Here is a 72,089-nt window from a genome sequence, read left to right as displayed (position 1 = left end):
AGTCTCAGATGAGGTGTCCTTGTAAGTGGGCTGTCTGCTCTTAGGGGAGACAGACATTGAAAACCACTGCAGTGACTTATATTTAGATCAAAATTGAAACATGGTTAAAACCTCTATAGGGAGAACATGCAAATTCCACATAGAGAGCTACCACTCTGTGATTTGAACGCAGGACTATGGAGCCGTGAGGCATCAGGGCTAACCCCTGCACCATCATGCTGTTTCGTCCACTGAATCAAAATGGTTTATTTTCTTTCAAATCCTGGCTGAAGTGGACATGTCTGATGACTGCTATATAAATCATCCATCCATCCATTATCCAACCCGCTATATCCTAACTACAGGGTTACGGGGGTCTGCTGGAGCCAATCCCAGCCAACACAGGGTGCCAGGCAGGAAACACATCCCGGGCAGGGTGCCAGCCCACCACAGGGCACACACACCCACACCAAGCACACACTAGGGACAATTTAGAATCACTAATGCACCTAACCTGCATGTCTTTGGACTGTGGAAGGATACTGGAGTACCCGGAGGAAACCCATGCAGAGAGGACCGCTATATAAATTAAACTTTCTCTAATTCTGTAAAAGTTCTGCTGGTTTCATTTGATTATTTTCAGAATGGTCATATAAAAGTCGGTGGGGGAGAGGCGGCAGGGTCAAATACAAGTTCATAGCTCATACTGGGAAATGTGTTTGCCAGCATCTCAATCCTGCAGTCTGGATGCCAAAGTCTAAGCTGGGGAAGAGAAGACGGCCTTGGCCTTGGCGGATAGACATGTGTCAAAATGAAGGACACACAAGAGTGACTCGACTGACCACTATGGCCTAAGCCTTTTCCACAGAAGCACACAGTAGGAAAGGCTGCTGCTCCTCCTTTCAGTGTCCTCCCGGCCCGATGTTTGATGTCAGACTCTGCTGCTCCACCACGGCCTTTGTTTCTCAGCTCCAAGTCAGCAGAGCCTGCTTTCACTCCCAGGCACATCAGGAAAACAAAGGCAGCAGTTCCAGCCGCCCCAACCGCCCATACAACCCAAATCTTGATCTCTGTAAAGTTGCACAAGAGGATAAATCAGCCAGCCACAGAAAAGCCAAGAGACCAGAGCTCTGACATCACGTCTCTACACTGTGTCAGCATATCCGAATACTGCCCCCCCACCCCAACTCCAGAGTCCTGAGACGCTCATGCCGACTGGACAGGCGAGACATCAGACTGTGTCTGTGCAGGGACTAAGGCATACAAAGAGTTAAAAGTGGCTGACTCCCTTTTTTCACAGGAATCTGCTCACATGCTCGTTTTTTTAACTGGAAAACACAAAAGGAAAAAAATAATAATAATAAAGTGCCTTCGCAAGCTGGTGAAACACCACAAACAAACTTCCTGCTGACTACCGCCCCTAAGGCTCCAGATCAAGTTGTGTTTCCAATTACCAGCCCGCCCCCACCCCCCACCTTTCTCATTCCCGTTCCCAGCTGAGCTCATTTTCGGTGAAACTTCAGATTCAGCACTTTATTGCTCTCTCCTCTCTGCTCTCTTTCTCAATCACTGCTCCGCACTGCTGCTGCTCTCTTCCACTCCTATCCTTGTTTGGTGTCACTCTGTCTGACTCTTCCCCCTGCCCATCCCCCACTGCTCATTAAGACCGCCTAATCCGTGGTAGCGTCTTTACAAGAGGAAATGGCCTCCCACTGCTGGATGGGCATGTCACCTCGCCGAGTCCTCACCAGCTTTACAGGATGTTGCTCAAAATATGCCTCACATGTCTGGTCACCTCCTGTTTTTACACTGGAGAACCCCATCTACCTTCTTCTAGCAATCCCTATCATCTTCAGAAGGCACATTTAAGGAAGACTAGCCTTATATTATTAATCCCAGCATCCCATGGTCACTTGTATTGCACACTGGCCTTCTGGCCTACAGGAAATTCAAACGGTTTAAGTTAATTGTCTAGCCTTCAAGACACGAATTTCCCAACCTGTCCTTTGAATCATAATGGACAGCAACAGTCCAAACTGATCTTCTAATCTTGATGGACACCAACAATCAAAACGGATCATTTAGCCCTGATGGATACCAATAGTCCTATCTGACCCTCTGATCGTGATGGGCACCAATAGTTGTAACTGACCTTCTGATTTTGATAAACACCAATAGTCCAGACTGACTTCCTGGCCTTCGGTGGTGCTGATAGTTCAGATTGATCTTCTGATCTTCACAGACACAATTTATCATAAATGATTTTCTGGCCTTCACTGACAATGACAGCCCAATTTGTTATGATCATCAAAAATACCAATTGTCCAAAGTGGTCATCTCATCTTCAAGAACACAGAGTTGAAACTGTCCATTTCATCTTTTAGTTTTTATAAGGACAATGGTAGTCCAAAATAATCTGATCTTCATTTCTGTCTTGATAGACACCATCAATCCCCTCTGATCTTCTAGTCTTGATGGACACTGATAGTTCTAACTGACCTTCTGATTTTGATAAACACCAATAGTCCAAATGGACTTTCTGGCCTTCAGTGGTGCAATTGTTCAGACTGACCTTTTGATGTTCACAGACATAATTTGTCATAAATGATCTACTGGCTTTCTCAGACAATGACAGCCTAATTTGCTACGACCAGCAAAAATACCAATTACCCAAAGTCGTCATCTAGTCCACAAGAACACAGAGCTGAAACTGTCCATTTACTATTCTAGTTTTTAAGGACAATGGTAGTTTAAAATAATCTGATCTTCACTTTAATCTTGATGGACATCATTAGTCCTAACCACTTCTTCCCATATTCAGTATACACGACTGCTCAAACATTTTAGAACACCTCTGTTTTTTTCAGTTTTTATGGAGTTTAAAGTCTTAATATTTCATGAACGTAAGGCATAGAACACATAAACAATGACAAAAAATAAGTCAAGGAATCATTAAGTGTACACAATTTTATTCAAATTTTTGATTAATCAAAGTAGCACTTTTTTGCTGATCTAACAGCCAAACTGTGGTAACCCTTTTGATTTAGAATCCCAGTCACTCTGTGCAAGTTACCAACTCTGCCTCCAGCAAAAGAACCCCAGAATATCACACTTCCTCTTCCATGTTTGTGACAGTTAGGGCCACACAATGAGGAACCAGCCTTTCACCGGCTTGACAGCAAACACCCTGCAAGATGAAACCAAGATTCCAAATTTTGATTCATTGGTCCATAAGTCTTCCTTCCAGTCTGCAGTAGTCCACAACTGGTATGAGGTGAGACACAAAAATAACCAGATTGGTAAAAAAAAAAATATTTACTGATGAATTACAGCATTCTAAACATTGTCACCTTATAAATACTCCCCATCCCGATCTTACACGTATCTTCCATTGATTGAAACAGTGCTGGAAGTCTTCTTACTTGAGGCTCATCAGCAGGCTTACCGTTTCTGTCTTCACTTTATCCATTGAAGAAAAATGTGTTCCCTTCAGATCACTTTTGATTTTTGGGAACAAGTAAAAATCACAGGCAGCTAAATCGGGCAAATAGGGAGGATGATCGAGGACAGGAATGTTTTTGTCAATCAAAAAATGGTTTTATGGAAAAAAGCATTGTGGGCGGGAGCGTTGTCTTGTCTTGTCTCACTGTTCGCTTTTTCCACCCGACATTGTTGCAGCAACTTGTGTAGCGATTGTTGTGCAAATACTGACTGGGGCTTTTCACAGGATATACCTGGCTGGTCGGTGGTTTAAGAGGGCATGTAAAAGGGGATATACTGTGGTTCTATGATTCACGTCCAGCCGAAATCCAAACGGTTTTCTAGAAAAGCCCAAAGCTCAGTCTGGTTATTTTTGTGTCTCACCTTGTATTTGAAGGCCCTTGAAGGAATGGCCTTCTTACTGCCACTCGCCCTGTCAAACCTGCAGCACAAAGTCTCCTCTTCACAGTACAAACTGAGACTTGCTTTTGTCGACCTGCTGTGCTTGATCTGTTGTGCTGTGAGGCGTCTGTGATCACACAAGCTGGTGACCCTCATAAACTTGTCTTCTGACTGGGTTGTGACTTTGGGTCGGCCAGATCTCTTCCTATCAGCTTTTCTGGTTCCCAATTGCCTTTGGATTGTGTAAGATACCACTGTACTCACTGACACTTGCATTTTTTTTTGCAATTTCTCTAAATGAAAGGCCTACACTTCTAAGGGTAATAATGCTCCGTCTCATTTCATTTGTTAATTGCCATTATAACTAGAATATTGTCCAAGTAGTACTTCAGAGAGTGCAGTAACACAGTCTGTCCCAACTCTGCTTTAAGACAGAAAGAGGGATTTTAAGTAATCGACAGAAGCTGGGACACCTGTACAAATTGTGTGCTTCAACTTGCAAGGCTTCAATTACGTTAATTGCTGCAAAGCATCTGTAGGTTGTAATCTATTAGTTGTTCTCTGAAGAAGGCCCATTTATAATTTTCTGAAGTTTCCTTATTTCAGTTTTTGCTAACCTAAACTCTAAATTTAGACCTCTCTCAGTTTTCTGTTTACCTTTTCACCATTTTAGGTTATTCTGTACATTTCAACTGCATAAATTTGAAGGAAAACTGGAAGAACTGAGGTGTTCTAAACACTTTGACTGGTAGTGGAAGTGTCTTGCAAATCAAGCGTGGTCATCAGAGTGAGCACCTCTTTGTTGAATCGAGAACAAACATCCAAGTGCGGGTCCTCCTTGGTGAATCAAGAACAGCAGCTGGAGGGGGCAGGGGATTGGGTTTAGCACCCCCTTGGTGAATTGAGAATGACTGTTAGGGCAGGAGGGGGGCTACCCTAATACCAATAAAGACAATAGCAACTCGTAAACCACTAGTACTCTGGGATCTTCTGGCATTCACATGCAGTGATGGTCCAAACTGATAATGATCTTCACAGACACCAACTGTCTAAAGTGGTCTTCAAGAACATTAAAGGTGTTTTCATACTCATCTTTTTGTGTCAGGTGGTACGGTTGCATTTCACACAGCATACTGTCACAAGAACCAAAAGTAAAAATAAACACCCCTTTGACTTCTTTCATTGGGTAGAAGCAATCTCTTCCTGGGAACAATCATCATGGAGGGTCACCACCGTACAGCCAATAATTATGTGGTGAGTGGTTTGTTTGTCAAACACAGCTCTGGGAACAGAATACCTATTATCTGTTAGCTAGTGGAGTCCATGTAAATTATGTGCTCTTTTGTATGCTACAAGAAGGACATGTTACATCTGGACGACTCTACAAAGGACAGCAAGCTCTACTGAGGGCATACAGTGATGTGCGTCAATTTCATTTAGACAGTAGATGCATCAGGCAAGTTTCTTTTCACAGTATTTCGCAGATTTACTCTCCAGTATTCACCATATGGAACTGGGGGGTCCTCTACAGCGCATCTTCAACCTGAGCCTGGAACAGGGGAGAGTCCCAAGGCTTTGGAAAACATCTTGTATCACCCCTGTCCCAAAGGTATCACGTCCTAGTGAGCTGAATGACTTCCGGCCTGTTGCTCTGAGGTCACATCTGATGAAGACCATGGAGCGGCTGCTGCTTCACCACCTGAGGCCACAGGTCTGCCACGCCCTCGACCATCTGCAGTTCGCATACCAGGAGAAGGTGGGAGCGGAGGATGCCATCATCTATATGCTACATCGATCCCTCTCCCACTTGGACAAAGGCAGTGGTGCTGTTAGAATTATGTTTTTGGACTTCTCTAGCGCCTTCAACACCATCCAACCTCTGCTCCTTAGGGACAAGCTGACAGAGATGGGAGTAGATTCATACCTGGTGGCATGGATCGTGGACTATCTTACAGGCAAACCTCAGTATGTGCGTCTTGGGAACTGCAGGTCTGATATGGTGGTCAGCAATACAGGACCGCCACAGGGGACTGTACTTTCTCCGGTCCTGTTCAGCCTATATACATTGGACTTCCAATACAACTCGGAGTCCTGCCACATGCAAAAGTTCACTGATGACACTGCTATCGTGGGCTGCATCAGGAGTGGGCAGGAGGAAGAGTATAGGAACCTAATCAAAGACTTTGTTAAATGGTGCGACTCAAACCACTTACACCTGAACACCAGCAAAACCAAGGAGTGGGTGGTGGATTTGAGGAGGCCCAGGCCCCTAATGAAACCCATGATCATCAGAGGTGACTGTGCAGAGGGTACAGACCTATAAATATCTGGGAGTGCAGCTGGATGATAAATTGGACTGGACTGCAAATACTGATGCTCTGTGTAAGAAAGGTCAAAGCCGACTACACTTCCTTAGAAGACTGGCATCCTTCAACACCTGCAATGAGGTGCTGCAGATGTTCTACCAGACGGTTGTGGCGAGTGCCCTCTTCTACACGGTGGTGTGCTGGGGAGGCAGCATAAAGAAGAGGGACGCCTCACACCTGGACAAACTTGTTAGAAAGGCAGGCTCTATTGTAGGAATGAAGCTGGACAGTTTAACATCCGTGGCAGAGTGACGGGCATTAAGCAAACTCCTGTCAATCATGGAGAATCCACTGCATCCACTGAACAGGATCATCTCCAGACAGAGGAGCAGCTTCAGTGACAGACTGAGGAGATCATTCCTCCCCCACATTATGAGACTCATCAATTCCACCCAGGGGGTTAAATGCTAACATTATTCAAAGTTAGTGTCTGTTATTACATGCATTTTTATTACTCTTTAATTTAATAATTTTTTTTTTCTGCTGCTGGATTATGTGAATTTCCCCTTGGGATTAATAAAGTATCTATCTATCTATCCATATGAACATATCCTCTGTTTAGTTTATCTCAAATCACATCTACTAGTCTTTAAGCCTATAAATATTTGTTGTATATTGTACTGAGAGGATGCCTGACCTGTGCACTTCACTCTTGCAGTATAAGATTATGGCGTTTGATCATTGGTTTCACAGGGCTTGCTTCTCATCGCTTCAGTAGATGGTCTGATTAGCCCAATCACAATTAGGGAGATGTTAAGCAAAATGACACCTTTTATTGGCTAACTAGAAAGATTACAATATGCAAGTTTTCAAGGAAACTCAGACCCCTTCATCTTGCCTGAAGAAGGGGCCTGAGTTGCCTCGAAAGCATGAATACAAGGTGTCATTTTGGTTAACTTCTCACTAGATACATAATGGCTAACACAGTACAACACTCTAGAACTCCAGTCTCAACTGAAATTAAACCTTTTTTTGGTTATATAACATGTCCAAATGACTAAATCAGGCGCTAGGCTTGCTCTGATTCGCAGGTATTTCTGCCAGCTGTTTAATGAAAATTCTCAGAGGGGGTATCTATCTGGGTGTCTTTATGCTGCCTAATTACCATCAGCAAAAGCACAGCATGACTGCCACAACTTGCACACCTGTGTACACCTAATGCACACTATTTACTGTACTTACATCAGCCACGTGGTGGATCACATTCATACCTCCTGTGAACCACTCCAAGGCTTGCTAGATACCGCACGGAGACCACCAAGAGTTTCTAAAGACTCTCAGTCTGGTTGTTTTGGTCTGCTCCACAGTTCACATCTACCTAAACCAACAGAGCTATGGGGAAAAATCACTCTGGAGTTTGATAAAATTGGTCAAAAAATTAGTGAGAAAACACTGTCCTTTTCATCCTGTTGTTCTCAAGAACACTGCGAGCGAAAAACAATCTGATCTTTACAGAACGCCAATAGTCCTATCATCTCATCATGTAACTCGGTTGGAATCACCATTAATTTTACTGAATCAGCCCGCAATCTTGGAGTTCTCTTTGTCTCTAGCATGTCATTTAAAGCACACATTACAAAGTTGTCCAAATCATGTTTCTTCCATCTTAAAAATGTTGAGAAATTAGGGCACTTTCTAAAGAAACACGATTCTGAGAAATTAATTCATGCATTTATTTCTAGTAGGATTGACTACTGCAATGTTGTGTTCACTGGATATTGAAACTGTTCTTTATACAGCCTCCAGTTAAACCAAAATGCTGCTGCAAGAATTATTACAAGACCAAGAAAATACGAACACATAACTCCAGTCCTTAAATCCTTACACTGGCTCTCGGTTAAGTTTAGGGCAGATTTTAAAATCCTCCTTTTAACATATAAAGCATTAAATGGCCGAGGTCCGGCTTACTTGTCTGAACTTATCATGACTTACAAACCAGAGCGCACATTAAGATATCAAGATGCCGGTCTGCTTATGAATCCAAGGATTAATAAAATAACAGTGGGAGGTTGAGCTTTTAGTTACAGGACCCCTAAACTGTAGACTGGTCTGCCTGCTACTATAAGAGATGCTCCTTCTGTCTCAGTTTTTAAATCCCAGCTGAAGACTCACTACTTCAGTTTAGCACACCCTGACTAGAGCTGCTGATTAACTGTACAGACTGCATCTCTGTTGTTAGTCATTAGCACTAAAACATAAGTAACATGATAGTTAGAATTTGTTACTAACCCTCACCTACTCTGTTTCTCTTCTCAGTACTCAAATGTGGCACTTGGTGCCCACGGCCAGCCTGCCAAGTTGTTTTTCCTGCTTAAGGTAAAGTCATCCCTGATGGAGGATCACAGGAGTCATCAGGTAGAGGGGTCCTTTCATTGAATTGGCTGACTCAGCTGTGGAATGGCCAATAGTGGGATGCAGCTTGATGGCTGAAGTCTCCAGGACTCTGAACAAATCCAAATCGTATTATGTGACATCATCTACTGTTGAATTCTGCTCTGTACCTGTAATATTTCTATTGCACTCTTACATTGAGGATTACTTGTGTTCTGTGTACTGTATTTACTCCATTTTGTGACACCCACTGCACGCCCAACCTACCTGAAAAGGGGTCTCTCTTTGAACTGCCGCTCCCAAGGTTTCTTCCATTTTTTCCCTACAAGGGTTTTTTTTGGAAGTTTTTTCTTGTCTTCTTAGAGGGTCAAAGCCGGGGGGCTGTCAAGAGGCAGGGCCTGTTATAGACCATTGTGGCACTTCTTGTGTGATTTTGGGCTATACAAAAATAAATTGTATTGTATTGTATTGTATCTTCACTGAAAGCATTTGTCAGTGGCATAACTAGAATCCTTTAGGCTTCAGCACAGGGTGGGCAAAGTCAGTCCTGAAGGACTGCAGTGGCTGCAGGTTTTTGTTCCAACCCAGTTGCTTAATTAAAAAAAAATCCTTGTCAATTATTTAATTTCAGGGCTCATTAGTGCTTTAACTCTACCATGTCAGGTCATTCTCATATCCTAGATATTTTTTCCTTTCTAAGGATATCATCCAAATGAGGTGAAGTATGAAACAGATGAGTAATTCTCAGCCATTCACTTTTTTCTCTTCATTTTCTTTCCAAGTATTTAATTAAACCAAATAGTGCATAATAAACACAAGGGGGTGTAAATGGAAAAAAGGTTAATGGAGAAATGCTGAATTTCTTTTGTCATTAGCATCAGATTGCTAATAAAGGGGGATTAAAAACCAAGACTACAGCTGTTTAAGACTCAAATAAGCAATAAGGGTTCAAAATGTAAACGAGTGAGACAACTAAAATGAAGCAGAAGTGTTACTTGAGCAATGAGGGCTTCTTCTGAAGCAACTGGGTTGGAACAAAAACCTGCAGCCACTGCGGCCCTCCAGGAATGACTTTGCCCACCCCTGCTTTAGCAGGTACAAAAAAAATGAATTAGCTTCCCCCATGTGAAATTCATTTAAAATCCCAGTTAAGAACTACACTCATTAATTACAGTAGATATGTCAAGCATTAAGCTTTATGGAATGGTGAGAATTATAACACCATTGACCTTTTCATTCCAGTGTGAACTAGGCAATCGTGTTTATAATAAAAGCTTGAAAAACAAAAACACAGTCACTGTTAGCCCCCCAGCCCGATGGGCACCACTGCATTTGCCCTGCCTGTACTGTCAATCGTTATGCCCCTGGCATTTGTCCTAATGGATCTCCTGGTCTTCATAGTCAGAAATTCTAAAATGATACGATCTTCACATACACACTCTTTACATATTGCTCTCCTTCTTCTTCCTTTTCATCTTTTCTCACTTGTATGTGGGGTTGATGTGCTTGATAAACCTTCTCCATACAGCTCAGTCAGTCCTGCACCACCAACTCCTTGGTCAAACCCATTTCCTTTAGATATTTTTTTTACTTAACTTCTCACTAAATCTATAATCTATAATAAAAAATAAATGTATAATCTAAATCTATAATGGCTAACACAGTACAACACTCTAGTACTCCAGTCACAAGTGAAATTAAGCCTTTTTGTTGGTTTTATAACTTCTCCCTCACTCTCTCTTCCCTTGTACTTCCATTCCTATCACTTATTTGTTCATATATTCATTGTCTCTCCTTATCACAGGTCCATATCACTTCGACCTACACAGTTTTGTGGCCTTCAAGAATTATATATATTTGAATAGCACGAAGAGATCTTATCTTCACTGACATCAATGGCCCACACTGATCTTCTTTGACACAGATTGTTTAAAAACAAACTGCCTTTCTGGCTTTCATTAATAACAATGGAAGTCCAAAATAATCTGATCTTCACAGACGCTTTTCTCTTCACTCCGCACACCTCAGACTATAAATATTACACCAGATCAAGTTACTTGCAGAGACTGTCTGATGATTCTGCACTAGTGGAGTCTGTTAACAAGGGGCTGAGACAGAAAATCAGAGTCAAGTGAAGGACGTTGTTTCTTGGTGCAGAAAGAATCATCAGCAACTTAACATCAGCAAAACCAAGGAACTGGTTAAACTGTTGACTTTCTCTGCACCAAAGTGAAGGTGGGGCACTGCTACAAGTACTTGGGGGTCCACATCAATGACAGGCTGGACTGGTCTCGTAACTCTATATGAGAAAGGGCAGAGCAGGCTTCTTTTTTACTTTCTCGCATGCGAAGTATAGGGAAAGTATTGTAATCATCCAAAACTTTGATGTCGAGATTTTGATGAATCTGGACATTTTAGACCACTCTGAGTCCGAAAATACCAATTTCTGCAATTATGTCTGTGTGTGTGTAAACATGATAACTTGAGTACGCTTTCATTTGGGTCAACCAAATTTTGCATACAAGTATTAGGTGTAAAACGTTAATTTCTATCAACCTTTGAGATATTTCCACTAACCGGAACTTTACCTGAACACATATTTGATTTTTTTTTTATTCATGCAGCTGAGTCTGATTTATTCAACTTTACTTTTATAATAATTCAATATAGTATTAAAATGATTTGATTTGTTGTTGATGGTTCTTTAATGTACTGTACATCTCTCTATTATGAAAAAAAAAAATTGGGACGAGAGTTTATTCCTGCAAAGAGATGTGATCTTTTGAAGAGAGACACTTTCACGTCCTGTCCCGTGATACACGTGCTGATCAGGTTAGAGATAATGGAGTAGGAAAATTCAAAAGTCTCAAAAAAATGAGAGTAAAGATCAAACAAACGGAAGATATTACATGGTGAAATAATGGAACAGCGAAAAGAGATCGAATAGTGTTTGAGGATGTCTGGGGGAGAAGAGAGACAAGGCAGTAAACTTTAAAACGTTTGAAACGACACATGAAATGCAGATCACGCCACAGAGGAGCAGCAGCAAGCCAGCTGCTGATTGAGCAAAGAGGAGGTAAAAAAAACAACTGTTATTTGATTCCCATTGTATCTCCGTTAAAAAGGGGTTTCAGAGGAGCGACCGCATCTCCTTGGGGTGCGTTCAGCCCCCCTCTTCACAACTGCGCGTAATGCTTGACTTAAGGGGTAGGCGAACGAAGTCCCTTAGCAATATAAAAATATAATCATTGTCTTGCAGTTTACTCTTCAAATATCCATCCCCATACCTGATTAAACAAGAAGGTCTAGGGAAGACCACTCTCAACTTTTTTCTTAGGAGACTGTGTTTCTTTATTGGGGGTAATGATGTACAGATTTTCTATGACTTTGTGATGGTCATTGAGATTTTCTAGGCTGTGGTGAGCTGGAATGGTAACATCACTTCAAGAGAAGCCCACCAAATCAACAAGCTAATTAAAAGGCCAGCTCCGTTAAGGGACGCACTCTGGGCCCTCGGGAGGTCGTAGCAAAGGAGAGAATGAAGACAAAACTGAGTGCCATTATGAACAGTGCAGCACATTTTCTCTCTGACACATTAAACACTGAGGACTTTCAGGCAATCATTTAGCAGAAGTGTGTCAAGAAACATTACCGGGGCTCCTTTATTATGCCACTATAATGTCTCACTGTGACTGTGACTGTTCTTTTTATATTTAGTTAAAATAGAAGTTTTTCATTCTTTTATTTTTCAATACTTTAGTCATTCTGGTGTGTATTGGGGGTTGTTGTTGTTTGTTATAATATTTATTTACTTATCTGTTGCGCTTCTGTGAAATGGCACTTTTCCCCCTGGTGACAAATAAAGTGTTATCTACAGTACCATATATACTCACATATAAGTTTTGTCTTGAAACCCGAAAAATCGATCATAAAATCAGACCCCAACTTATACGCCCATTCAAAAAAGCGACTTATTTTTTTTTTTTTTTACATCTTGCCTCCTCCAATCTCGCGCCAGTTTCTCAGATGCATCGAATTTTGTTGCAGCAGTGCAGTTACCAGATTCTTTTGCCACTTCAATGACTTTTAATTTAAAACCATCCATCCATCCATTATCCAACCCACCATATCCTAACTACAGGGTCACGGGGGTCTGCTGGGGCCAATCCCAGCCAACACAGAGCACAAGGCAGGAAACAAACCCCAGGCAGGGCGCCAGTGCACCACAGTAATTTAAAACCAATTTCATATTGTCTTATCGAACGCTCCATTGTAGATAAGGGATGCTCTTATGATAAAGGTGTATGAGGGTGTGAGATACAAAGAAACACAAAACAGTGCAAATGTCGCTTTGGAATAGTTTGGGTATAACCGTGTGGTCACATAGGCACAATAGAGAGACAGACAGACAGACAGAGAGAGATGATACAGCACATTGCTGTGCCCACATAGAAAAAAAAGGCACTGTGCTCCGTGGTTACTCTCTCAGGTGGGCATTAGCATATCATATGGCGCTTTTCCACTGCATAGTACGGCACGACACGGTTCAGTTCAGCTCACTTTTGGGGGGTTTTCCACTGGGAACAGTACCTGGTACCTGGTCCTTTTTTTAGTACCACCTCAGCCGAGGTTCCAAGCGCGCCGAACCGTTACCAAATGTGACGTGTAAACTCTGCTGGTCACTGATTGGCCGGAGAAAATCGTCATTACTGCATCACTGGCTATTGTTTTCTTTAAAGGTACACACATGCGGAAGTTTGTGTCCCGTCTCTCCATCGCTGGACGCAGTTTGTTGCATAAGTGGATGAATGTTTCTTCAGACATTCGAAAGTTCTCCAGCCACTGAGTGTTTGTAAAACCGGGAACAATCACATCCCACCACTCTGAAGCATGGTTAAATGTCCAAACAGATGGTCTGTTGCGGCGACTTTTTTGCAAAATGTGGAAGACCTGTAATATACAGAATCAGCATTTTAATGTTACACTGGCAGTTAAGTTCATTTTATGCTTTGCAACAGTGATAAACGTTAGCTAGTGACGTGCTTTTTTTAGATGCTTACCCTTGCGCGTCGTCGAGCTAAAGTGTTGTCGTTGTCTGCGTGTTGTTGTAAAAGTTCCACGGTGTCACGGCAGTAGAGGCGGCGCAACTATAACGACACGTGAATAATCCCGCCCACTCTAAAGCGGTACTAAACTGCAGTCAAACGCAAAACCGAAATAACCAAGGTGAGCTGTACTGAACCGTGCTGTGCCGTACTATGCAGTGGAAAAGTGCCTTTAATCTCTTGGACCAATAGCGTTTGCTGCATTTGACTTATACAACTGACATTATAAAACATCAGAAATTATACGATAAAATCAAGTCCCGACTTATCTGCGAGTATATACATTACCTATCTATCTATCTAACAATGGCGCAAAGTGATCTTCAGGACACCAATAGTCCAAACTTAGCAGATAAGCACAGATCCCAACTGTCAAGAGTGGTCCTCTGGTCCTCATGGACACTGGTAGATCAAGTTAATCTTCTACTCTTAAGAATACAGTAACACAAGCTGACCCAGTCACCAGCAGTTCAGGTTGATCTTTTAATAGTCCTATCTGACCTTGTGTTTCTCCAGCACCAACACTTCAGACTGAACTTCTGATCTATGCAGACTTTGCTACTTCTGAATAAACATCTTCACTGCGCTGGTACTTCATGTTGATCTTTACTTAAATTTCTTGGAGTGACTTTCACCAATGAACTGGGCACTAATCATCTTGACGATCATCAAGACAACTCTCAAATTCCTTCACTTCCTCAGATGTGTAAATAAGGCCTGGATGACTCCATCAATGCTCACCATAGGCACACAGTAGAAGTATGACCTGACTGGCTGAATCACATCCTGGTATGGCAGCTGCTCAGTTTCACAGGGTAGTGAAGTCGGCTCAGAATATCACTAGTGCTCTCTGTCCAGTACATAAATACCACATGCTGCTATAAAAATGCAATCAGTTCCTTGAAAGCCTTCAGCCTTCCACTTTTCTCACACCTCTGTTTAGAACCTTTAACACTCATATCACAAAATTCAGGACATTATCCTACTCAACAGACCTTTGTATGGATAATTCTGATTCTTTCTCATATTTATTGCAGGACACTGTATTCTTTTGTTGTTGGTACAATACCACTGTTACCAATCTGTGGGCGCCATGCAGGTTAGAATTTCAATGTTCTGCCTACATGATTATAAATTGGAACTTTTTTGGTCCTTATAGATGTCACGAATCAAAGCTGCTCTTCATGTTCCACACCAACTCTAGTCCAATTTTTTCACAGATAGACATTTTACATCCCAGTGGCCTGTTTGTCTGATCCATCCTGCCTTCCAGATTCTCATCTTGCTCTCTATCAAACATACCATTCACACGGTCAGTGGCGACATGCTCCTAAAATTAATGTCTAGCATTACGGACGCCAGAGGACAGCAGGCTTCTCCCAGCAGACACTCTCCTGTTCCTGCATCAGCACCCCAGCCACCACTTCCCCACCATCCCTTTTCCGTATGCTCACAGACAGCTTGCCTTGTGGTTTCAAGAAACAAGAGTCAGCTAGAAAATAAATCCCCCGACACAGAATTAAAAAAAAGAAGAAGAAAGATCAGAGCCATGAGATCAAGGGGGTGAGCACAAGAACAAAAGTGAGCAGTCAGCCACGATAGTAAAGCTAAACAAACCCGAGGCTCGGCTTCATGGTGGAACTGCTGCCCTCTCATTCTTACCGCAGACGCCATTTACCGTGCAGTCAAGAGGAGAGCGGGGCCGCTTCCTGCATTCCTGCAGCGCGTGGAGAGGGCCGACCAGATGCTGACACGGACCACTTGGGCCACCCGTTTGGTCAGATTATGTGGTGGGCAGGGGGGGATGGTGAGGGTAGCTGACTCAGACCACCAGGTGCCAGAGGACCCAGCCTGACTCAAGAAGTTTAGGAAGCGATCTTCATCTCAGGCAGCTGGGATCTGATGGGGGTGACAAGGGTGTAGTTAGCATCCTTCCTCCCAGCTTCTGTTTTCTGAACATCCAGCACAAATGACCTTTGGAGTGGTCATAGAGGATGTCACTAAGCCACTGGCCAGGCACATAGCTAAGGTCATGTCTCTGGTTTTAAAGCCTTTCCTGCCAGATGCAGGTGAGCCCATAATGAAGTCCCACGGCTGTGGTCATTGATTGCGTGTTTCTTCCTCATTCTCAGTTTGCTCATTCACAAATTTCCAGACTCAACCCTTATGATCTGCGGAGTCGGATATAAATAACACTGCAATCATCTCTTTTTCTAGTGACTTTTTGCAAGAAGGAAGTGAGTCACATTCTGCCAACCTTTTCACGCCTTCATAACTGACCACTATGGCACAACAGTGAGCTGATCTCTAGGAGCAAGAGGTTATAAACAAGACAAAAAGAGCCTTTCCCCATCAACAGGAGCATAGCGCTACAGGCGAGGACATCTCTGAACCACCATACACCCTTCTCAATCCCTTAGGTGCATCTCTTAGGCGAGTCCCTGGCTTCACCAACAAGAGCAGGCCACAATTTGAATATACTCCCCCCCTCCACCCCACCCCTGCCTCTGCCCCCACCTCCTCATTCCCTCAAACATGCTGACGTGGTCAGTGGAAACAAAACCGAACTCGCATCTGGTTCTCATCTTCAGAGCAGAAGGAAGACTGGGGTTTAATATTTCTGGGATGGTTTCATTTATCAAAGACAGCAAATAGTTCTTTGAAGGAAAAGAAAAAGAAAAAACCTCTCGCTACAAAGCAAAAAAAAAAAAGATCCATTCTGGGAAAAGTAAAGCCGTATGCCCTGCAGAATCGAGCTCCATGTACGGGCTCTCAGCAGCGCCGCTCCTGGTCTAATCACAGTGTCAATGCCAACCTCATCCAGAATCTGGTGTCGATACAGTTGATGCCATCATATGTGAACAATGGTAACAATACAACTGTGGCTACCACTGCAGACTAAATACAGCTAAGTGCGCAGTATCTAGATTCTAACAGAAATACATCTGGGACCATTTTATACAAGTCTCAGTACAAAGAGAGCTAGCCCACTCTGTCCATACTCCTGCACCAATACAGCTGGTCCCATCTTACCTAAACACAAAGCCAGTTAAGCGCACCCTGTCCAGATTCCAATTTAATGCAGCTGAACCCACCTCAGCTGGGCACCGGTATCAAAGAAGCTCATCTTACAATCTTTGCACACCAGTGCCAATAGCAGTGAGCCCAACTTGTCCATAGGCTAGTATCAGTATAGCGGAACCCACCTCTTCTCTTCTTTTCTTCATTACCATTACAACTGAACTCCCAGGTGTAAACAGCAATTTTAATATAACTAAGCACATCCTTCCTTAACCCGAGTATTGCTAAGGCTAGGCCAACCTGTCTGAGCTCAAGTGTTGAAACAGCTGAGCCCAAAATGTCTAGACACCAAAATCACTGCAGCTGAAACCCCTGATCCGACCATGTTTGAACACTGAGGGAAACCCCGTCCACACACACGTATTAATACAGCACACATATTAAAAAGCTCTCTTCACCTGGACTCCCACGTCATTACAACAAAGCCCATCAGAACTTGGACCACTTAATCTGGAAAACAGTATCAGCACCGCAATCCCAACACAGCCAAGTCTATTCTGTGAAACCATTAGCATTACTACAGCCTAACTCTGCTCATCTGTTCTCTGGTATCAGTACAAGAGCCTTCCTACGTGGATACCACCCTTCAAACAGCCAGACTCACCTCGTCTGGACACCAGCACTAACCCAACTGAGCCCACATTATGCATTACCCGTAGTGTGGTGTCCACACAGTTTAGGCTTCTGTACTGCCCTGCTGAAAAGATCTGGCACAGAGGCCCAGCATGAAGATCACCCCTCCCTATTTTGGACCACTCACATGTCCACACACCTCAGACATAACTTTTCCCCTCACCCATGCACCCAGATGAAATGAAATTTGGTTAGACAGAGGGCTGGACAGCCTTATTCCTAATATACACTTCATTGGGTTAATTTACTATAGTTGTTAATTGCCAGTATGTAGGCAGCCTATTCTCTGGTGTTCTTCTGAAGGACATCTGTTCATAATTGTTACACCATAATTAGTGCACATAAGCCCACCGCATCTGGAGATCCTTAAAGAGAGAAGAACTCACAGGCTCGGTCACATCACAGTCCCTCTTAATTTCTAGACTGCCCCTTCTTCTTCTCTTCATAAGAGAGCACACAAATCTGAAGAAGGGGAGCCTGCTGTGTCCCTAGAGCATACTGCAACTCATATCCCACCCTGTACCCTGTCATTATGGCCTTTCAGTCAGGTTTACTTACATTTTACTTTCAAGTTGCCACTCAATTGGATATAAAAGACAGTGACAGACAATACTGGGTCGTACAGCTTCCATATTAATGACAGTTGTGACCTGAGGATCACATGATGGACAAAGCAGTCACTTACACCAGGGCTTGAGAAGGCCCTTCCTAGTCACTAGTGGGCGACTAAAGGAATCAAATGAATGCCAAGAAAGAGGTCTCCTAGAAAAAGAACACATGACACTGCCGTCCAGTATCAGAACACCATGTGCACTTAGTGACTTACTGCTGGAAAGCACAGAGGTACACCAGAACAGGAGAATCTTGGGGCAACAAGGTGACCTGTTCCCCCAAGATCAAAGGAAACAGTAAGCAGGATTCAGTCATTATGCCCCAGGAAATGGTTACATTTGAAAAAGGAGTCCGTCAGCAGGGTACATACAGGCTATTTTAACTGTGCCCAACAAAACCTCAGCTATGCTACCCAAGTTGCAGGGCTCTCTAACCTGATCACAGCTGCAGCAGATTGATCGATATAAAAGAAATCAACCCAATCCCCCATTTCATGACAGGCAGATTCCCAAAGAGTCAAAATGACTTCTTGTGGATGGGTTGCCAGTCTAGAGCAGGGTACAAATGGTCTCATGTTAAGGAATCCCGAAGCTCATCGTATCATTAAATATGGTTTTTCATTAACATATTATTATGATCAAGCTAAAAAAAAAAGTGTATTCAATATACTTCTTAAAAATGTCCTTGCCAGTAAATGAAAATTTAGGGACTACTTTCCTAGAAGGACCACATTTAGCAATAAGGATTTTAAGGAGTTTTCTTTCCTCTGAAAAGTAAGGAAAAACATCACAAGATTTGTTAGAATGCCAAAGTGATGCAATGTGTTTTGCTAAAATGTGGCGAGCATTGTGGCCCTCTACTGCCCATGTCTGGTAATTACACTTTCAGAATAATGACGTGTTTAGCTCAACTCCATATTAGAAAATGACGCCAATTGGGTTTCATCTGTAAACCTCTATAGACTCGCCAATAAAATTAATTAAAGTGCTCATATGTAAAGCATTAGGATGAAGGTTCAATTCCCTAAAGCCGATTTCACGTGCAACCTCAAGAAAGATGCTAAACCTGCATGGGCTCCTTTTGTAACTATGTGCCTCTTACATTATAAAATAAATGTAAGTGCATTTGGAGAACTATGAAATGCACGATACATATCCACCCTAAAACCTGTTTGAAACAGCTGTGGGTTTGGAGGGGATGTTCAACACTGTATGGTTACTTCAGTTTCTGAAACAGCTGACACTAATATCTAGCCAGTGGCCCTTTATTCAATAACAGTGCTGACATATTGAATAAATCAGCTTTCTTTTTATTTTCATGCTTGCTTTTTGAATAAAAAGGTGATTCATTCATTATACTACAATGCATTTCTTTGTTTGTCCAATATGTGGCAGTTAAATGACACTGCTTTAAGGCAAAGTTGTGAGTCACCTTGTTTTGCAAAGCCAGCCGATTGGCAATAAGGCTTAAGACACTTCCGGGCAAATGGAATCATATGTTAGAGAAAGCTGACTACTTTCCTCTCATACTGGAAATTTGTTTGCAATGTGCTTTAGCTTTTATGTTTTTTCCCGATTAAATTTCAATGACCCCTCCTTGAACCGTCACCTTATCGTGGTGGAGGGGTTTGCGTGTCCCAATGATCCTTGGAGCTATGTTGTCCGGGGCTTTATGCCCCTGGTAGGGCCACCCAAGGCAAACTGGTCCTAGGTGAGGGATGAGACAAAGAGCGGTTCAACAAACCTCCAATGAAGAATAAAACTTGGACGACGTTTTCCCTTGCCGGACGCTGGTCACCGGGACCCTCTCTGGAGCCAGGCCTGGAGGTGGGGCTCGATGGCGAGCGCCTGGTGGCCGGGCCTGCACCCATGGGGCTCGGCGGTGCACAGCCCGAAGAGGTAACGTGGGTCCTCCTCCCCATGGGCTCACCACCTATGGGAGGGGCCAAGGAGGTTGGGTGCAGTGTGAGTTGGGTGGTGGCCGAAGGCAGGGACCTTGGCGGTCTGATCCTCGGTTACAGAAGCTGGCTTTTGGGACGTGGAATGTCACCTCTCTGAAGGGAAGGAGCCTGAGCTAGTGCGCGAGGTCAGAGGTTCCGCTAGATATAGTCGGACTCACCTCGGCACACAGCTTGGACTCTGGAACCAATCTCCTTGAGAGGGGCTGGACTCTCTACCACTCTGGAGTTGCCCCCAGTGAGAGGCGCCGAGCAGGTGTGGGCATACTTATTGCCCCCACTGGAGCCTGTGCATTGGGGTTTACCCCAGTGGACGAGAGGGTGGCCTCCCTCCGCCTTCGGGTGGGGAAGGGTCCTAACTGTTGTTTGTGCGTATGCACCGAACAGCAGTTTGGAGTCTCTGGAGGGGGTGCTAGAGGGCATACCTTCTGGGGATTCCCTCGTTTTGCTGGGAGCCTTCAATGCTCACGGGCAATGACAGTGAGACCTGGAAGGGCGTGATTGGGAGGAATGGCCCCGATCTGAACCCGGCGGTGTTTTGTTATTGGACTTCTGTGCTCGCCACGGATTGTCCATAATGAACACCATGTTCAAGCATAAAGGTGTTCATATGTGCACTTGGCACCAGGACACCCTAGGCCTCAGGTCGATGATCGATGATATGTCTTGGACACTCGGGTGAAGAGAGGGGCGGAGCTGTCAACTGATCACCACCTGGTGGTGAGTTGGCTTCATGGTGGGGAAGATGCCGGTCAGACCTGGTAGGCCCAAACGTGTTGTGAGGGTCTGCTGGGAACGGCTGGCAGAGTCCCCTGTCAGAAGTAGCTTCAACTCCCACCTCCGCAGAACTTCAACCACGTCCCGAGGGAGGTGGGGACATTGAGTCCAATGGGCCATGTTCCGTGCCTCTATTGTTGAGGCGGCTGACCGGGCTGTGGCCGCAAGGTGGTCGGTGCCTGTCGTGGCGGCAATCCCGAACCCGTTGGTGGACACCGCGTGAGGGATGCCGTCAAGCTGAAGAAGGAGTCCTATAGGACTTTTTGTCCTGTGGGTCTCTGGAGGCAGCTGATAGGTACCGCAGGCCAAGCGAAGCTGCTTCGGTTGTTGCTGAGGCAAAACTTCGGGCATGGGAGGAGTTTGAGAGGCCATGGAGAACACTTTGGACGGCTTCGAGGAGATTCTGGTCCACCGTCCGGCGTCTCAGGAGGGGAAGCAGTGCAGTGTCAACACCGTATATGGTGGGGATGGTGCGCTGCTGACCTCACTTCGACGCTAGGGTCGGTGGGAGGAGTACTTCGAAGACCTCCTCAATCCCACTAACATGCCTTCCAATGAGGAAGCAGAGCCTGGGGACTGTGAGGTGGGCTCTCCCATCTCTGGGACTGAAGTCACCGAGGTGGTCAAAAACTCCTTGGTGGCAGGGCCCCGGGGTGGATGAGATACGCCGAGTTCCTTAAGGCTCTGGATGTTGTAGGACTGTCTTGGTTGACACGCCTCTGCAACATCGCATGGACATCGGGACAGTGCCTCTGGATTGGCAGACGGGGTGGTGGTCCCCTCTTTAAAAGGGGACCGGAGGGTGTGTTCCAACTATAGAGGGATCACACTCCTCAGCCTCCCTGGAAAAGTCTATTCGGGGTTCTGGAGAGGAGGGTCCGTGGATAGTCAACCTCGGATTCAGGAGGAACAGTGTGGTTTTCGTCCTGGTCGCGAACAGTGGACCAGCTCTTCACCCTTAGCAGAGTCCTGAGGGTGCATGGGAGTTTGCCCGACCGGTCTACATGTGTTTTGTGGACTTGGAAAAGGCATTCGACCGTGTCCCTCGGGAATCCTGTGGGGGTGCTCGGGAGTATGGGGTACCGGACCCCTGATAAGAGCTGTTCGGTCTCTGTACAACCGTGTCAGAGCTTGGTCCGCATTGCCGCAGTAAGTCGAGCCCGCTTCCAGTGAGAGTTGGACTCCGCCAGGGCTGCCCTTTGTCACCGATTCTGTTCATAACTTTTATGGACAGAATTTCTAGGCAGCCAGGGTGTTGAAGGGGTCCGGTTTGGTGGACTCAGGATTGGGTCACTGCTTTTGCAGATGATGTTGTCCTGTTTGCTTCATCAGGCCGTGATCTTCAGCTCTCTCTGGATCGGTTCGCAGCTGAGTGTGAAGCGGCTGGGATGAGAATCAGCACCTCCAAATCCGAGCATGGTCCTCAGCCGGAAAAGGGTGGAGTGCCCTCTCAGGGTTGGGGGAGAGATCCTGCCCCAAGTGGAGGAGTTCAAGTATCTCGGGGTCTTGTTCACGAGTGAGGGAAGAATGGAGCGTGAGATCGACAGGCGGATCGGTGCGGCATCCGCAGTGATGCGGGCTCTGCATCGGTCTGTCGTGGTGAAAAGGAGCTGAGCCGTAAGGCAAAGCTCTCAATTTACCAGTCGATCTACGCTCCTACCCTCACCTATGGTCATGAGCTATGGGTAGTGACCGAAAGAACGATCAGGAATACAAGTGGCTGAAATGAGTTTCCTCCGCAGGGTGTCTGGGCTTTCCCCTAAAGATAGGGTGAGAAGCTCAGTCATCCGGGAGGGGCTCAGAGTAGAGCCGCTGCTCCTCCGCATTGAGAGGAGTCAGATGAGGTGGCTCGGGCATCTGATCAGGATGCCTCCTGGACGCCTCCTGGTGAGGTGTTCCGGCACGTCCAACCGGGAGGAGGCCCCGGGGAAGACCCAGGACACGCTGGAGGGACTATGTCTCCCGGCTGGCCTGGGAACGCCTTGGGATTCTCCCGGAAGAGCTGGAAGAAGTGGCCGGGGAGATGGAAGTCTGGGCCTCTTTGCTTAAGCTGCTGCCACCGCGACCCGACCTCGGATAAGCGGAAGAGGATGGATGGATGGAAATTTCAATGACCAATCTTAAGCATGAGGTATTTACTGCATGTAGCCACTTCCCCCATTCTAAGTGACTTACAGATCAGATTGTTCTGGTTCTTTCTTATCACTTAACTCTTTCATGTCTGATGTCGACTTTTGTCAAAAGGAGGAGTTGACGATGGTAATCAACTGTAAACTGTGACAAAACCAACTGTTATGTTTTAGTTGGACTCTTGTTGCCAGAAGGAAAGTTAGCATCATTGGTTTTGACCAAGATTTCCTGCGCTCCCATGAGTAGCAAGGCACAAACAACGGCAAAAATGGCACTGACATCTGGCAAGAGATCCAGCCATCATGTGCCAGCCCAATTTAACTGCTAAGGAGCATGGCACTTCTCTTTATTAGAAAAGCTTTTATTTTTTGCTCTTTATTTGTTTATGTAGAGCTCCTTTAGACTTCAGTTGAAGGGCTCTCCTCTGTTTCTCTTCCTCTTCCTTCTCTTCCAGCTGCTTTCTCCAACGCTGCATTCCTTCATCCACCTGGGAACTCAGCTGCACAACACGCCTCTGAAATGGTAAGAATAGCCAATTTTAATAGGCAAACTAAACGTGAACACAGAGCGGAGGACATTTCTTTTGATCCAAATCACTTATTTCTTGGAGGCAAATCAGAAAGCACTGATGATGCATTTATTGGTGATGATGAACTACCCTTAAAATACTGGTTGGGACACACAACTGCCGGAGCACCAGTGGCACAACTAGCAGAGAAAGCTGTAGCCATATTATCTTCATGGCACAATTTAGCAATTGTGACCCAGCAGGTGATGTTAGGATGGGATTATAAAGAAAGGTGTATTTGGCAAAGGATAAATAAATGGAAGGAAGCAGAGGCCAGAGAAACAGAGGTGCTGTAAACTGATGCAAGGTTAGTGGGTTGTAGTGATGCAGGATTGTGGGTGAACAGACCAGACACAATACCTGGTAGTAAGGGGACATTTATTGGTATACGTAGGCTTTTTAAGGCATGAGGTCATTTAGTACTTTTTGTTCTTCCTGTTGTGCTTAACCGCTTCTATAATAAAAGACTTCACAATTTTATACTCTTGGCTTCCTTGAATCTCCTTTGGATTTGGGGAATTACTCATTAGCATTCCCTTCAGTTCACATTAGTAACATTCCCTTTCTTTAAAAACTGCTAAATAGGATGGTTATGGCCACCACCTCAAGAATTAATCTCATGCATTTCTTTACCTAGTTAGTGCAGTTTAGGGTCTAGTGGCCTGTAGCACTGGGCAAAAGACAGGAACCAGTACTAGAATAAAGGTGCTGAACACAATCAATCATTTGCAGTGGATCAATACAGCTTAACTTTAGAATGTGGGAGAAAAAGAGGACACTTGGGGAAAATCCACAAAAGAACAACAGGAAGAACATGTAAACTCTACATAGAGTGCACAAGGCTGTGGCACTAACCCCACAATCACCACGCCTCCCCTTAACCAAAGAGCCAACAAGTAAAACACGCATGAATACCCTGGGGTATGGAGATCAGCAAAAAGCAAGAAAAATTTCTGAAAGATCCACTCTTTGCAGTATTTCCTGTGACTGTCACAGAAATGTTGGGAAAGCAAAGATCCGTTCAAAAACCCCTGAGGATGATGATAAGATGAACAAATGCCAGGGCAGTATAGCGGATGTATTAAAATCTGAAACAAGAGCTATGGAAAGGTTTCAAGGGTGTGAGCAGCAGAATTAGGTCTGGATGTGTTATGAAATAAGTGAGCACCTTTAGTCTAAATTTCTGCCTTGAGTTACTTCTCAGTATAACATGTGCTCTTTGTAATCGCCTGCCATCATTCCTAATAAACCTTAAGCATTAGCACATATTAATCATGGCAACCTGTGGGTAAAGCTATGTTAGTGCATGCACAAAGTAAGTAGAAAGGGCACATTCTGCAGAGAGAAAACTGAACACATAAGGCCAGACTTGTTACTACAGCACAGGGACATTCTGTACTTACTATTGCATGGTAATTCAGGAGTTGGAAAAAGAAAACAAATTGTGGGTTCTCTTTTAACATAACCTTTGTATAACCTGAAGCACTTTTTTATTTACAGCAAAAAAGTACCAGGAACCAGGACAGCTTGGAAAAAGACTCAATTGAGAAAGTAAGGACTAAGACTATAGCAATATAGGTAATGGGCCCAACTCATATTAAAAACGCTTCTTGAGCAGAGATTCCCATCTGTTAGGATCATTAAAAAAGCGCATACACATTGCATATAATAGCAGGCAGGCCTGTTGAGTCCTGCAAAAACTATAACTTGCAAGATAACCTTCATACTTGTTTGTGCTTTCTGATTGGTAGAACACGAGGAGACCCAAGGGTGCAGTAAATGTTGCAGAGTCACTCTCAGGAGGAGATGGCGCCACTCTGCTGAAAGTGAATTCAAGCTGTTACTCCGCAAAATGCAATTACATGTATGCTAAGAGCCCACAAGTAAAAAATCTGCTGGTTTTATGGTCCACTGTTTAAAATGCTGAACTACAACACACAAGACTGCTAGTTCAATTATTACCATCAACTCACCGTGTAAAGTCATTTAAGCTGCTAGAACTTATACTGTTGAAGAATGAAAAAGGTACTATGACTTGTGGGTTAAAAAGTGCAAGTAAGCCATTTGAATATTATTTAAAAAAAAAGCAATGAGCACAATTGATGTTAGAAATGCTGCCTCGCAGGTCCAGAGAGCTGGGGTCAACAGTTGTTGTCTCTATGGAAAGAACATAGTTCTCGGTCTGTCTGGCTGTTCCCCAGGTACTGCAGTTTCCTGATAACCCTTAAAAGCAAGCACCAAGGTTGATTATTCTTTTGACTGTCTCAATATTAGTGAGTGTTTAAAATTAAATAAGTCAATTCAGTAAATGATACAATTCATTTTTGCACCAGCTTAAAGAAGGGCAAGCCTAACTTGGCACCATGCAGGGCAGGAAACAGTCCTGGATAGAGCACCAGTCCGTCACACAGGTCACTCACTACACACAAATTAATTTCACCAAATAACATAACACGTACATCTTTGGGATGTAGGGGAGAAAAAAAGGATTGCCAAGAGGTAAAAGATGGAGAAATTAGTGCCGACTCCCCACAGGCAATAACAGGTCCATGGTTCTAACTCAGGCTCCTGGAGATAAAAGACTCGAGTACTAACCACCATGCCACTGTGTCACCCATAAAAAGAACAAAGTGGAAATAGGGCTAAACAGTTCATTCAGATATCTGCGGCAAGTGTTTATTTGATATTACAAAAAGTCTCAATGTGATAATCTGTAAAAGTTAAATCTTCATGGATCAAGAAGATTTCTGAACAAACCGGTAAACAGTGTGGGTACAAAACTTTCATGTTAAAAAAAGGTCAACAGTGCCTCCTGGTGGAAAGTTTTGCTGAAACTAAATTGTGCAAAGTAAGTGGTGAAAAATACATTTTTATTTTTGGTGATAGACAAAGCAAACTAAACAAGTTAGAAAATGTACACATGGAGTAACATTCAGGTGCGACTTAAGTTAATGGATATGAATGTTGGAGCATTTCACATTTTTTATTTACTTCATCCAAGAGTCTCTTATTATATTTTTGTTTATTAAATAGCTTTGTAACAATGAGTCATATTCAAAAGTAAGAGCACCATAAGAATGCAGACTACATTAAATGCCTGCTTTTTAAAAGCACTTTACATTGGGGTTAAAAATGGAGCACAAATAAGATTGTGGTGGCTCCTTAGCTTTCATACACAGCAAACTGCAATTCAAGTGAAGTAAAAATGGAATTGATTGATGTGTGTTAGTGGTGTATGGTCTGCTACTAATTGTTGTTCAATTTTCAACAACATAACATTTTTGAAAGTACACCCAACATAGTAGTATCCAATAATTAAAAACTGGAAAATCTCTATTAATACAAAATGAACAAGACTAGTATAAAAATGAGCCAATACTAACCTATGAATGGAGAAAAGGAAATTAAATAAGCTCCCTATCTAGCTATTAATGTTAAAATACAGTAATCCGTTAAAATTATACAAATAAGTAAGATCTTGAAAAGGAACTGATTTATTGTACAGTCATGGTCAAAATTATCGGCACCCCTGGAATTTTCCCAGAAAATACACCATTTCTCCCAGAAAACTGTTGCAATTACAAATGTTTTGGTATACACATGTTTATTTCCTTTATGTGCTTTGGAACAACACAAAAAACAGAGAAAAAAAGCCAAATCTGACATCATTTCACACAAAACTCAAAAACTGGGCTGGACAAAATTATTAGCACCCTCAACTTAATATTTGGTTGCACGCCCTTTCGAAAAAATAGCTGAAATCAAGCGCTTCCTATAACCATCAACAAGCTTGTTACACCTCTCAACTGCAACTTCCGACCACTCTTCTTTTGTAAACTGCTCAAGGTCTCTCAGATTTGAAGGGCGCCTTCTCCCAACTGCAATTTTGAGATCTCTCCATAAGTGTTCAATTGGATTTAGATCCGGACTCATTGCTGGCCACTTCAGAACCCTCCAGCTCTTCGTCTTCAACCATTTCTGGGTGCTTTTAGAGTATGTTTGGGGTCATTGTCCTGCTGGAACACCCATGATCTCTGACTCAGACCAGGCTTTCTGACACTGGGCCCTACACTGCGCCCCGATATCTTTTGGTAGTCTTCAGATTTCATGATGCCTTGCACACAGTCAAGGCATCCAGTGCCACAGGCAGCAAAACATCCCCAAAACATCTTAGAACCTCCACCATGTTTGACTGTAGGTACTGTGTTCTTTCCTTTGTAGGCCTCATTCCATTTTCTGTAAACAGTAGAATGATGAGCTTCACCAAAAAGCTCTACCTGGGTCTCATCTGTCCACAAGACGTTTGCCCTTTAGGATTTTGGCTTCCTCAAGTACATTTTGGCAAACTCCAGTCTGGCGTTTTTATGTTTCTGTGCCAGCAGTGGGGTCCTCCTGGCTCTCCTGCCATAGCGTTTCATTTCGGTCAGATGTCGACGGATAGTTTGAGCTGACACTGTTGCACCCTGAGTCTGCAGAACAGCTTGAATATGTTTTGAAGTTGATTGGGGCTGTTTATCCACCATTCAGACTATCCTTCGTTGCAGTCTTTTATCAATTTTTCTCTTTCGTCCATGTCCAGGGAGATTAGCTAAAGTGCCATGTGTTGTGAACTTCTTGATTATGTTGCGCACAGTGGACAAAGGAACATGAAGATCTCTGGAGATGGACTTGTAGCCATGAGATTGTTGATATTTTTCCACAATTTTTGTTCTCAAGTCCTCAGTCAATTCTCTGCTCTTCTTTCTGTTCTCCATGCTTAGTGTGGCACACTCAGACACACAACAAAAAGATTGAGTCAAACTTTTTCCATTTTAACTGGCTTCAGGTGTGATTGCTATATTGCTAGGATCTGTTTCTTCCCACAGGTGAGTTCAAACGAGCATCATATGCTTGAAATAAAACGATTTACCCACAATTTTGAAAAGGTGCCAATAATTTTGTCCGGCCCATTTTTGGAGTTCTGTGTGACATGATGTCAGATTTGGCTTTTTTTCTCTGTTTTTTTGTGTTGTTCCAATGCACATAAAGGAAATAAACATGTGTATACCAAAACATTTGTAATTGCAACAATTTTCTGGGAGAAATTGTGAATTTTCTGGGAAAATTCCATGGGTGCTGAGAATTTCGGCCATGATTGTATAACGTGAATACGAATAGCACACAATGGGCAAGAAGATCAGGGGCTTGCCAGGATTGTTCACATATATCTGGGTATGAAAGATCAGGAGCTTAAGCCACAGAAGCCTCCTCCCTCCCAGCACCACTGTCCATTTTTAAACCCGTCCTATGTTTATATCACTTAGGGTAGCTACACCTTTCCTGTGTTAATTAGTTCAAACACCATTTACCTGCAGGCAGATAACACTGGTTCTTTGACTAATACTATCTGCAGATTATTATGATAATCAATTCATTTTCTTCCAGAGAAATTACATTTTCGGCATTCTACCAGTTAACTTCCCAAAAAGAGCAGGAGATGGGCACTGCACTGTGAGCCGTTTGAGTGTGTGCTCTTCCCAGCATCTAACTCACTTGCACTGGGCATCCAAGCAGCTGCCAGATGAGTAAGACTGGAAAATGTGCACAATATATACAAGGTCAGGCAACTGTACTCAAGATAAAATTGGAATAGTAAATTTCCTAGTTGCAGTTGCACAGAACGCTTCTCCATTTTAAGATGTATGAACTTACAAATTCACCAATGTTTTTCAATGGGAAATTTTGAAATTTTACAACTTTGCACAGCATAATCTGTTTGAGATATCTGGAGGAAAATGGAACTGAAGGGTGCCACACGTCAAAAAAATTGGTCCACAGGTGGCTGATTTTTTTCAGCCGGACAGATAGACATGGGCTTTTGTAATAGGTGTTTCGCTCATTATATGCCAGCATACATAAGAAGGAAACAGAACTATGCCAAACAGATTAAGGAAGATAACAGGAGAGAGAATTAAAGTGCCAAAGAAAGAATAAGAATTACAAAGTAGTATACAAAACGAAAAGGGTATGGTGTCTTTTCATTCATTTATCATACAGAATTTTTGGTAGTGCTGTATTTCTGTATATCAATGTCATGGAAATAATGTGTGAATACACGGATAAAATATAATGATGAAGAAAATGCAAGATAAAAAGGAGAACAACAGACAAACAGTGAGAAAGAATTAATTAAACAGTGAATGATCAGATGCAGAAAGGTATACAGTTATTTGACAAGGCTCACTCCTGTACATAACTACAAAGCAGTCAATACTAGAGTGACAGGGGCCCTATCTAAAGATTGATAAAGCAGCAGATGCTGGTGTTTTTACTTCCTTGTGCGAAATGCAATGGAAGAAATTCAAGGTTGTTTTGTAGCTTAAGGCCCCACCCATGAAAACATAGTGGTGGCATGATGGTGACAAATGGACAATTACCGCAAAGTCTGCTCTTTCTTGCTTCCTCCTAATCTGCCCTTTCATGGGTGGTGCTGGTCTGCCATCTGAAATAAAAGAATCACTGAAGTTAACTAGAAAACTGTGAATCAGTTGTGAATACTGTAATGATTTTACCAGCATAAGAGAACATAAATGTCGACTCACCAGCAAATGACCAGTCAGGTAGATCAGTTAATGGTCCATATTCAGTGCCACTTCTGGCAAATCCATGCCTGGATTATAATAAAAAAAAAAAGGTTTCAGTTATTTTAAATTGAATTCAGTTAAGGTGAATCTTGTAAACCAATGTCTGTGGCACACTTGAGAAGATAATGGGAAATATAAATATAGTGAAATATTCACAGTAGGTTAACTTTATGAATTTATATTAGTCTTCCTCCTCAAAAATCTCACCTGGTATTGCCAAAACTGTGAACCCTTCCAAGTATAAAACCATGGAACTAATGAATCCTCAACTTTGGTCATATCACCATTCGATGGTCTAATTCAGATAATTTCTAGGTTATACAACAAACACCTGAATATGCTTTTCCTTTCATAGTGCAAAGTACTGCTATTGTGACAAGATATATCCTTAGGATAAAATTTCTCTCACAATGATTTAACTCCACATTATGACTCGTAGTACTGGGTGAATAATCCAGCATAGTGGGCAGAGAAGCACAATAGTTAGCATGAATGTTTTCAAGGATCCAGCACCCTGGATTGAAAACCCTAGTCTAGTCATTGTCTGTGTTGGGTTTGCACATCCTCTCCACATCTGTGTTTTTCTCAGTGAATTCATTTTCCTCTCACATCATGAAGAAGTGTGCATTTGTGTAACCAGATATTTTAAACTGGCCACTTGTAAGTGTGCATGTATGCATAACTATGACCTGTAATAAAATGCCATTCCTGCTTTGTGTTCCATGTTGCCACTCTGCACAACCTGGAATTGGAGTCAATGGGTCTGACACTGTTGTTAAATTATTTCATACTCTAGTGCTAAGTGAACTCTACTTTATAAAGATATAAAGAGCCAAAACCAAAAGACTTTATAATAAAAAAAAAAAAAGTTTTCTAACACCACCTTCTAAAAAATAAAAAAAACAAACATTTTGACATCCCTCTTTCATAGTCAACAGCCCTGCCTTCAATTCCAGAGCTCTAATTCACTCAAATGTGTTTCACTTTCATGCACTATTCCCTTTTTCCAGACTATTTTTAACAATATTTGAATATAAAGAAAACATGTTTTGAATGTTTTGCGCATACATCTACATACCTGGCAAGTGGAGTATGCAACAAGCTGAAATTTTTTCATGGACATTTTAATATTATTTCCTGTTTTTAAATATTGGGCCCTACTTGCCCATTGAAGTAAGTTGTACAAGAAACATCTCCGTTTTCCATTAAAATATGGGATTACATTTTTTTTTCCCCTTAGCAATCACTACAAACAAAAACTGAGGAAGTAACCAGTTTTAAAAAATTATAATTTTTGGGTGGATTATTCCTTTTTAAAAAAGCTCTTCCGACATTCTAATCCGTAATTATTGGACTCATTACTAATGGTAGTGAAACAACATATAGAAAGGAGGTGACTCCAGTGTCTTGATGAACTACAAATAACCTGGTGCTCGATACCACCAAGACAGTGAAAATGGTAAATGACGTTTGCAAACAGAGGTTACCACCTCTCCCACTGGAAATGAATGACTTTGCAGTCAATATGGTCAAATCCTTCCAATTTTTAGGTACAACTATAAAAATAACCTCAGCTAGGACACTACCTCCAATACCAAGAAGGCTCAGCAACAAATGTACATTTGAAGCCAACTACAGAAATTCTATATTTCACAGCCCAACCTAGTACAGTTCTACAACGCCAGAACTGAAAATGTGATCACATTCTTTATTGTTGTCTGGTTTGGTTCAGCTACGGTCCATTGTAAAAATAAATGACAGCCTGCTGTGAGGTCTACTGAGAAAAATAATTGGGTGTACTCTTTCATCTGCCGACCTGTATGCATCTAGTGTCATAAACCATGTCAAAATGATCACCACTAACTCATTTCACCCAGGTCATTACTTGTTCCAAAGATTCCCCTCTAAAAAGCGCTACAGATCACTTAAAATTAAAACTAATAGACATCTAAACGGTTTCTTTCCCAGATCCACAGCCCTAACATAACATTTTTTTACCCTCTCTTACTCACTTACTTGTGTGTTCTCTTATACTGTAGAAAGCTGTGAGAGTGTGTATTTGTGTGTATGTATGATACATGCTACACACACACTTTGATTTGCTTTTCTGCAACTGTTTATTATGCATGCTGCTTAACTTATGCTATTTGTATGTGATGTTGTTTTCTATTATAAGCATCTCCAAAGTTACCAAGCTAAATTTCTGTACATTAAGTACTGGCGCATAAAAGTGATTTTGATTCTAATTCTGATAAAGTTTACCCAGACTTTTTTTGGGTTGTGCCTATCTTTGCACTTATCAAATAAATAATTATAATAATAAATAATTAATTAAATAAATTAGATGACATATAGTTGATTCTGGGGTTAGTCAGGGGTGTGTTCTTGCTCCTACACTGTTCAATGCTTGTATGGACTGGGTATTGGGCAAGGTCGTGGGGTGCAGCACCTGTGGGGCATCTGTTCTTGACTTTGCTGACAATGCTGTGATCTTCGTGAAGTCAATGGAGGTTCTGAACGGGGTGCTTGAGAGACTGATGGAGGAGTCTGAGTGTCTGGGTTTGCGAGTGTCCTGGATAAAAACCAAGATCCAGGCCTTTAATGACCTCTTGGGCACAATAACAATTAGCAGTGTGTCTGTCAGCGGAGAGAGTGTTGACCTTGTTGAGAGGTTTACTTACCTTAGCAGTGACATTCATGTCTCTGGTGACTCTTCCTATGAAGTCAGTAGACGGATTGGGAGAGCATGGGGGATCATGAGGTTGCTGGAAAGGCGTGTGTGGTGCTCCTAATATCTATGCAAAAGGATGAAGGTCCAAGTCTTTAGAGTCCTGGTGCTTCCTGTCTTGCTATATGGTTGCGAGACATGGACGCTATCCAGTGACATGAGACAAAGACTGGACTCCATTGGTACGGTGTCTCTCCGGAAAATTCTTGGGTACCGCTGGTTTGACTTTGTGTCGAATGAGCGGTTGCTCATGGAGTCCCGAATGAGACACATTACCTGCATTGTGAGGGAGTGTCAGTTACGGCACTACGGCCATGTGGCGCATTTCCTAGTGGGTGCTCCAGCTCGTAAGATCCTCATTGTTGGGGACCCGAGTGGCTGGACCAGGCCAAGGGGTCACCCACGTAACACCTGGCTGCGGCTGATAGAGAGTCAGGGGTGGGACTGGACCGCGTGTCTGCCTGGGGGGCTGCCAACTGGGATCCCGAGTTGTTTCGTTGTGTAGTGGGTACGGCAACACACAGTATCCGTGTATGCTCCCCAACTTGTCTTGACTTGCATACAACAGTTGCAGCACTGGAAACTCAAGGGGTCTTCTGCAGTTTGTTGCTTAGTACAGCACATTGTACATGACAGTTGTGTGTGTGTGTGTGTGTGTATATGTCTATAGCCTACACTACAGGATATGTCTTCAATGAAAATACATGTGTGGAGTGAATTAGCTGTGAACTGTATGAGCTTTTAGAAAAATAACACTCAGCTTTGTATTTAAGTATTATATTCCATTTTTTGTCACTCTGGGTATAGGAAAAGCACATTCTAAGTACAACTGTTTACATATTTGATTTATTTCTCTTCTAGGCAGCTTAAATGACTTACACAGTGTGAAACAACGCATTAGAGATGGACAACTGAGCCGACAGTTTCGTGGTTTTGGAAGTCCAGTCATTTAAGTATTAGATCCCAATTTTTATTTTGAAATACAACAATAGCACACAACTTTCCAAAAACAGAGCACTCAACATTTATATCAAAAGACATATTGATTTAACAAAACTAGCCAATACTTGTGAAATTCATCATATGCGAGTTCCTGAACTGAACTAATCAGGCATATTTTATTTACATATTTTTTTTCTGGTAAATAAAAGCGCTGTAACAATTAGTGTGTTTACATGCACTTCAGTAACCCAATTATTCACAGAAACCTGATTTCTAAAATGCCATGTAGACTATTACTCTGACTTTCTCTGCAAATAATCCAGTTATGTGGCCATGTAAACCCATTGCCAGTTTACTGTTAAGAATTTTTTAGTTTGTGCATGACTGTTGCACTCTGTCAGTCAGCATATGTACTTGTTTCACACATGGGTTCAGCAGCCACAGGTAGAAGCATCCACAAAATAAACATCTAGAGACAATTGTTCAGGCGATGACAGTATTCCTTCTCATGGCTGAAATAACCTGTCTTAGTATTTTAGAAATCAGTAAATTTGTGTCGATGAGCTGAATGGCCAGTGTTAAGCTCAGCAACACAATCCTTAGATAGATCGATAGATAGATAGGATAGACAGAAAGTCCCTTTATTAATCCCAAGGGGGGAAGTATCTTGTGTTACATAGCCCAATTACTTTTTAGAGTAATGAGTAACCTAACGCAATACTTACCTCATTGAAGTTAAAATACCTACATTACTATTACTATTATTATTCCAGCAACACTACGTACAAAGCAAGAAGCACATACCAGGTCCTTCACAGGGCTCAATCAAACAGCCAAGCAAAAAAGAGTTGGTCGTTTTGCAGTCCAGTAACAAAAACCAATAAATAAAGCATTGGTTTGACTAAACCTATTTATATAATACAAGAAAATAATCACCGGCATTATTTGTTTTCAAATTCACAGTGACTGATAATGAAGTTTTTACTCTTTTTTTTCTCTGTTTATTGATGTTGGAGAGTTTTGCCAAAGAAGAACCCCAGAAGATTACTTGTACATACAAATGGAGATTATTAAGAAACTAGGTTTCTGCCTTAATCATGGTATTCATCTTAACCTGATTATGTGGGTGCATGTAAACCCACTGATTAAAAAGCAACTGTGAAGATGCCAAAGATGAAGTAGTCAAAAAATGACTTAGGAACATTAAAGACCATTTGAGTTTGGTAGCACTGAGTTGAATGACAGTGAACAAAGAAATGACTTCCAGCAGTGGTATGTGACATTTGAAACGTCTTTATTTATTTAAAAAAAGAAAGAAAGAAAAGAAAAATTATTTTACACTAATTTTTTAAAGTAAACTAACAAAAGGAAAATTACAAATTTCACAGGAAAAAAACACTTTTTGGTTATTACTGCAAATGAAGCACTATCAGTCTTCTAGTTATAATTATTTTTTATTAGAATGCAGGATAAACTATCTTTTTATATTGTGATTGATTTCCCGGAATTAAATTAGAAAATGTAATTCCTCAGCATTTCTATATTTTTATGCCTTAATGTTAAAGATTAACAACATGAAATTCTAACAAAATCTATTTTACCCATTAATATATTCACGACAGATGATGAAAACACTACAACTCTACTATATGGTGGCTTCTGTCCCAGGTTTACTGGCAATTCTAAAAAGAAAACTGGGTGACTAAGGTTGTGCAAGCAAGTGGGCATGGCTATGGACTAGTGCTCTGTCCCAAGGGTGGTTACAAATACAGGCCCTGGACACCTTGATCCTACTGTATACTAAATTAAGCAGACTTGAGAATATTCATTTTTATGTTATACTACAGTCATGGCCAAAATTATCGGCACGCCTGGAATTTTCCCAGAAAATGCACCATTTCTTGCAGAAAATTGTTGCAATTACAAATGTATTGGTATACACATGTTTATTTCCTTTATGTGCATTGGAACAACACAAAAAAGGGAGAAAAAAAGCCAAACCTGACATCATTTCACACAAAACTCAAAAACCGGGCCGGACAAAAATTATTGGCACCCTCAACTTAATATTTGGTTGCACGCCCATTGGAAAAAATAACTGAAATCAAGCACTTCCTATAAACATTTCTCTCAGAAAACTGTTGCAATTACAAATGTTTTGGTATACACATGTTTATTTCCTTTATGTGCTTTGGAACAACACAAAAAAACAAAACTCAAAAACCGGGCTGGACAAAAATTATTAGCACCCTCAACTTAATATTTGGTTGCACACCCTTTGGAAAAAATAGCTGAAATCAAGCGCTTCCTATAACCATCAACAAGCTTGTTACGCCTCTCAACTGGAATTTCCGACCACTCTTCTTTTGTAAACTGCTCAAGGTCTCTCAGATTTGAAGGGCGCCTTCTCCCAACAGCAATTTTGAGATCTCCCCATAAGTGTTTGATTGGATTTAGATCCGGACTCATTGCTGGCCACATCAGAACTCTCCAGCGCTTTGTCTTCAACCATTTCTGGGTGCTTTTAGAGGTATGTTTGGGGTCATTGTCCTGCTGGAACACCCATGACCTCTGACGCAGACACCAGCTTTCTGACACTGGGCCCTACATTGTGCCCCAATATCTTTTGGAAGTCTTCAGATTTTATGATGCCTTGCACAAAGTCAAAGCATCCAGTACCATAGGCAGCAAAACATCCCCAAAATATCTTAGAACCTCCTGTGACGATGTGGGTTCTGGCTCCACACTCCCTTTGATGTTTGGGAACCCTTGAACCCAACACCGTCGATAATGTTACCGAGTGAGCTAGTCAATGGAGGTAAATTACTGAGCAAGGGGAAGGTAAAAAGTGCAAAAGTGCTTTTATTTAAAACCAACAACAACAGTGTTCAAATAAATAGTGCAGGTCTTCACAGTTCTTCATTAAATAAATAATCCATAAAAAGAACACGTGGAGGTTAAAAATCAATAAAAAAAACAATCCTTTAAAACGTGAGGTTAAATCTTCTTATGGAAGCAGTCTTTAAAACAATAACAAATCCGGTGCCTATTTTCTGTATGCGTCTCACCTGCTTATCCCGTATGGGCTTAGCAGCAGGCAAGACGCTCTCTGCAGCTGCCCTCCTACATCACACGCATGAGACTGGAGACCTCCCGAACCCTGGCTTCGGTATGGCACTCATCCCAGTCTCGGAGAACTTGGTTTCCCACAACGGCCAGGTCGCTCACGTTGGGGATTCCCACCACCAAGTCTCCCGACTTCCGCTGCCTTTCAATGGCTTCTCTGCGGCCAGTCGCCTTCCCTGGTCACTCCCGCTACCTGATCGCTCAGCGGGAGCGACATCAACACAAACGTCTGGGTGTCGGCCTAACACCCAGCTTCCACGCAGCTGTCCACGAGCGCTCATTCGCTCGCACGTCCGCTCGCTCTTCGCGGCTCTCTCTCTCTCTCTCTTTCACCGACCTGCTTCCTCTCCTGCTCCCGGTAACCTCCGTCCTCTCCTTTCCTTTCTCTCTCTACTTTTTTCCCCGAACCACTCGCTTCTTTTAAAATGACGAGGGCCACCGCAGCTGCAGCATTAGCCACGGGACAATCATGAATGTGGGCAGTTCCTCACCTGTGCACTAGGTGAGAAACGCCCACACCCTACGGATCGTCCCGCGGCCCACTATGGCCCAACGTCCCCTCACTAAGCCGCGAGCACATCGATTATTTATTAAAAATGGCCTGTGCTCAGTGAGCTGTGGACCCTTAACACCACACCTCCACCATGTTTGACTGTAGGTACTGTGTTCTTTTCTTTGTAGGCCTCATTCCGTTTTCTGTAAACAGTAGAATAATGAGCTTCACCATAAAGCTCTACCTTGGTCTCATCTGTCCACAAGACGTTCGCCCAGAAGGATTTTGGCTTCCTCAAGTACATTTTGGCAAACTGCAGTCTGGCTTTTTATGTTTCTGTGTCAGCAGTGGGGTCCTCCTGGCTCTCCTGCCATAGCGTTTCATTTCGGTCAGATGTCGACGGATAGTTTGAGCTGACACTGTTGCACTCTGAGTCTGCAGAACTGCTTGAATATGTTTTGAAGTTGATTGGGGCCGTTTATCCACCATTTGGACAATCCTTCGTTGCAGTCTTTTATCAATTTTTCTCTTCCGTCCACATCCAGGGAGATTAGCTACAGTGCCATGTGTTGTGAACTTCTTGATTATGTTGCGCACAGTGGACAAAGGAACATGAAGATCTCTAGAGATGGACTTGTAGCCTTGAGATTGTTGATATTTATCCACAATTTTTGTTCTCAAGTCCTCAGTCAATTCTCTGCTCTTCTTTCTATTCTCCATGCTTAGTGTGGCACACACAGACACACAACAAAAAGGTTGAGTCAACTTTTCTCCATTTTAACTGGCTTCTGGTGTGACTGCTATATTGCCAGCACCTGTTTCTTGCCACAGGTGAGTTCAAACGAGCATCATATGCTTGAAATAAAACAATTTACCCACAATTTTGAAAAGGTGCCAATAATTTTGTCCGGCCCATTTTTGGATTTCTGTGTGAAATGATTTCAGATTTGGCTTTTTTTCCTCTGGTTTTTTGTGTTGTTCCAATGCACATAAAGGAAATAAACATGTGTATATCAAAACACTTGTAATTGCAACAATTTTCTGGGGAAATTCCAGGGGTGCCAATAATTTCAGCCATGACTGTACATAAAGAAAAAAAAATAACCAATATATTGGCAGATGGCAGTTATAGGGTGTGTGGGAAGCTGAAAAGGATTCACAAAAAGGAAAACCACACTGTGGATGCAGGCACACCACTTTGCCTTGCTTGGTCAGCTTTTATATTTAGCTAATAGCATCACTTCTGGGAAATTCCTCTAAGAGATGTCGAATAGATGCTGACACACATTTCATTTTTATCTTTTAATTACATCACTTGTATTTGTTGTTTCTCTTCATACTTCACTTCCCTTAGTTGATGACACTTCTAGTCATTTCTTGTTGACAACTTCATTAGAAGCCTACAGCACATGTCCACTAACCACAAATGATGACATGTCTGCCTTTAGTAAAATGCAGTAATTATCATCCATAGCTGCTAAATATTATCAATTCTGTCTTCTAACATGTCAAACAAAAATAATTCACAGAATGATCAAACCTGGATGTTCCACATTTGAGGAGCATGAAAATAGGAGAACAAGTTATTTGTATGAGAATTCTGGCAACTGTATGACACAGTTAAGGACACTGATTAGAAGTGCCAGGGAATTTCCAGATTGCCAACTTGTCAGTGCATGCTGTTTCACCAGACAGAAGCACACAAGTACATGGGAGGTCTGAGTGATGTGGAAACTGTTCCAGTCCAGCACATACCACATTCTTAGCTTCAATGAGACCACAAAAATCACTTTACTCCAACACAACCTGTCTATAATCCTCAATCTACACAATTAACTGATTTTCAATTGGCACATTGCTAGGTTAAACAACATACAAGCATCTCTTATTGTATGTAGCACATTTTCAATAGTGAACACTGTCCCTAGGCAAATTGCAAACATAGACAGCAAAATTGTTTATGTCTTTTTTTTTTTCAGTGGAGTACAGACATGTCAAGTGATTTCCTCAGGTTTTGCATAGTCAGTCAGAAATAAGGACATAACTGAATAATTAAGCTAATGAATACTCAGCATTGAAAATAATTAGGGAAAAAACAGCAAAAATTACTCCAAATTTAATAATTCGCCACTTAAAACACAAATTCAGGGGAGAAAATGCCCAGAATCATATGTAATATTAGTAATAATATAATAGGTATGACTGTCATTATTTTACTAAAGCTCAGCTTTAACATTCCAGTTCTGCCTAGTGATATGCAAGTATTACCACTTCTCTGCATCACGCCTTGGGTGCTGACCATCTAAATGCTTTAACTTGTAAAATGACCACTCTGCTATATGTCTGGCTACTGAGACACTGCTGTAAAAACAATGAAAAACAATAACCACAAGTAGCACAATGTCCATAACTATTAATCTACCACCACTGAAAAATAGCAAGGTTTGCTGATTGTTACACTAACATCATCATCAGTTTACTGGTGACTTTGTCAAGAGAAGATAAAACAAACATGGCTTTCTGGCAAAAATCAAACAAACATCACTTGTCTACATAATTAATTAATTTTTCCAATTATTTTTTATGAATGTGTTTACCTAGATAGCTAACAGGCTGCCTAATCTATACTAATAAAAGGCAAAGCCCTCACTTACTCACTGACTCACTGACTCACTCACTTATCACTAATTCTCCATCTTCCCGTGTAGGTAGAAGGCTTCAATTTGGCAGGCTCATTCCTTACAGCTTACTTGCAAAAAGTTAAGCAGGTTTCATTTCGAAATTCTACACGTAACGGTCATAACAGTTGACAACATCCGCCATGTTAAACTTTCTTATTTATGGCCCCATCTTCACGAAATTTGGTAGGTGGCTTCCCTGCGCTAACCAAAACCGATGTACATACTTATTTCAGTGGTATGACGCCACTGTCAGCAGCCATATTGAACTTTCCAACGTCACTAATTCTCCAACTTCCCGTGTAGGTAGAAGGCTGAAATTTGGCAGGCTCATTCCTTACAGCTTACTTACAAAAGTTAAGCAGGTTTCATTTCGAAATTCTACGCGTAACGGTCATAAAGGTCAACAACGTCCGCCATGTTGAACTTTCTTATTCATGGCCCCATCTTCACGAAATTTGGTAGGCGGCTTCCCTGCGCTAACTGAAATCAATGTACGTACTTATTTCAGTGGTATGACGCCACTGTCAGCCGCCATATTGAACTTTCCAACGTTACTAATTCTCCAACGTCCCGTGTAGGTAGAAGGCTGAAATTTGGTACTTATTTCGGTGGTATGATGCCACTGTCGGCCGCCATATTGAACTTTTCAACGGTCTTTGTTACTTATGGGCCCATCTTCAAGAAATTTGGTACACGGGTTCCCAACGCTAACTGAATCCTACTTACGTACATATATATGTCCATAGCCTGCAGCTCGGTCACCGTGTGGCGCCGTTGGGTCCCCATCCCAACGCCTCCCACGTTGTTGGCTGCCTGCCTATATAAGGCCGTCCGTCGCTCCAGTCTCTACATTCCCTTCCTTGCTTCGCCACAGGATTCTCATCTCCCTGCTGATAACTGCAGGCTTTTTATTTAATCCACGGCTTCTTAGCTGTTTTATTGTTCATTTTTTACGATTATAGTTATTGTGTAGGTATTTTAGACTTACTTTACATTGTTCAGGTACCCATTTCCTTTATCATTCCAACCGTACCCCCATTAACATGTCTATCGAGGTGATCACCATCGATCAAAGAACTGTCACTTACTGAGTGGTTTCCATGCCCGGAGATGGCACCTACATTTTCCATTCTCTTTGTTACATATTGCACGGCCATATCAGGCTCACTCTTGATATCCGGAGGAACATTGTGTCTTATGTATTGAATGACTGGGACGGGTTCAAGGTGTGGACTGATGAAGGTAGAGGAGATAATTATTCTACACAGGAGCACTAGAAGAGTGAAATGCTTAAGCCCTTCACCTATGAATCTGCATGTGAGTTGATAGCTGCCGGTGAATTGTTTGGTTGTCACTTTGAAGTGTACCGAAATGGCCAAATATTTTACACCTTTTGACAACCGCCAATGCCTCTTAAACATCTTAGATTGACAGGTGACGATTTCAGTAGTGGATACTTTGATGTTTATGAATGTTTAAACTCTCAAAAGCTGGATGTGAAGTTATCGATGAAACCGGTTGTATACTTACAACGCTTGACAGTTGCCGAATGTCACTTCAACACAAGTCCTACAAATACTGTCCTAATTGAAACAAACAATGAAACTCAAACCGAATATGACAGCAGCAATCCAAGCTGTAAGATTTGAAACAAGATTACTGTTCACATGGCCAACTGTACGTTGCATGCTCAAGAGTAAGCTCAGGGCACAGCCTGGTCATATTACAACCGGAGGGCCAAACTCACAATGTGGTATACAAAGAGATCCTTAACAAATAATTATTGGTATATTTTCCCTCAGTTTAAAAAGGTTTCATTTTCTTCTTAATAAAAATTTTAAGGCAGTACTTCGCTGCTGCGAAGCACGGGTATTTTGCTAGTGTTAGTTAAAAGATTACTTTAGCAAACCAAGATGGAAACCTGTATCAGTGCTTGTCAAATTGTGCTCAACTGACCAACAGTGCTCTATGAACATTAGTCAACAGGACAGCACCATATCAGAGCAAAGCGACTTTTAAATCATTTATATACATTCATGTGAAAAGGTATGTACACCATGTGATTTTTTTTTTTTTTAACATATGTGATGTTACACATACAAGTCCGAGGATCACCATCCAAGCTCTTCCCAGATATGTAGTACCACCCAGGGTAGAAAGGGGCGGTGCTACTAACAGCCGTGTCATGTTCTTCCTCCACAGCCTGGAGAAAACTCCCAGTGAGGGTAACTGACCCAGCCCCTTATGGTCCCAGGGTTTTAAAAGAATGGCTGCTCGAATGGAGATGTCTTTTGACCAAGGAGATAAGCCTAAGAGAACCTCCTTTAAGAGAATATGCAGAAGCCTGACTATTGATGCCACTTAATTACATAATTCATTATTTTTGTATGAAAGTGACAATACTAAATGGGGAGAGATATATTAGCACCCCAAACTACTCTTTGTTTGTTGACTCTCCTTCCCATGCCCACCACAGTGGACATATCAAGATCTAATTTCCATTTAAACAGTTTTGTACGACAAAGTGGGCATTGACCATGCTGCTAGGCCAGTGTTTCCCAACCTTTTCTTCTGCATTGGCACACTTTTTGTAACCAAAATCATCCTAAAGCACACCACTATTCTACTTACCATACACACATATACAGTGTATCTCAAAGACATGCTCAACTGTGCAAAAGGGCAGGACTACCGGGGAAGCCAGTAAAAGAAGCGGCTCAGAGATCAGTGTTCGCAGACACAGCACTTGCTGAGCACTTTGGTGGCATCTCCAAGCTGCTTCGCCCCCTTTGCCTGTCTCTCTCTACCTGAGAGGCAATTCATATGCCCACAATCCTCCTATCCTACTCAGACAGATCTTGACCATCTGCGAAGCTGGTCCCTCTCAGGTTTCAACCCAAGTGTACTACACTATTATTTCTACAGTACATGTGGGTAGCTCTCACAGTGCGTCATTGTGCAGCGGCACGCTGGTTGAAAAATATTAGATATTTAGTTGCAAACAGGCCTGTTATGGCAGCAGATTTAACAATATATTCAATCTCTTTTCGCTATTCCGTTATTTCAACAAGTAATAATTTCCGTTTGTTTGCACTAAAGAGATCTTCCCTATCCTTTTTTTGATACTTTTGAATTTTCACACTTTCATTATCTCTAACTTGCACTGCATGTGTATTGCACCAACATATTTGAATTCTTTACGACATTCTACTTTGTCATCTACTCTTTGTCCTTTATTTCCGGCCCTGGGCGTAGACTCATCTCGTGGGACGTAGAAGTGTCTCTCGGAGAAAATCACATCTTGTTTCGATCTTCTCCAGTATCCCAAAAGTATTGTTTAGCTCTCAATTCTGTTGCATTTTACTCCTGAATGTAAAAAGCCCTGATTTGCTGCTGTTTTATATAAAAATCGTTAAAGCATTGATTATAGCACACAAAAGCTGGCTTAATTTCGCATTAAACATGAGAAATAACTGCCATTTTATGATTTTTCCTTTTACAGCCTTAAACTTGCCATTTTATGGAGCATCCCTAGTGTCAGGAAAGCATACTTAACTACCTCAACCAACATGTATCTTTTGGAGGCTGCTGATTCACAATCCTTAAAACAAAAGCGTAATAAAAAAATAAGTACTAATGTTTATGTGTTATAATTCCACTGAATCTGTAAATGGGGGAAAAAAGATGTAAAAAAATAAGTACTAATGTTTATGTGTTAAATTTCCACTGAATCTGTAAATGGGGGAAAAAAAGATTAATCCCGTATGTTACTCTTTGAACAATGGATTCCAAGTACAGCACTTGTGACTCGGACAGTGCCCTGCTCTGCAAGCTTAGCAAAGTGGACTCCACTGGACACTTCATCTACTTGTGTTTCTTGTGATTTCTTTTAAAATTTTGCTGTACATTACTTTTTCCTCGATAGTAAAATTTTAAAATTGCTGTTAATGAAAATGAAAAATCATTACAACATTTATTATATTCAGTAACACCAATTGTGAAACACAAACAGACTTACCACATCTCAACTTTTATAAAATATAGATGGGCACTGACTTCACGTCTTTTGTACCCAAGGATCAGAGGGGCACATATTGTATCTGAGGGCTGGAGAGTGGGTAGGGTGCACAGGACTAAAGTAACGAGTGCGTATAATGTGTTTAAGTAATCAGGAGTGATTTTATAGATTTTCACGAATGCACACAGTTAGGTAAAGTGCTCCAGTTTCACTTTTCTCTTTGATAACAGCAGTTTACATGCACACAAAATTCATTTTTTGTGGTTGGCTGTATTCCCAGCCACAGGGGATGCACAAACCAGTGTGTTTCTTCGTCCCAAGCCTGGATAAATGGGGAGGTTTCGTCAGAAAGGGCATCCAATGCAACTTTTTGCGAGTTCAATATGCAGACAACAATACAGATTTCCATACCAGATGGGTCGAGGCCTGTGTTAACAATGGCTTGCATCAGTACTATTAGCCAACATGTTGCTGACAGAAATTGGGCTACAGAATTTAAAAAATTACTCTACTGCTTCAATTACTTTGCATATAAGTTTGGCTCTACAATACCTAATACAAGAAGTACACAAAATGACTGAACAGTAAACCTCAGTTGTTAGCCCTTTTCTTTCTTGTTCTTGCTCCAAAATTCTCCTACTCCATTTATACTGAGAAATTCTTAGGTTAATTATCCATCTGAACTAGTATGGTGCTGAGGTGTCACCCGCTGCATGGCTGCACTCAGGTTCTAATCTGGGATCATGAGTTGATTTCTCATGTGGTGGGTGCGACAATGTGTTATAGTAGCGCATGCTCCTAACCTCTGCAACTAACTCATTCATACATACCACTGAGACAAAGACGTTTTCTAAACTGATTTGACAAGAAAATTTAATCCCAGAAAAGTATATGAAGATGTGTATGTTCAGAAGGTTTTCAATAGCCCACTGCAGTTTTTTTTTTTTTAAGTTTCCTAAAAGAAAATACACTGGTGAGCAGCAGTGCTGAACTGTTGCATTTGCTTTACTGCTTAATTTTTTAATTTGCTCAATACACAAAGAGTCCTTTTAGAAATAAATAACACTAGTGATTGAAAACTGCCAAATAAAAAGCGTAAGTACATAATTATAAATGTCATCATATTACAACTTTTCTACCAGTTGCACATTACTCAGCTTCTGCAAGATATGCACGGTGTGCCCCACTCCTGCAGCTATGTTGATGTTTGTCAGTCGATGGAGTGTCCAGCTTTTTTAAGTGGTAGGAAAGAGGCTGTGCACAGCTGGGCAATAGTTTCTGCTCAAAATGAAAGGAGAGTTCCCTTAGGTTAAAAGCCATCCAATAATTAGAGGTCACTTTTTAAACATGTCAATAAAGAAAAACATTTGCAAACAATCAAAAACAAGCCTCTTATGACTGTGTCACTCAGAAGAAAATCAGTGTACATAATGTGTATGCATCCTGTGTGCTTTACCTAGCAGACTTGTGGTGTTGTTTCCATGTTAGTTGCCAGATCAAAGTCCCACTCCAAAAGATCTTCATAAGGTACAGTAAATTCCAGTATGATTATGTCTCTAGTGTTTTCTGCAACCAGTATGATATATGGTCTCAGGGTGGTGCTTACATTGTGCCAGGGAAACCTGAACTACCTCTAGATCCATCAACAGACTGCCAGTCTCTAGCAGAAATTAAAATACCTAAATCTGGTTTTGCTAAGGGTCTTCGCTGTGCACAAGCTTTAACACAAGCAATTGCTTTCTTAAGGGTAAATCTGTTTACTGTCTCAAATTCCAGTGGCAGCTTCTTCATTGTGCTTCAGGGCTCCTCGTTTTGGATGTAGGCGCACCCCCTCAAGAATGTTTCCTAACCAATATGTATGGCTGGAAGTACATTATATACTGCTTAAAAAAATTAAACTTTAATCAGAGTATAGCCTCAAGTCAATGAAACTTCTGATCTATTGATCTGGCCAGTTAACTAACAGAGAGGGATGTTAATCAGTTTCAGCTGCTTTGGTGTTAATGAAATGAACAATATGGGGCACTAGAGGGGCAACAATGAGATGACACCCAAAACAGGAATGGTTTAACAGGTGGAGGCCACTGACATTTTTCTCTCCTCATCTGTTTTTTCACTAGTTTTGCATTTGGCTACGGTCAGTGTCACTACTGGTAGCATGAGGTGATACCCGGACCCTACAGAGGTTGCACAGGTAGTCCAACTTCTCCATGATGGCACATCAATACGTGCCAGTGCCAGAAGGTTTGCTGTGTCTCCCAGCACAGTCTCAAGGGCATGGAGGAGATTCCAGGAACAGGATGAGCTCTACAAAATGACCTCCAGCAGGCCACTGGTGTCAATGCCTCTGACCAAACAATCAGAAACAGACTTTATGAGGGTGGCCTGAGGGCCCAACGTCCTCTAGTAGGCCCTGTGCTCACTGCCTGGCACTGTGGAGGTCGATTGGCATTTGCCATAGAATATCAGAATTGGCAGGTCTACCACTGGTGCCCTGTGCTTTTCACAAACGAGAGCAGGTTTACCATGAGCACATGTGACAGACATGAAAGGAGAAAGTTATGCTGCCTGTAACATCATTCAGCATGACCGGTTTGGTGGTGGGTCAGTGATGGTCTGGGGAGGCATATCCATGGAGGGATGCACAGACCTCTACAGGCTAGACAACGGCACTTTGACTGCCATTAGGTATCAGGATGAAGTCCTTGGACCCACTGTCAGACCCTATGCTGGTGCAATGGCTCCTGGGTTCCTTCTGGTGCACGGTAATGCCCAGCCTCATGTGGCAAGAGTGTGCTGGCAGTTCCTGGAGGATGAAGGAATTGATAACATTGACTGGCCCTCATGCTCTCCTGACGTCAATCCAATAGAACACCTCTGGGACATTATGTTTTGGTTCATCTGACGCCACCAGGTTGCACCTCAGACTATCCAGGAGCTCAGTGATGCTCTGGTATAGATCTGGGAGGGGATCCCCCAGGACACCATCCGTTGTCTTATTAGGAGCATGCCTTGACGTTATCAGGCATGCATACAAGCACGAGGGGGCCATACAAACTACTGAGTATGATTTGGAGATGTTGTAATGAAATTTTGGCAAAATGGACTAGCCTGTCACGTCATTTTTTCCACTTTGATTTTCGGGGTGTCTTTGAATTCAGCCCTCTGTAGGTGGATAATTTTAATTTCCATCAAATGATTTGGTATCCTTTCATTCCTAACTCATTACCCAGTCGATAACAGTATAGATATCCAGCATGATTTTTTTCCCATTGAGATCTGATGTGTTTTCAAAGTGTTCCTTTAATTTTTTTGAGCAGTTTACACTGACCACTTAAAAGAACTCAGTGTAGTAAGGTTCTGCTTTCTATAACTCTGCCTATTTGATCTTCCATTAAATTTCCTTTGTTTAGCTTCATTCAGGCTCCATACTGTCTTATCCCCAACATCCTGCTAAATCTTTCCTCCTTTAAAGCTCTTGATGCTTCCTTTCGAACCAGGTGATGTGACAGATCGTAAAGAATCCTAACCCTGCCCTAGCACAAGACACTACACCAACCTGCCTGTTACAGCCAAACCATCACATGGTTACTGAGCAGCTTCCAGGCTTTGTACAACCACCCAAACTATTTACTTCATCCTCAGGCTCAGGATACTTTTGTGACACTGGATTTCCTGCACTTTATAACCACTCTAGCCTGGATCACCTTGAACACCTTTCCCAATGATTGATAGGTATCTTCACCTTGTTTCCATTACCATAGACAGCAATATTTAATCAGAACCTTTGGCAAAACCAGTAATTTTGATATAAAAGTGTTGATCTCCTGTTCTAAGAACTCAAATGTTGAGAATAGAACTTCATGGATAAAAGAACAGTCAAAGGATTCTAGTTGAAATTCTATGTTAGTATATCCACACCTTAAAATTTCCTGGTATGACAATTTGATCTACTAATCTCAATCAGCTTTTCAGCTTAGTGTAGAAAGCTTGAATTTTCGTCATGTATCTCAAGTTACTGACATAGAAGTTTCTAAGACTTTTAAACTGTTATCTCAGAGAAGACTCAAGTTACCCTTGTGATGCCAAAGTGGAATTTGTTCAGAATGTTTCTTTTCTTCCTTCACCCCACCAACATCCCTGGTTCCTAATGCATTCCTTGGCATCCTGGTGCACACTGCAATTTCCAGGTCATTAATAAAGCTGAAGGTGGTTGGTACACAGCAGGTTTAGTTTTAGGGCCTCTGCATGTTTCAAACGAGGTTAGCAGGCAAACAGGATAAACATTATCTCATAACCTACAATCACAAACCATTCTTACAGTATGTTAACTGTATATAACTGACACTGAACAGCATTATCGTGTAAAAATGTTATAATAATCTGCAATAAGTTCTGGGACTTTTGTTTGCTTGTTGTGTTCTGGATCGTCTTGTGTGGTATTGAGTCATAAGGATTAGTCACACCCAACCACATAAGTACCATGTTATTCTTGCGAGTACCCAAGATGATATAAATAAAAATGTTACTCAATACAACATGGAAAAGAATCCAATAGTCAAATTTAAATGTAGAAAGACTCAGGATTCAGTGGTCATAGTCCATTTATGTGAGGGACAGGCGTGGTATTTTTTACTTAAAATTAACATATGTGTGTAATGTTACTGTATATACCAAGCACCTACAATGTCATGAATGCTGTAGATGCATTGAGCTTCTTTGGCTGACATTATTAACAAATTAAGTGACATAAAATTTCATCACAACGACAAACTCCACAGCGCAGGAGTTACAGTGTTAAAACTAGCTGAATAAACTAAGGATCAGTTAAACTTGCCTGGCATATCCCTATATGCATTCTTTTTTGATGTCATTATTTCCATTACAAAGTTACAGGGAGTTGGAGCCAAGCAAGCCTAGTGAAGTAAACCGCCCTGGATGGGGCAGTGGTCCATCACAGGACATGTACACACCATGCAACACATAATGAAGTAAAAATAACTAAAAACAGGGTAAGAAGTATACTTTAAGAATATATCTGTCAGTTTAAAGCCAAGGACGTATTACCACAGATGGAAGCTATTACTGGCAATAAGTCACACTGCCAACAATGACTATAACATGCCATTTTAGGTTTACCTTTCAGAATTTTCCACGCAGCCAAGTACAAGGTCTGGACTTAAACTGAGTGCAACAGAATAACCTTTCCTCTTACCATATGAGCAAACATTCCAATAGCGCAGACATCTAATATGAGAAAGACACACAAAACCATTCTGATAAAATTACTACCACCTGGATGCATTTTCTAAATCAGAAGTTTATCTAGACATACAGAAGTGTATTCCCACCACTCATAAAAAATGATTGTGTTATTTTGCAAAGATATTGCCTGCTGCTAGCACTATCATGCACAAACGTGCTTCGTCATGTAGTGATAGGATGATGCCCACCACAGCAGGCAGTATTCACTGTGGATTCATTGCATAATAAGACAATATTTATTTCAAAATAAAGCAATACATTTTCTTTAGTGGCTGGGATAAGCTTTGGTATTGAAGGAACTCAGTCTGTTGAGTTCAACTCTGTCCAGTTAATTAATTGGCAGGCAGTCTCTGTCTGTAAGTGAACTCCAACATTCAACTGAAGATGCTGCAGTTTCCAGATGTATTGTATCAGTACAGATGTTATGGAATTTATCAAAGATCTTTGTTTTTTATTAACAAGTTCAAGTTAGTTGTTCTGGAAGTGCATTTTAAGTTTGCTCTTATAACACTGGCTATTATTAAAGTCGTTACAGCTCTTGTCTTCGTCTCAATAAATCAGGTATAAATACTACCAAATCAAAAATTGTGCACTTAAAGTCAAATGTGGTACAAATCCAACCTGAGCAAACCCAATGATCTTGCATGTGCACTGCCTACAATGGCTATAATGCTGTGCTTTTTCAGGAAGGCCTACCAAAAATACAATTTGACCTGATGAGGAACACATGCCTTTAGACTGCATTACCTTTACATTAAAAAAGCTGCTAGCATTTCTGACAGTGTAACCTCACATGTACAAATGCATATTGTCCATTTCCTGTATCATTAAACATGTTGGACACTGCATGCTTTCAGGTGTTTAATTAGAATTCAGAATAACATACAAAGAACCTGAGTGAACAAATAATGTTTTTTTTAACTTATGTCACTTATCAGATGAAGAAAATTACCCAAAACTAGCTAGATACAATGTGACCTATGAAAGCAAAAAATGTATCTCCCTATTATGTATTTATTTATGTAAAGAGCTTCTGTAAAAAGCTACATTTCCTCTGGGCACAAACAAAGATCTATCTAAATTTAAAATCTAACTTCCAGTTTTGCCTAATCTGCCCATTGACCGTTCTCCCAAATGGCCTAGGGATTACTCAGTTGCTTCTAGACAAGTGCCAGACAAGCATGTGTGTTCTTTTCCTGGTTAGCAGAGGTTTCCATAGTGCTACTCTCAAGTGAACCCCCCATTTTTGCCCAGTGTCTTTCTGATAACTTGAAGCCTTCAGTTCTTTGGATGTTTTTTAGAATTCTTTGTGGATTCCTTGGTGATTCCATGCTGTTCTTTGGAGTAATTATGGCAGTCAGGACACTCCCTAGAATATTCACTATCGTTCCAAGCATTTGGCATTTGAACATTATGACTCTCACTGTGGTTTGGTGGAGTCACAGAACCTTAGAAATAGCTTTGTAGGCCTTTTCTTACTGATAAACATTTTTTTAAGATTTACTCTGGAATTTTATTCACTTAGGGCAATCATTGCTTCTTAAATCTTTTGGCTGGCAAAGTTAAAGCAATGAAAGATTATACTGTATTGGGCAGAACTGGATGTAATCAAGACTTTAAATATTCCTTTAAGTTTGTTGATTATCTTGGGGTCTATAACTTTTTTGCAGTGCCCTATATCTTATTTTAGATTTTGGTTAAACATACATTATCAGAAATCCAAAATAACAGAAGAATTGAGGAAGATGGCAAATCATTTTTCATGGCACTGCCAAGCAGATTACGTAATATGTTGAAAGCCAATGAGGTAGAAGTTGGGAGCATGTGCTGATAGTGTCTTGCCACATCCTCCACACAACGAACCACCTGGATTGGAACCAGAGTACAGCGGGTGACACCTTAGCACCACACTGGAACAGTGTGAGGTTTTATACGTTGGCTGGAGTGCCAATCGTGCCACCAACCCCTATGTTGGAGGACCCGTTTGTAGGGTTGAATGCAGATTAACATCATACCCAAGACAAAGCAATTGCAGGTTAAGAGCCTAATGGAGTACAGTCACTTCTAGCATTTACAGGATTCGAACCAGCAAACTTCTGATTGCCGGTGCAAATCCATAGCCTCAGAGCCACCACTCCGACATGCAACAGCATACAATTTAAAAAGTAAGTGCTATTAGTCACATCTCATTTAAACATGATTTATCTTATATGGTAACACTACTGATGACATCTGCTTCCTTTTACAAGTAAAAATAACTAAGCATATCTAATAGCAGAGCCTGGGTCCAAAATGGAATCCCATCTAGGACAGGGAAGCAGTTCATGAGAGAGGCCAGCTATGTATGTGCCAACACTCAAACAGGGTCAAAGTGCAGTCACCAGATAACTTAACATACTCATTGTTGGAAAACCCACATTGAAACAGGAATAACATACAAATCCCACAAAGGCATAGCCTGGATACAGGAATTAGACTCAGGATTTAGAAGCTGTCTAGGCAGATATCCACTGTCAGCCATGACATCCTAGTGGAGTTCAACAGGCATGACTGCTAAAAACAGTGAGCTCATTTACATTTACTTATTTGGTTGGTGATTTTATGCAAAGCAACTTACAACATTCATAATACAATTGGTTATATTTATTTTGGTTTTCCAATTAGAGCACAGGCAGGTCGAATGACTTGCTCATGGTCACACAATATCAGTAGCGGGACACCTTAGGGTAAGTCCAAAGCCTTAACCACAACACCTGAATGCCTCAACACTGTGCTCGAAGATTATTAGTTTAAAGATAAAACTTTTAAATGTATGAGGCCATAACCCTGTCTGCACACAGCTGACTTTGTTATTGTGTGAAGTTTTACAGCCCCATTAGCTGTTGAGGGAAAAGCAGCGGGTTTAGGCCAGTACTTACTCGATTCTCCATTTGCTACCTGCCAGTAATGTAGCTTGCAGACATATATTTTGCACCCTGCAGCTTGTGCAGAGTAATGAATTGAGCTGCAGACCTGAAGAAATGAAAGAACAATGTCACATTACTCAAAGGCACGGTAAGCAAGACCAGCAGAACACAACAGTCTGTTAGGCACTGCAAAAAATATTCATACAACAAGTAAAAAACACTGCATACTGGGCAACAGGGATCTCCAGATAAATAACCAGTGAATTGAAAGCTCTGATGGTGACAAATAAGGCGCACTATAGTATGTGCATACTCCATTTTGATCTTACCTTTAATCATATTACTAGAGAAAAATGAAATCTTTAGCTCCTTTGACATTATCTGAATGTCTATAGTTCAGGTGCCATAAAATGAATAACTATGAATAAATACACATTTATATTTGCCCTTGGGATTAATAAAGTTTATTTAATCTAATAATGCAGTGAGAGGATTTTCAAGCACACACTAAATCCGATTCACAGATATATTGGCCATAGTGTAGTTGGTGCAAAAAAAGCTAGACTGACACATACACATTAAGAAACACCAGTTTGATACACACTAGAGAGAAACTAACTGATAGACAGCCTAACTGGCAGATGCTGATGACCACCACACATGATGTAAACACCAATGGGTAAAATGGAGACCCAGGTTCAGGAGACAGATACTAGGGAACTCTTGGCTGTTAGAAAGAAATATTGATGGCTACTAATGACTAACATCATTTCCTCTATGCAGTATATTTAAGTTGGCCTGTTTAAAGAGTGCAAACAGCAACAACATTTGTAGGACTATTACATAAAAAGAAGTAGGAATACTTATGTCTGAATGGATAAACAGGAGTATTATAGAAATCTACTTTCCCATACTTTGAACTTAATGTATTCAACTCTTTGTAAGGCATTCTACAGGATCCTACCAATATTCTCAATCTGGCTTCACACTATGTTCCCTCGATCTCATGTAAATAAACTTCAAAAATGTATTTTTTTTTTCTAAGGACCCAAACTATTAACACTTTATATGTGTGCAATGTCAATATTTTACCCCCAGTCAGCATTATGCCACAGGGCTGACCTAGGTGACATCTATATTCAGTATCTCACTGCACCCCCCACATTTTTGTAAATATTTTATTATATATTTTCATGGGACAACACTGAAGATATGACACTTTGATACAATGTAAAGTAGTCCGTGTACAGCTTGTAAATTTGCTGTCCCCGCAGAATAACTCAATACACAGCCATTAATGTCTAAACCACCGGCAACAAAAGTGAGCACACCCCTAAGTGAATAATGTCCAAATTGTACCCAATGAGCCATTTTCCCTCCCCGGTGTCATGTGACTCGTTAGTGTTACAGGTCTCGGGTGTGCTAAAGTTAGTGGAAGAAGTGTAGAAGTTCAACATGGCACCTCATGGCAAAGAACTCACTGAGGATCTGAAAGAAAGAATTGTTGCTCTACATGAAGATGGCCGAGGCTATAAGAACATTTCCAACACCCTGAAACTGAGCTGCAGCACGGTGGCCAGGACCATACAGCGGTTTAACAGGACAGGTTCCACTCAGAACAGGCCTCGCCATGGTCGACCAAAGAAGTTGAGTGCACGTGCTCAGCGTCATATCCAGGGGTTGTCTTTTGAAAATAGACATATGAGTGCTGCCAGCACTGCTGCAGAGCTTGAAAGGGTGAGGGGTGAGCCTGTCAGTGCTCAGACCATACGCCGCACACTGCATCAAATTGGTCTGCATGGCTGTCATCCCAGAAGGAAGCCTCTTCTAAAGATGATGCATAAGAAAGCCTGCAAACAGTTTGCTGAAGACAAGCAGACTAAGGACGTGGATTACTGGAACCATGTCCTGTGGTCTGATGAGACCAAGATAAACTTACTGGGTTCAGATGGTGTCAAGCGTGTGTGGCGGCAACCAGGTGAGGAGTACAGAGACAAGTGTGTCTTGCCTACAGTCAAGCATGGTGGTAGGAGTGTCATGGGTTGGGGCTGCATGAGTGCTGCCAGCACTTGGGGAGCTACAGTTCATTAAGGGAACCATGATTGCCAACGTGTACTGTGACATACTGAAGCAGAGTATGATCCCCTCCCTTCGGAAACTGGGCCGCAGGGCAGTATTCCAACATGATAACGGCTCCAAACACACCTCCAAGACGACCACTGCCTTGCTGAAGAACTGAGGGTAAAGGTGCTCAACTGGCCAAGCATGTCTCCGGACCTAAACCCTATTGAGCATCTGTGGGGGGGGGCATCCTCAAACGGAAGGTGGAGGAGCGCAACGTCTTGAACATCCACCAGCTCCGTGATGTCATCAAGGAGGAGAGGAAGAAGATTCCAGTGGCAACCTGTGACGCTCTAGTGAACTCCATGCCCAAGAGAGTTAAGGCAGTGCTAAAAATAATGATGGCCACATAAAATATTGATACTTTGGGCACAATTTGGACATTTTTCACTTAGGGGCGTACTCACTATGCTGTCAGCGGTCTAGAAATTAATGGCAGTGTGATGAGTTATTGTGAAGGGACAGCAAATTTACACTGTTATACAAGCTGTACACTGACTACTTTACAACGTATCAAAGTGTCATATCTTCAGTGTTGTCCCATGAAAAGATATAATAAAATATTTACAAAAATGTGAGGGGTGTACTCACTTTTGTGAGATACTGTATGATGAATGCTCCAGGCACATTTCAGCACACATCTGGGGAATGCCCACCAGTTTATGTTTTCTGGTCTGCAATCTCCAATTTTCCGTTCTCCATTCTTTCTGCTAATATACCTTTACCTATACCTCAAATATTCCTTCACTTACACCTTTCTTCTCTCCCCTTACTGATATCCAGCAAAACATTTTCTTTCTAACTATCAATCAATCAATCAACATTTATTTATATAGCACATATTCATACAAAAAAATGTAGCTCAAAGTGCTTTACAAAATAAATAGAAAAATAGAAGACACAATAAAAAATAAACATAAGTCAACATTAATTAACATAGAATAAGTAAGGTCCGATGGCAAGGGTGGACAGAAAAAAAAAAAAAACTCCAAAAGCTGGAGAAAAAAAATAAAATCTGTAGGGGTTCGCCTCACACTTTCAATTTCTTGAGTCTCCTTCTTTTCATAATGCACTTCAGCTTGAACTTTGCACAGCAAGGATCGAAGGATCACCTGGCCCCAGTATCAGAAGGTGGAACTTACTGGTGAAGCTAGTCCAGGATCAGTTAACATGCATTCAGTGCACTGCTCTTGCTCTTAAGGGCATTTAACTAAGTTGGGGCAATACAGTTAAAAATATCATCACAATGTATTACAGTATATCATTCAATACTGATAATACTGCTACTGCAATAATTACATACTAGTGGCTAATAACTGTCTAAATGAATATCTTTCATAACGTTACTTCACAGAGGCAGGCTGAATGCTAACCCCTATTAACACTGAAGATTATCACAGATAGTTTCAGCAGGTGTCTAAAACACAGCAGAACACCTCAGCTGTTCAGTGAGCAGGCTTTTGACATTACTCGTATTATTTTTCTTTTGTGCTGCACATTTCATGGTCTTTGCTCAGACCTCAAGAGTTGATTGTGTCAATGAGACCCTGGGCAATGATTTTAGTAATGTGTAAAATATGCCATGTGGAAATATTTGCTTTGAAAATCCCACTCCTTCTTCTACATAATGAAAGGGTAGACCCACTTAATATGCTAGGCCAGTTACAGTATCTGCTGTGGTTCACCCAATAGCTAAGACAATGCAAAGGGTGAAAAATAATTTCTGCTTGAGAGCCCCAATACTTGGATTCTTTTTCTAACATGTTGACAGGGATCATGTCCTTGGAAATCCAGTAAACAACTGAATTGGTTATTTATATATTTCCCTTTGACTTCCTGTCAGAAGAAGATTGCGGCTGACAACTTGGACATAATCAGCCATTGCTATGAATGAGTTGTACTTATGGCAGGTGAAGGAGGCCTTCTCGCAGGAGAGATACTATCAAGGCCTAAAACAACAACTTAAGAATCACACATTTAAGTTTTCTTATAGGTGGCACGATTTAAGATTGTGAAACAAGCTGGCAGTATTGCCTATTTTAGATCACATGCAACTGTTTGCAAATAGTTTTGGATTATACTACATTCAATTAAAAAAATCGGACCACTTTCACGCTTCAGATGATGTAGGAGTTTTTTTTTTTTAATCTGTTTTCACCTGTTGTTTTTATATGTATTCCTTTTTCATGATAGTATCCTTTTAACACTGTGCTGATACAGATTTAAGGAGCTCGCTAACTCTCTTACATACTCTAATACACTGGCTGAGTGATCAACTCCTTTGGAGTGTCTCCTTATCCTTAAGGAGCAAAAGTCACAAATCTCCAGCTACTGTTTTCAAGTAGTAATTGTCCAATGTTCACATATTTTTCTGCTAATATCTTATGAAGAATAGAAGCAGGAAAAACACTTTATTGTAAGATGAAACACGCATTATTGTTATATGAAAAGTAAAATAATAATAATACAATGGAGTCTGGTTCCTAACCTCCAACAGGCCCAAAATTCCAGAGAATGTCCTACATGGCCCAAACCCTGCAACAATCAATGAAAGATTCTTTCACTGGGTGGCTGTCAGAATTGTCTGTACTGTTGTTGTGACTGTTGCAAGTATAAAGAGGTGCTTTCTAAAGCCCACATTGATAAGAACCCATTTCAGATTTTCCACAGGTCAGGAAAGGTTGAATGGGACTGGCAATAATCAGCATCAACAACAAAGTTGGGAGAGAGATCTCTTATGATGTTATTGTTGATTTTGCCTCTACAAATGCTAGAAAACACAGAATCTTTAAATAAATTGTCAGGTCACACAATAAAGAAATGACTTCTCTTATTAAGTCATTATAGTTGATAAATTGTTTCTTTGTGTGAGCTGAACCAGCTGCAGCTAAACACCAGTAAAACTAAAGAACTGGTGGTGGATTTAAGAAGATCACGATCTCCAGTTACTCCCCTGTCTATTAGGGAACTGCATGTGGAGATCACTCAGGAATACGAACATATGAACAGTAACTTAGAATGGACCAACAACTCACTGGCCATTTATAAGAAGGGTCAAAGTAAACTATATTTCCTGCGAAGGCTCAGATCTTTTAGGATCTGCAACACTATGCTGTGGATGTTTTAAAAGTTGTAGTTGCCAGTGCTAATCGTTTGCTGTGGCGTGCGGGGAGGAGGGTAACATGAAAGTAGCAGCCATTAAGAGGCTAAACAAACTAATTCAGATGGCTGACTGTGGCAGATCAGAGAATGTTGTCTGGACTTCAGTCTGTTATTTAAAATGCTAATCACCCATTTAATAGTGTTGTGGTTGGACAGAGGAGCGTTTTCAGTAGTAGGCTGACTAGCATAATGTGCTCCACTGAACGCCACAGGAAATCCTTCCATCCCCACAGCCATCAGACTCTATAGCTCTTCTTCTGGTCAATCATCCACGCTATAAGCTGTTTCCTTTTTCTTTAATGGATACCCCACTACTTGCATGTGCAACAACTAGCCTGTTGTTCTGACATGAATAACTTTCTGTTTTTAGAATGTGTAATATTTTTTTCACCTAACGTGCAGTATTATTATGTCAAATACATCAAAGCTCAGTATGCTAATACTGTCTAGTATACTATATTCACATGCATAGTATTTTACTGTATTGCATTACCATGTATCTGTAGAACTTAGTGAATGATAATCTCTTATACTTTGTTATTTATATTCTATTTATATTTTTATTTTACATGCTTATTTTTATACTTTTGCTTTCATCTATGTGTACAGCTGTAACATAAATAATTTCCCTTAAGATTAATAAAGTTTTCTGATTCTGATTTATGACTAATTAAAATGTCATTTTAATTTGCACTTTACTGATGGGTGTTTTGCATAATGCTTATTTCTTCATTTTATAGTTTAGTTAAAAAAATTAAGTTCTTATATAATTTAAATTAGAGGTCTCCAACTCTGGTCCTGGAGTACTACTATAGCTGCAGGTTTTCATTCTAACCCTTTTCTTAATCGGTGACCAGTTTTGACTGCTAATTAACTTCTTTTCCCCTTCATTTTAATTGACTTGTTTTTCTAAGATTCAGTCCTCTGAATTGCTTCATATTTTTTCCTTAAATGACACCCAAACAGAAATAAGATGTGAAGTGAGCTAACAGAGTGACCACCTAAGATGGGGCCTCAAACTCCAACCAACTTCATTCTAACCAGTTTCTTACGCAGAAGCCAATTGTTGTTGTTAAACTTCCTGTTTATTGTAAATCATGGCTTGTTGGCGTTCTCATCCTGCTACAGCAGACATTTCCATAACTGTTGTTTTTCGTTTTTTTTAAGACCACAGTCAAAATTTTTGTGGACCAGTGCAGATTAGCATTACTGAGATCTTCACCTTTCTTTATTTTCAGATATTGTATGATAGACACAGGTTAGCTGGTAATGTGTTAGCTGCTATTGTATTTCAGTATTGTTTGGCTTTTAATTAACAAAAACAAATAATTGAGAGGTCCTAGTTTTAAATAGCAGGTCAATTAACACTAAGGCAAAAACTGTTAACTGATTTAGAATAAAAACCTGCAGTCACACTACCACCCCAGGAACGGCGTTGGAGACCCCTGCTTTAAATGAAATGTTCTATGCGTTTTCTTGTGATTTTTTAGTACACTGAAACCATTGCTTTATTGTGTGGGCTAGGGGCCCAAATTCAAAATTTGCTTAAGGCCTCATGAATGCAATGGCCCGACCTGTGTGTGTAGACAGATAAAGAGAGTAGGAGAGAAGGGTCACAGGCTGACTGCAGATTAACAGGCAGCACAGATTCCTAGATTGTCACAGATAAAAAGGAAATCAAAACTTTTAAGGCGGACATGCTTAAATACTACGCACCTCCTAACAGATAACAAAGATGTATTAAGCAGTTAGACGAATTGCTATTAGGGACTCTAAAGCGATTAGGCTGACATACAGATAGATGACAGGGATCCCCAAGACTGTAAGTCTCGGGTGGTCAGACAGGTGGCGTCAGCAAAGCACACAGCTTGTGAAACGGACATACAAACTAATACGAAGGTTCCGACTTAACCACACAAAAGGCAAGCTGAAACGTTATGTATGAACCATTTCATATCTTATTTTTTAATACACAGTAAGCTTATTAACCTTTCGCGACGTATAAAGAGCCAGAGTCACCTTCTTACCTGTTCTCACACGGGTACATAAGGAAGCTGCCATGTCTGATTAGACCTCACTCGACTAACGGTGGCCACGCGAGACCAAACAGTACGGCCAGACAGAAACGCGAATTCAATGGAGGAACAGCTTTAGCGCTGCTGTCCCTGCTGTTAAACACGTACTTCTACGAGAGTTTTGTATTGTGTTTCATTTGGTAATAAAAAAAAAACACGTACTTAAAATGATAATTTCAGTGGTTACTCTTGTGAAAATTAGAGATAGATTTAGAGGTTATTATTTTAAAGAATATGTGCAGATTTTTTTTAAATGGGAAAAAATTTTAAATGTTTCTGAGACTGAGAAATTTCTATTGGGAAACAGTGCCACCTAGTGGCAGATGCAGAAATCCAAGGCGACATACAGGCGATTCAGAAAACTTTCTAAGACCCCTTTCACTTTCGGAACACTTTTATTTATTTTGAAATGGATACATTTGGTAGTTATTCCTATCAATCTACACTTAATATACCATGATTACATTTTTCAAAAAGGTTTGCAAATTTATTAGGAGTCAAAAGCTGAAATTACTAAAAGTACTAGCTGTGCTACACAACTGGGTTGAAATCTAAGTAATCAACATAGACCTCAGCATTAACGTTTACAGTTTCCCCAGTAAAAGGCACTCTGTCTCACGTGAACTGTGGTGAAGCACAGATGAAGACAAGGCTGTAAACCATTTCTAAAGCTTCAAGTGTTTCCAAGAGCACAGTGGCCTCAGTTATTGTGAAATGGAAGGAGGATGGAATCACCAAGACTCTTTCTAGAGTTGGCCATCCAGCCAAACTGAGTTACCGGGCAAAAAGGGCCATGGTCAGGGAGGTGACCAGGAACCCAGTGGTCACCCTAACAAGGCTTCGGAAGTTCTTTGCTAAGAAGGTAGAGCCTGTCAAAAGGGTGACTATTTCAGTAGCATTCCATCAATAGTGTTTATGGTAGAGTGGACAGACAAAAGCCACTCTTAAGTAAAAGGCATATGACAGTCTAAAGGACTCTGATAACACATGGGAAAAGATTTTCTAGTCTGCTTAGACAAAAGCTGATCTATTGGGCAGAACTCCAATCACAATGTCTGGTGAAGACCAGGCACTGCTCATCACCTGCTTAATATCATCCCTAGGGTGAATCATGGCAGCTGCAGAATCATAGTATAGTATTGGGGTTGGTCAGGGAACTTACCCACAAAGACTCAAAACAGGAATTACTGCCAAAGAGGCTTCTGCTGTACAAAGTATTGAATTAAGGGTCTTTTAATAAATTCGAAAACCTTTCTGAAAAAAATACTTTCACTTGCTCATTATGAGTCATTAAATGTAGATTAATGGGCCAAAATAGCAAATGTATCCATTTGACATTTGAAAGTTTGAAATTTACAATAAAATAAAGTGTGCAGGAAGTGAAGGGGCCCAAATACTTTGTGAATCCACTGTACATGCCTGGATTTGCATTACCTTGAAACACCGATGGCAGGTTTAGAACACAGGTGTATATTTTTTCAACATGACAATATACCAGTTGTTTAATCGTGTAAGTGTCCATTTTTTTTCCCAATTATTTTAAAATATCAATTAAAATGTTGTATAAGTAATATCTGGTAACCATTTTCATTGAACTAAAAGTTTTATTCTTTGGGACAATCTAAGCCTGTTACCACCCTACAGACAATGACAATGCTGCCTGCACCAGCTTCAGAATACATTTGCTAGCTTGTGTACCAGGGGCGAGTGAGATGACAGGCTGTGCAGAGTGAGCCCTATCTCAGTTATGATGCAAAGTGAGTTAATGATAAATACTGATGATAAATTCTTTAAGCATGGCTGTTCAGAACATGCCAGATACTGTTAGCGTGGTCATCAGCTTTAGCAAGAATTTAACTTTCTTCTTACACTGTCATCCTCATTCCATCTATACTTGAATCCACTTAATTCAGTTTTCAAGAAATACCTTAATTTTATATAGTGAATTTCTATAGTAATCACCATTCCAAGATGTTTTATGAATGCAGTAGTAAAATTGTGTTTTTCACAATTTAGGCAGGTCATGCTGTTCAAAGAGGCTGGAATGCTAGAAGTGTGGCTCAGTGGCTAAGGCAGTAGACTGCCTCCTCAGTCCGTGACTCTGACTCACAGAAAGTCACTTGAGCTGTACAATATCCATTTAGACAACTGTAAATTGGCTCTGAATGTACTGTGCATTAAGGTGTGCATTATAGATAGGCACGATATTAAGTAAAACATTTGTAATGATGACAGGGTTTTAGTGAGAGATGTCCATTGCAGTGCCAGTTTCGATAAAACAGTGCAGGAAGGACACTAATGGTTTTGTTTGTTTAATCCTTTGGGTGGCGGCACACTTCATTGTAGCATATGTTAATACAGAGTGCACTTGTGCTGGATTTAACTAATGATTGATGGCTGAAAGCAGCACAGTTTTGATTGGAGGGCACAAACTGTGCACAATGCTGAGGATAAAACAGAGCAGGGTAAGTTTGGGAGGGGACTATCCTGACACCCTGATCCCTGGGGTGTAGGAAAGATAAATGGGGGAAAACCGGTTGGGTAGCATTAAATAACTGAATAGATTACAGTGAGTATGACGGAGAGCTGGAGGAGCTCCAGTAGTTGGCGGCACTCTTGTCACCTTATCAGCTGAAAAGGTAGAGCTGGCAAAATGTGAGGGTGAGAGGGTTCACAAGTGCAGGATGAAGAATGGGGTCCCAACATGGAAGTATCCTGAAGTGAGAACATGGAATCCTGGGGGTGCTGTGGGCACTGTTGGAGGTGACAGTTTCTTTGACTGCAGTGACCAGATGCAGGGGCAGTTTGGGTCAGCAGGAACTGATGAAAGTGGCAGATTAAAGGGATGCTGTTTGCTACATTCATGAGAAACCCATGGGTCCTGAAGAGGACCAGAGAAAGAGACAGAAAGAACAGCATGGGAGAATTTACCTTTCTAAGGTGGATTTTAATTTATGTATCTATGGAATGCTATGTTTATAATCATATATCTATAGGATACTATTTAGTGAATATGTATTGACCTATTTATCCAAGAAGTATTACACTTGGTGTTTGTTTGAACCCTCATTTGTTGTGTGAATATAAACACTCTAAATTTTCACCAATCTTTGCTTGTTCTGTGTCCTCCTTGCCCAGCTCATCCTGGCCTTGACTATACGAGCAGCCCATTGGACGTAACTTCATCCTAAAGTCAGACCGCTCTTCAGAGCTCTGTCTCTGAAGCCACTGGCAGAAGTTGCTTTTTGATCTATTTGGTGCCATTGTGCAGCTGTTATTTTTGTTAAACTTAGTTTCAGTAAATGTGGTGACCCAGTTGGCACCTCAACATTACATTCAGACTGGTGCATTCCTCTTGGTCAACGACACTAGCAAAAAGTGGATGAAGGTCCTGTTAAACACAGATTAGTCTACCGTAACAAAACAATATCTTAAAGTTACAAAAACCTTAAGATAATTTAAAGATTCTGTTATCTGATTGGATAGCCACACAGGATGTCCAGGATGAAGTGGCTGAGGTCTTCTGGACTGTGATTTTTCATTTGTTTCTTCTCTCTTCTAACTGAATGTGGACCCCCTCAAAAAATTTATTTTCTTCAGGGATGCTGCTGACTGGAGCTTCCTATCCACCAATGTCAACTGGCCATAGTTTAATGATAATGTTAATGGAGTTATATTGTTCAGTTTTATTTATGTTAATCAGCTTGGAGCTGCTTTGTCTTCCTGTGTGTTTAAACAAATCTTGCCTTTATGTGTATGCATTATGTAAATAGTATTTTCTAAACTTTCTAATCTCATTTGCCTGTGAACTTGTTGCAGCACTCTAAGCCTCCACTCAGTGAAGAGTGCTATAGAAAAAGTAACTGAATTGAAATTTTATAAAGCACATTACCACACCCTAGAACCTCAAAGTCACACAACCATTCACCATCTCAACCAAGGGATTTGTGAATTGTAATCCACTATAACCTTCTACTGTCCAAACTTTGACACACTCACTCACACTCTTTGACAGCATCTGGAGAAGAGAACAGCTGAAGCACTCAGCTAACAATACAATACAATACAATACAATACAGTTTATTTTTGTATAGCCCAAAATCACACAGGAAGTGCCGCAATGGGCTTTAACAGGCCTTGCCTTTTGACAGCCCCCCAGCCTTGACTCTCTGAGAAGACAAGGAAAAACTCCCAATAGAAACCTTGTAGGGAAAAATGGAAGAAACCTTGGGAAAGGCAGTTCAAAGAGAGACCCCTTTCCAGGTAGGTTGGGCGTGCAGTGGGTGTCAAAAGTAGGGGGTCAATACAATACACTACACAGAACAGAACAATTCCTTAATACAGCATAATAATAAAAATTTTAGAAGTACGGTTTAACAGTAGATGATATGACATGGCTGAAACGTTGCTCCGATGAAAGGACCCCTCTTTCCCATGATTCCTGTGATCCTCCATCAGGGATGACTTTACCATAGGCAGGCAAACAACTTGGCAGGTGGGCCGTGGCACCAATTGCCACATTTGGGTACCGAGAAAAGAAACAGAATAGGTGAGGGTTAGTATTCAAATATAATTATCATGTTACTTATGTTATAGTGCTAATGACTAACAACAGAGATGCAGTATGTACAGTTAATCAGCAGCTCTAGTCAGGATATGCTAAACTGAAGTAGTGAGTCTTCAGCCGGGATTTAAAGGCTGAGACTGAAGGGGCATCTCTTATGGAAGCAGGAAGACCATTCCACAGTTTAGGGGCCCTGTAACTAAAAGCTCGACCTCCCACTGTTATTTTATTAATCCTTGGAATCCTAAGCAGACCGGCATCTTGAGATCTTAATGTGCGCTCAGGTTTGTAAGTCATGATAAGTTCAGACAAGTAAGCGGACCTTGGCCATTTAATGCTTTATATGTTAAAAGGAGGATTTTGAAATCTGCCCTAAACTTAACTGGGAGCCAGTGTAAAGATTTAAGAACTGGAGTTATGTGTTCATATTTTCTTGTTCTTGTAATAATTCTTGCAGCCGCATTTTGGATTAACTGGAGGCTGTATAGAGAACAGTTTGAACAGCCAGTGAACACCGCATTGCAGTAGTCAATCCTACTAGAGATAAATGCATGAATTAATTTCTCACAATCCTGTTTATTTAGAAAGCCCTTAATTTCCTAACATTTTTAAGATGGAAAAACATGTTTTGGACGACTTTGTAATATGTGCTTTAAATGACATGCTAGAGTCAAAGATAACTCCTAGATTGCGGGCTGATTCAGTAAAATTAATTGGGATTCCAACTGAGTTAAATGACGACAAAATATTGCTGTGATCAGCGTCATTCCCTCCAACAATTAACATCTCTGTTTTATCTGTATTTAAAGACAAGTAGTTCTCATTCATCCATTCCTTTAATTCACTAACACAACTAATTAAAGACAACATCGGAGAAACTTCATTTGATTTAAATGAAAGGTATAACTGGGTGTCATCTGCATACGAGTGAAAATTAACATTATGTTTCCTAATGAGAGATCCCAGTGGAAGCATGTAAAGTGAAAACAGTAAAGGTCCCAGTACTGAGCCCTGGACACCATATTGAACTTCTGTGTATAATGATGGAGTACTGTCAGCACATTTCTGTACATACTGGAATCGATTTGATAAATAAGAACTGAACCAAGCGAGCACGGGCCTGTAAGCCCAACATCGCTTTCTAGCCTGTGCAGTAAAATAGAATGGTCAATGGTGTCAAATGCTGTACTTAAGTCCAACAACATAATTACAGTGGAATTTCCTTCATCAGAGGATATCAGAATGTCATTTACAACCCGTGTTAGTGCCGTTTCTGTACTATGACCAGTGCGAAAGCCAGACTGGAATTTCTCAAATAAATTGTAATGCGTAAGGTGTGACTGAAGCTGACTGGCGACTACTTTTCTAGTATTTTAGAGAGAAATGGTAAATTTGAAATAGGCCTATAGTTATTTAGTATGTGTGGGTCTAGGTCTGACTTTTTAAGTAAAGGTTTAATGACTGACACTTTTAGTGCATCAGGTACTGTGCCATGCAGTAATGAACTATTGATAATGGTTAGAATAGGCTGCAAGAACATCCATTGCACTTTTACTAGTTTTGTTGGCACTGGATCTAGGGAACAAGTAGTGGGCTTCATTTTAGTAATTAAAGTTAAGACTTCCTGGTGAGTTACAGGATTAAAATTATTAAAGTGCTGAATGCAATGTGCAGGGTCTGCTAAGCTAGTATTTGGTTTGTACTGTGATGCTGAGATCTGGGATCTTATATTTTTAATTTTCTCATTGAAGAAGTTCATAAAGTCTGTACTGCTAATATCTGTTGGTATTTTGCACTGTTGATCTGAATTCCCATTTGTTAATTTAGCCACTGCTCTAAAAGTACCCTAGGATTTTTATTATTGCTATCTATTAATGTAGAATAGTATTCTGAGCGAGCTTTAAAGAGGGCTTTTTATATTTATTAACACTCTCTGTCCATGCAATTTGAAAGACATGTAGCTTTGTTGTTCTCCATCTGCTCCAGTTTTCACACTCTAATTTAAGAGCTCGAGTATTTTCATTAAACCAGGGAGAGTTTCTATGTGCTTTGATCACTTTTGTTTTGGGGGAGCCACTGTGTCCAGAGCATCTCTCAAGGTCACATTATAATGTGATATTAGCTGATCTAAATTGTTTTCCACGTTTACATTTGATGTTAACTGATCTAAATGGTTTTCCACAATTACACTCGACTTACTCAAGGTATCTATAAATTTTGAAGCAGAATTACAATCTAGATGTCGCACTGTCTTTGTTTTAATCTGCGAGTGCTTGGCATGGGCAGAACTAAATCAAATGTAATTAAGAAGTGATCGGAAATAACTACATTTAATGGAGTAATATTTAAATTTTGAATTTCAACTTTGTAAGTTATAATTAAATCTAATGTATGGTTATGATTATGAGTTGGACCTTTGACAATCTGACAAAATCCTACTGAATTTAACAAATAAGTAAAACATTTGCTAAAAGTGTCAGTTTCCACATCAATTTGTACATTAAAATCCCCCTTCAGAACTACGTGATCATAATTTATAGCCAAATCAGACAGAAGGTTGCTAAATTCAGTCATGAACAATGAATATGGCCCTGGTGGTCTGTAGACTAGCACTATAATTGTGTTGGAATCTGTTTTAATATTTAAAATGAATGCCTCAAAGGATGTAAAGTTGCCTAAATTTTTAGGAGTGATTTGCATTTTGTTACAATGAATTATTCCAAGGCCTCCTCCTCGACCAGAATCTCTAGACTTATGAAGGAACGAGTATCCATCTGGTGACGCCTCAGCTAGGGAACAGTGTCACATTTACTAAGCCAGGTTTCAGTAAGAAGACACAGATCAGATTTTGTACTTAATATATATCATTTACCAAAACAGCTTTAGTGCCAAGAGAGCGAATGTTCAATAAACAGCATTTAAAACTGCATGGTTCTTTCTGAACTGCTGATATATTTTTGTTTTAATTTGAATTAAATTTCTATTACAGATGCCCCTGGTGGAGTGTCTGGTTTTATCCCTTGGTCTAATTATACACCTTATTTTTGGTTATCAATTAATTTATGGTTTGTATCAAGACTAAATTTACTGGATGCCCCACAACAGGGATTATGGGTAACAGCTTCAGGAAAATAATAGGTGGGATAAACAACAGCCTGTGATTTAAGATCACATGACTGCGGCCTGGATGGTGCTCTAATCAGTCAACCAGGCAGTTTTGCTGCCATATTTTGGGATAATACATAAGATCCCCTCCAGTTAGGATGAAGACCATCTCTTCTGAAAAATCCAGGCCTTTCCCAAAAATCATCCCAATTGTTCACAAATGTTATGCTTTTATTTGCACACAAGGTTTCTAGCCAGCAGTGAAAGGAATGCAATCTGCTATAAATCACATCCCCTCTATATAATCTTGGTAAGGGACCAGATACAATTAAATTCCGACATTTTGTTTTAGCTTTGGTGCATAGAGATGAAGTTCCACTTTAATACCTCAGATTGCTGTAAATAAATATCATTAGTGCCGACATGCAGCAATAAGGTAGATACTTTATCGTCGGCAACACGGTCCAATGCGGCCTTTATGCCAGAAATCTTGGCCCCTGCAAGGCACTTAACATTAACTGCTGGTTTAACATAGTTTGGAATTCTAACATTCCGCACTATGGAATCGCCAATTATGAGCACTTTATTATTCTCAGTTTCCACAGGCGCGCTGCGGAGAGCTGAGAACCTGTTCAGGACAGAGTGAGAGTAGGAGAGAGGAAGCTAGCACCCTTACTGGTGTCACTGACATTATCCCATCTGATTTTGCTGGCAGAGCCTGAAATTGATTGTACTCTGTATGATTCTTTAATATAAGTGAAATTTAAAATTATTTGTGTCACTAGCCATGTGCGCCCAACTACGTTGCACGTGTTAAAGTTGTCTGTGAAGGGCTCCCTGTTTAAACGTGGCTGCCAGTTGTGAACTGGGCCCTTCGTCGCACAGCATTATGATTTTTTATAAGGGAAACAAAATTACAAAAGAAAACCCTTGGATATTGATTCGATAGGAACGGCCTACTCGGAATCACTGTCCGAATAGTTATTATGTGGTGGTGTAGGAGCATTTCTGCTTCTGTCCGTTCACAGTCAGTCTCATTTTCACGACGCTGTCGTTTCCTCTCACAATCTCTTCTCAACCTTTCTCCAATCTCGCAGGTTGCTTTGTGGCAATCCAAAGAGTAAGGCAATGTACACGGAGCAATAGTTATAAAAGGGGGACACATAGGTATCCAGGCTCTTTAAAGCATAAATAGGGATCACTTCACTGACATGTGAGCAAGCCACAGTACAACTGTGAGACGCGCAATACTCGCCGGCTGCAACGTAACAATAATAATTTCTGGAACGTGCTGTTATGTTGTCATTCATTTTACCCACTGTCTTTCTTTCATTCATATGTTACGTAGGCACGTACCTTTTATCTTCGGCAATCTCATTCTCTAACCAGGCCTCAGAAGCTAACCAGCCTAACACTGTCCACCACCCCTTTCGTTATTCCGGCACATTGTTGACATCCGTGAGTAACAACAGCGTACTAAACTGAAAGGTGGTCTATGCATGCGTGGAATTCTCAGACAAACAAAGATCAAGATCTAAATGAAGATCTCTTTAGTTAATTTAAAGCACAACAATTTGTTTAGTTTGAATGTCTGAACTTTGAGGTGTGACTGGCGTACAGTACTACAGTCTTCAGTAGTATAAGCCCGGAGGAGATTCTTAATGCAATGCCTATGTTTTAGCTGTCTCTCTACTGCCATATAGTGCTTCTTCTTCTAATTAATTCGTGGACAAACAAAGATCAAGATCCAAATCTATACTAATAAAAGGCAAAGCCCTCACTCACTCACTCACACACTGATTCACTGACTCATCACTAATTCTCCAACTTCCCGTGTAGGTAGAAGGCTGAAATTTGGCAGGCTCATTCCTTACAGCTTACTTACAAAAGTTGGGCAGGTTTCATTTCGAAATTCTACGCGTAATGGTCATAACTGAAACCTATTTTTTCGTCCATATACTATAATAGACTTCTGCTCGATGCCCGTGGGAGGCGTAATTTAGTGCCTACCCATATAAGGCCGTCTGTCAGCGGCAATCCAATAGAAACACTACCGCTAAATATTCACGGGTGAAAGACTGTGCTTATGCAGAGGAAGATGACATGGTCGTGGTGGTGTTTGGCACAAACTCAGCGAAACTGATAGAGAAACTTTAAGTGCCGGGTCTTAGCTAACATTACATACAGCCGTGGACATCGCACGACATGGCACCAGCACAGCTGGGAAACTTCGATGCATGTACACCGAGCGGCTCACGTGAACTGGACGCGTGCACAGACAAAAGCAACAGTTCCAAACAGTGCTGAACAAAAACCGAATTACACAATTGAGAAGGCAGCAAAAAAATCTAAAGCGTCTGATACATACAAGCATATTCATAAGTGCAGCTACTGCGGAAACAAAGCACACGGTGGAAAAAGTCAATGTCCCGTTAAAGGAAGACAGTGTAAAAAAAACCTGTGCATGCAGTGCGTCAGATAAAGAGGAAGACGAGCTGTTTATTGATGCAGTAAGAAACGAATCGATGAATGAAACCTGTTATCTTTACAACGATTGACAAACACGGAATGTAACTTGAACACAACACACCCTACAAATACGAACCTGATTGAAAGAAATAATGATAATCAAATCCTTGATGACAGCAACACTCACAAAACAATTACTGTATATTGACAATCATGTTACGTTATTTTTAAAATGTTTCCTTTTCTTAGCACAAGCACAGCTGAGAAGCTTCGACGCATGTACTCCATAATGCGTTTAAAAAAATAACGCATTTAATCACACTTTCAATTCCAAGCAAAGGGGAACTTTTGTCAATGCATGATTTCCGGGTACATCGACAGTACCACCGCTCCCTATACGCAGAGTACACAGTCTGCGTAGGGCACCAACTCCCACGGGGGCACCATCCCAGCTGCTCAAAAAAATCGTTTTTATATATTATAATAATAAATGAATATTAGTAATATACATATACAAATAAACAAAAATATAAATGTATATATTACATTTTACGGTGATCGCAGAGTAGGCTAAGCACACGTGATGACGCGCGCGCCCTCACCTCTGTTACAGCTGCCTATTTGGCCAAAAATGATAATAATTGAACAATATGCCTGCTCCTGGAAAGAGACATCAACAGTCCGCACCGAAACGAAAGAAAAAAGCCCAAGATGAAGCCCGTGCATGTAACCAAATCTCTGGATTGCTCTGCGCATAGCAGTGACGCTCCATGTAACTGTTGCATCTGCTGAGCAAAGTTTTTCTAAAATGAAGCTCATCAAAACGTACTTGCGCTCATCTATGGCACAAGAGCGCATCAGTGGTCTGGCAATTGTCAGCATCAACTCTGAATTAGCAAAGGCTTTATCATATGAAGAGCTCATTTACGACTTTGCCTCAAGAAAAAGCAGAAGTGTGCCTTTGTAAATTTTGAACTTTGGAAAGCTCCAGCAGATGACAGTGTTAATTTTATTTCAGTTTATTATTGTTTATTTTATTTATTATAAATGTTTTATTTAAAGAGTAATTTTAGTTTGTATTTTTTGCTGTAGAGCTACAATTGAAATTTATAAATGATACAATTTATTTATGTATTTACTTTTATTTGAATAAAGTTCTATTTTGGCCCCTATAGTAGGTGTTTTTTTATTATTTTATTTTTACTTCCGTAATATTTGGGGGAGGGGGCACAAAAGTAAATTTCTGCTTAGGGCACCCATTTGGCCAGCAGCGGCCCTGTACATCGATTACATTGATGCACACATCAGAGCTACAAAAATGTTACAGTCAGGGCCGGATTTTCCTATAGGCTAACTAGGCTTCAGCCTAGGGCCTCAAGATCAAGAGGGGCCTACATTCAAATTGTTAGCAATGTGAACAAACTTAAAAATGTGAGGTGAAAGGGCTTCATAAGTGGAATAGCCTAGGGCCTCTTTTCATCTAAATCCGGCCCCTTTTTACAGTCAGAATAAAGCGCGTTCCTACGACTGATTGGAGGAAGATTTCATTTCAAGAGACTGCCCGAGCGAAGCCTTGATAAAAGCATGGTTTTGTGCACACTGAAAAGCAAGCAAAATTAGATGCATTACAGAAAGCGGACTTTGTGGCTCTTACTGGGGACCATTGGACTTCTGTGACCGTTAGTAATTCTAATTACATCTAATTACAAAATGTTCAATGATCACACTGTTTTAGCCTAATGTACAAAATAATTTTGGCTGAGGTTACTCAGAGTTTAAAGATTAAGTTGGTCAAATTACCATTTATGTTTCTGACTTTTTTTAAGAAGAAAAACTGCACTTTATGTTGAAATTTTGGTTATTATTATTTAAAGACACTTAAACTTAAACTACCACTTTATTTTTAAGTCTGCCCAATTTTAGCCAGGGATGATATTTTTGTTTCTGTTTTGAATTGAAATTCAGTTTAAAAGCATTTTTTTTTCAGAAATTAAAAGAGCTTGAGTTTACAATATTCATGTCCATTTGATACTGTCGCCCACTAAAACCATTTTAAATTAAAAAAAACATTTGCGATTTGGGGCAAATTTTCATGTGTGATTACATACGATTAATCAAGATTAATTATTACACAGCCTCTAATTAATTAGATTAATTTTATTAATCGACTCCCACCCCTAATATATATATGTAGATATATATATGTAGATTTATATATATATGTGTATATACAGTATATATGTAGATATGTGTATGTATATATGTATATATATGTGTGTGTATATATATATGTGTATATATGTATATATATGTATATGTATATGTATATATATGTATATATATATGTCTATATTTGTGTGTGTGTATATATATATATATATATATATATA

General features: G+C 41.0%; 1 protein-coding gene across 1 annotated transcript; it reads right to left on the bottom strand.

Annotated features, from left to right (window-relative positions):
* Positions 1-23,140: 23,140 nt before the first annotated feature.
* Positions 23,141-59,613, bottom strand: mrpl52 (mitochondrial ribosomal protein L52). The gene is made up of 5 exons (XM_039746317.1): positions 59,514-59,613; positions 52,216-52,309; positions 30,003-30,070; positions 29,838-29,902; positions 23,141-23,367 (listed from the first exon to the last, which is right to left on the bottom strand). The coding sequence occupies exons 1-5, from the start codon at positions 59,545-59,547 to the stop codon at positions 23,215-23,217; spliced, it is 414 nt and encodes a 137-aa protein (XP_039602251.1). The 5' UTR covers positions 59,548-59,613; the 3' UTR covers positions 23,141-23,214.
* Between the last annotated feature and the right edge of the window lie 12,476 nt (positions 59,614-72,089).

The sequence above is a fragment of the Polypterus senegalus genome, chromosome 1, assembly GCF_016835505.1.
Source record: "Polypterus senegalus isolate Bchr_013 chromosome 1, ASM1683550v1, whole genome shotgun sequence".
Classification (NCBI taxonomy): Eukaryota; Metazoa; Chordata; class Cladistia; order Polypteriformes; family Polypteridae; genus Polypterus; species Polypterus senegalus.
Note: the sequence above shows the minus strand (reverse complement) of the source record. Positions and strands in the feature narration are given on the sequence as shown.

Excerpts from the sequence above, each read along its gene's own strand:
- mrpl52 (XM_039746317.1), bottom strand. The coding sequence starts at position 59,547 with ATGGCAGCTTCCTTATGTACCCGTGTGAGAACAG. Across the intron at positions 52,310-59,513 it reads ATGTACCCGTGTGAGAACAG|GTCTGCAGCTCAATTCATTA; the intron begins GTAAGAAGGTGA and ends TCATTTCTTCAG. Across the intron at positions 29,903-30,002 it reads ACCTGACTGGTCATTTGCTG|ATGGCAGACCAGCACCACCC; the intron begins GTGAGTCGACAT and ends CTTTTATTTCAG.